This window comes from Phyllostomus hastatus, unplaced genomic scaffold (genome assembly GCF_019186645.2).
Source record: "Phyllostomus hastatus isolate PE091 unplaced genomic scaffold, TTU_PhHast_1.1 phas_contig_80, whole genome shotgun sequence".
Taxonomy (NCBI): domain Eukaryota; kingdom Metazoa; phylum Chordata; class Mammalia; order Chiroptera; family Phyllostomidae; genus Phyllostomus; species Phyllostomus hastatus.
The window spans coordinates 41,790,885-41,862,973 of NW_025333960.1; positions in this window are offsets into that span (position 1 = coordinate 41,790,885).

Consider the following 72,089-nt stretch of genomic DNA (forward strand, 5'->3'; position numbering starts at 1 on the left):
GCATGAGGAGCGCATGAGGGCCCAGGTCAGCTGCTGTGAAAGGTGCCATGTGGCTGGCTGGGAGTTGGCTCTGGCCAAGTGCAACCTTGCGGTGTTCCAGTGAGTCCCACAGAAGGCCGTGTGCTTGCTTCTCTGATCACATCCCCTCACTGTGCAACCTGACTCTCGGAGGCAAAAGACCTAGAAGGTAGAACAGGCAGGGATTTGATGTCTTTTAAAGAACGGGTTCTCTTTACTAATGCCATTTCTCTGTCCTCCGTGCCCTAAGGGTACATGGTCAACATGGAGACCTGGAGATATTTTTGGCTGTTATAATGGGGGATGGGGTGGTCTATGAAGCACATCCCATGGATGGAGGCTAGAAATGGTACGGAATATCCTCTAATGCACAGGGAGCACCCCCACTCCCCGCCAACCAAGGAAGAATTATCCAGCTCAAAACAAATGGCAAGCTGAGAAACCTGTTCTAGAACAATCCCCACCCATACACTTTTCAGAAAGATAAACTTCCTCATGCCTGGCCCCACTGCCCCGCAAAGCTGCAGCTGGAGTAGCTTGCCCCGAAGTCTGATACTTTTGTTACTAGTATTCCCAGTGTGGGTTTTGTAGCTTAGTAATTATTTCTGAAGTGCTTGCTTGAACTTGAATAAAATGTGCTATTTAAAAAAGTAAAGAAACTCCGTATGTAGCATTTCCTCTGCTGAATCTGTAAACTACACAATCCAATAACTGCATTCTCCTTCACTTCCCTTGGAAGTATTCTTAGGAATAATAAATTGATATTTGCTAAGTGCTTTGAGCTCCTTTTGAAAGAGGTGCTAAAAACTTCTCTAAATTATTTTTGTCACCTCTATAAAATGTAAAACAAAGTATCATTCCTTGTCAAAAGCACACCTTACCCCAATTTTTAAAAATTATAACCCCTGATTTAGCTATTGAAACTCTGTGATTATGGGCTGACGTTGCGTTATCCTGGGATTCATACCTGTTAAATCTATGAAATAATCGACTGCAGGCTGACAAGACTGTGAACTATTGTTGTAGTTTGGAACAGAGCTTCAAAATGCTGGGAAGGGTTGGCTGCTTACGCTTCCCTTGTTTCTAGTATGAGGTCAATGCTATGGCCTTATATATTGATTGAAACTGCCAATTTGATTTATTAACTTACTAATTACTAAGAGGGTTTTCTAAGGATTTATCACTTTTCATGAAAAACCATTAGAGTGGGAAGAACCTTGAGGGGTCTCCAGTTTCCTGCCATCAGTGAGAAGCACAACCTGGTGACTTCCATGTACCACCACCATCCCTGTCCAAGAAGATTCTCCCACCTTCCTTGGATGTTCAAATTTCTGCCAATTTTTAAGTGGCTGTCATCATAAGTGTTCATTATTCTCTCTAAATGGAAGAGGTGAGGAGCAACCAGAAGGACTGACTTATCTTGGAAGTTGTAAAAATGGACCACAGATGACCTGTGTCCTAACCCCTTGTCCAAGAGAGACTAGGTAACAAATAGGGGTTCAACTGAGAGACATGCAGAGGCTCAGGCAAGTTGATCTTAGGGGTCTCCCAGGAAAAATGGTCAATAAAGCCACATTACCTCTGTCAGCTGTAAAGTGCACAGATCGTTAGCAGAGAGGGATTGCCCTGCTTCCTGAGGTCCCGCAGGCCTGCTTAGCTAAAGCTGCACCGCAGTGCACTCCATGGCCGTTAGATTTTTCCACTTCTTAGACCAGCAGGAGCGGTGGTTGGGTGGGAAGGCTGGGACGGAGGGGCTTTGTTTTGGCAGTTGTATTAACGCAGCGAGTGTGAGGTTTTGTTTAGATTGGATGGCTGACACGGAATGGCTTGGGGAGGCTGATGGTGATCATGAGGGGGCTAAGGCCCATAAATTGCCTCTTAGTCCAGCTATTGTGGTTCATACACTAGAACTTGCAGTTCAGAACTCCTAAATGTGAGTGGGAGCAGAGGGTGGGCGGCAGGGCTAGAGGGGGGGTATTTTTGCTACAGGTTGTTATAAACCTTTGATGATTGATCCAGGGTCTTACTATAATTCTCTGAGGGTTTGAGCTCTATCTCTTTCATTGCCTTTTTGTCCTTCCTCCTAATCCCTCAACTAGGACATTCTTCATTATTCTGACTTCTGTTGCTCTTTGCTCCATTCCCCTTATATTCACCCTTGGATATGTCATGTATTAGGCTACAGAATCGCAGATCAGGTGGCCCCTTACCCGTATTCCTAGTCTTTCCCACTTACACAGCCGCAACTGAGAGTTGCAGCTGCTTGCTGAGCCCATCCTCCTGAGTGTTCTCTTGGCACCTTAAACTCAATGGTCTGAAGCCACATTCATTTCTTTACTCCCCAGATGACCCCCCTTGCTGGCTTTCCCCATATTCTTCCCAAATGAGATCTCTATCTCCCTAACCGCTCTGATCCGAAACTTGAGATATCTTGTATTCTCCTTTTCTTGGCTGCTGAAACTTAGTATTATCGACTTGTTCTTTCCCTCATCCATCATTCTGATCCTTTCCCACCTCCGTTCCCTAATTTCAGTTGTACCGCGTGATACTATGTGTGACTACATCTCTGTGTCTGCCTGGCCTTAGGGTTTTTTCTCATCTAAGCTACCTCATAATCACAAAAAGTTCCTAAAATATTACTTAGGAGGATTTTTTCTTTAGCGAATATTCAAGGAATATTTATTAAGTGTCTCCAACATGCTTTGTGCTAGTTGTGAGTGATGATTATGGAATGATTAAAAAAAGAGCCCTTGTCTTTATTCTCCTAATTTTTAGTGTAAGAAAGAGGTAGATAATTAAAAGTAAAAAAAAGTAAATGTATCAGCAAAATTTTAAGTAGTAGGTGCTATGGAAAACAAAGAACAAAACACAGAAGAATAATAGAAAAGAACTAGGACCAAAGATGGTGGCCTTGAAAAAGAGACCTCAGGGTTAAGAGGCACCGAGCAATGATTTGTGGCTCTATTTCCTTCCATTTCACTGAGTTGAAATTTCTTGTCTAAAATAAAATTATTTTCCAGACTTTTTCATTGCTTCCTTTATGAACACCACATGCCAATCCAAATAGCCCATATGCTATGATTGAATTCTGCTTTGTACATTCCCATATATATCTTTGCCAAGTGTTTCTCTTTGTGGACCCATGGACTTTTCCCATCTTTTTCTAATAAGATCATACCTATGTTTTTTAATAAAAATTGTATTTATTTATGTATTTAGGAGAGAGGGGAAGGGAGGGAGAAAAAAAGGAGACAAGCATTGATGTAAGAGAGAGATATTTATTAGTTGCTTCTTGCACAAACCCTGATTAGGGACCGAACTTGCAATCCAGGCATGTATCCTGACCAGGAATCAAACTGGTAACCTTTCTCTTTTCAGGATGACCCAACCCACTGAGCCACGCTGGTTAGGGCAGATAGCATCTATCTTTTTTTTTTATGGAAAGCCTAAACATACATACTTCAAGAGAAGCATTCATCAGTCTTCTTAGCCAGAAACCATCTATTCATTCTCTGGAATGCCACTGAATAATAATAATAATAATAATAATAATAATAATAATAATGTATTATTTGTATCTCCCACTAAGCACTTACCTTATACTCTAGTACACAGTAACTGAATTCATGGTCTGCATTCAAACAAACAAGTTTATACTTTTTTGTTCCCTAAGAATATCTAGCATAGTTCCTTGATCTATATACACATCTAATAATTTTTTTTGTTTTATTTATTTATTTTTAGAGAGAGGGAAAGGGAGGGAGAAAGAGGGGGAGAGAAGCATCAATGTGTAGTTGCCTCTTGCACGCCCCCTACTGGGGACATGGCCCACAACCCAGGCATGTACCCTGACTGGGAATTGAACTGGTGACCCTTTGTTTTGCAGACTGGCACTTAGTCTACTGAGTCACACCAGCCAGGGCTAATAATTATATGTTAAACTGATAAATAAAGTTAGCAATTCTGTTTGGTACCCTTTGCAAAAAGTACCAGACATAACTGCATCTAGTGAATGGCACAGGAAAGGCCTTCTCTATATTTCTAGCACTTTACCTGTGTCTAGCACATAAGATATATTCAACAAATGTTTTTGTTGAATTAAAGGTCCAAGAACCCACAAAGTCAGCAGCAAGGAGGAGTTTGCATATCTGCTAATCCTTGAGTTCCCTCCAACCCCAGACTACGAGTTTGCCAGATGTACGACATCTTAACTCCAAAAAGACCATTTCTTTCTGGCCTAGTGATTTCCATAATTTCAACATCAACTCCGTTATTGCAAGGAAACAACTCAGTGTCACAAGTTTGTACTGAGTTCCTTTTCATTTGCCAATCCCCTTGTCTCCTGAAGATTCCCAAATATCTGGGAACGTTTTTCTCCCTTTTCTAAAAATCACAAGGGAAAGCATCATCCCCAGTGCTTCAGAGTTCTGGCTCCTCTGGCTTCTACAGCTGTGTGGTTTCCTTTCTGCAAAGATGAACCAGATAAAAATACACTCCGCAGATGCTGTTCTGCACATATGTTTGTCAGCACAGGTACTACACAGAAGCAAGAAGAGATGAGAGCGACACCGCAGCAGCCTGGTACAGGTACTAGTAACGACCAGCAGAGGCATCGGAGCAGGGCTGAAACGTGAGACCTCAAGACTCGGGAAAATGTCCTGTAAAGTTGTTTCAGCAGGTGGAGAGTTACAGGAGGCAGACGTGTACTGTCCCTGTGGGAGGAAAGGGAGGAGGGAGAGAGCCTTTTATTTGATGCTTGTGTATAGTAACTCAAGCATGAAAGACAGTCCCCAGTCAAATTAGTCAAGATCATAGTCCCCATTATTATGAGAAGTTTAGCCATTAGAATAATTATTCTAGAATGCGTATGTTGATGATAAGATACTTTTTATTGCTTCTCTCTCTCAAGTTATTGAAATCCCTGAAGAACCATTATCTTATTAAGACTTGTTATACATTTATAAGGTGGGGAATGAGAAAATTATTTCACCTTTGCAGTCTAGGAGATAAGAAGAGTTGTCTGGATTGTTGCCGGTCGCCCCACAGCTGAAATTAATAGCAGAAATTACGCTGGATCTTGAATCTGCCCATTCTTGAACTAATAACTTCCCCTTCTGTAGTTCATCTTGACTCATCTTCATCCTATAGACTGACATGTGAATGACTCTGAAGTGCCTCATTTAGAGTTCTTATATCTCTGTTTATTTTTTCATCTCTTATAAGTAAAACACCACCACCAGCAGCAGCAGCAGCAAAATTCTTTTTGCCTCAAAAAAGCCAGAATCTGGCAAAGAAAAAGATAAACCAGGTATACATATTTTTTCCTTTGGAAAATCTTTAGTTCATATTAAGAACAATTATCTCCCCCCAAGGGGAACATCTCCCTGAGACCTTGAAACAGCGTGTGTTCTAATGTGAAATGTTTCCACTTGTTGTTTACCACTACGCCTGCATTGTTTCCTGTTGGGAGGAGAGATGCTGAAAGAAGATAGCGACTTGGACTGTCAGCATGCTCTGTGCCTTCGTTCGCACCTCCCTTTCTTCATTATGCTCTTGTAGAATTATGCCATTATGCTCTTCATGGCTCCCGTCTCTCTTTGCCTTATTAAAAAAGCTCTTCTAGGGGTGCCTTGCCCCTTGAAGTGGTTGAACTAATCAATTAGACTCTGGTTCTGCATTTCCAGGGAAAAAGAGACGTTGATTTGACATCTAAAACTCTGAAAAGCCTTTGAGTTCAGATCAGAATCCTTGCCATAGCAAGTGGATTTTTTTGGTCTATGAGTCCTTTTGCTATTTTTCTCTCTTGAGGGTATTAACAAGGAGATAGTGGGTTGTTTTTTTTTTTATAAAGTCTCCTCTAGCTACCACAATCATTTTTAAAGTAACAACCTGACATATTGTAATGACTTGACATGCTTGAAAAAGATGTAATATATTTTTAGCTGCCTATTATCATACGGCATTTGGAAAAACAGGCTTGCTAGGTAGATAACTTATTTCTACTCTTGATTGACTATAGCAGAGTAAGGAAAAGAAAGTACTTTTGAAAGATTTTTTTCTTTCGTCACTACACAATTTCAAAACTTCAAATTACAAAATATTCAGAAATTGTTTATAAAAATTCACAACATTCTCATTTGTGAATACCAATTTCCTTCACAAATATGAGAAGGGATGCTAAGAAATGTCAGGGAGAGTGATTAGGAACGATACAGGGTTTGAGGTTGTTGGAGGAGGAAGGGACAGAGTGATTCCAGAGCACCACAGCTTTTTAGAGTGCTTTTATTTCTCTCAATTTTAATTTCTAATATTTTTATTGATTATACTATTATAGTTGTCCCATTTTTTCTCCCCTTTATCCCCCTCTGTCCTGTACCCACCTCCCCCATTATCCCCCACCCTTTAGTTCATGTCCGTGGGTCGTACATGTAAGTTCTTTGACTTCTCCATTTCCTATACTATTCTTAATCTCCCCCTGTCTATTTTGTACCTATCCTTTATGCTTCTTATTCCCTGTGTCTCTTCCCTCATTTTCTTGAAGTTTTCTTAAAGTTTTGTTCAGAGTCGATGTCAGAGACCTGTAAATTCCCCACCACTTGGAGACAGTGTCCCTCGAGACTCTGCAGAGAGCCTGGTGGTGCCAGCCTGAAGGGGTTTCCAGTGCGGAGGAGTCAGCTACTCGATGGGGCTGGACTGCCCTGTGTTCCCCAGTCGTTGGTCACAGCTCCTGCTACCCCCTGGCTATGAGCACCTCTCTTATCCAAGATGTCAGCAGAAACAGGAACATTGTGAGCCCTAAGTTTATATCTATCTCAGATGTTCCCTTTACTTTTAAAATACGGTTCAGTAATGGGATTCTCTCTTTTCTTCTCCTGTGTCTTCATTGGTGATTTAAGGGAGCACAGAAAGACATCTGTATTTCACTTCACATACGGCTAACCGCATGGAGTCGTGCAGAGTTGCATTGAGGATCTGGGCCTCTGGATCAGTAGGCCACTTGTATGTCTTCAGCAGAACGCTGACAATGTAGCTCTCCTGGGGTTATCCAAACAATGGCAAGAGGTCCAAAACTGAGCCAAGGCAACACAGCGAAAGTCCAGTTGTGTGGCCTGAGGATGTACTAGATGGAGCATGGAACACGACACTAGATAAAATAGAACGTGGGCACTGTCCAGAACACAGGACTTTTGTTCAAACTTTCACTAAATGACTTACTAATGTGCAAGTGACCTAACAGTGCTTGTGACTCCCACCCATCTGAATTTTCTAGAAAACAACTTATAAAAAAACAAACAAACAGATTTTTGAGCTAAAGTTCATAAATTCTAACATACAGGCTCTGAGTATAGAGCCAAAGAATCTTACTTTAATCAACTCATTGGGTATTTCCATCAGCTAACCTTGCATTTCAGATATGCATTTGGGATGCCCCCCACATGAATTTGGGAATCACTGACTTTACCTAAGTCTCATCTATAAAATGGGCATAATACTATTCACTATACCATGAGGTTATTATAAATACTAAATGATATCATTATAAAGTGCTCACACAATGCCTGCCATATACAAGATACATAATGGTGGTTGTGATTAAAAAGAAATTGAGGCAAGAGGTCCTACCATAAAGGCTGATAGAATTAATAGGCTGAAGCCTGAAACAACAACTGATGATGGTTGTCTCTTGGTTTCTGCTCTCTTTGGAAATTATTTAGGCAAATCACCCTGGTTTGGGCAAATAAAATCGAATCCCCTAGTGCTAAAAAGTCTTTGTGTTCTCTGGTTAATTTTTACCTTTATGTCCCTCAGATGCACACAGCCTTTTTTCTTTTTTCCTCTCTTTTTAATTTTAGATAGGAGAACTATAAGTAATGTCATTCCAAGCATCTAGGTCTTAGTGTCCCCAGTGTCCAAAGAAACTGAAGTTCACTGCATTCTTCTTTGACTTTCACCTTGTGGTCCTCCTATTTATTCCACCTTCTTCTCAGATGCAGATCCGCACATTTGACAAGATCTGTGAAACCCAGAAGCAGATCACATAACCAAACAATCAATGATCTGCTGTTGACCAGATTGTTATAAAAGTGTCCCGGCTAGTTCATTTTTCTTTCCCCTGTGTGTCTATGTGTGCTATTTCCAGTTTGCTGTACTTTGGCCATTTCTTAAGAGCTTCTTGTGCATGAAAAGATTGTCTAGAAACTTCTTGGGCCCTGCCAACACAGTGGAGCATCTGGCTAGTGGAGGCTAACCTTTGAGTTAGGGTGTAGTCAGTAATTGTGACGAGGCAGACACTGGCTGTATATTTTATATGCATCTTTTGTTAGTTATTTCTTATTTGATCTCAGTTGTCTGAGAGTCAGTTTCAAAATTAACCTGCTGTAGGAAAAGTTTGAGCATAACTAACTAACTAAAACATAGATACAGATAATAGTGTGGTGATTACCAGAGGGAAAAGGCGGGTGAGTAGAGGTGGATAAAGTAAAGGGAGGATGAATGGTGATTGGAGACCTGACCTGGGGTGGTGAACATACAACACAGCATAAAGACGATGTATTATTATACAATTATATTGCCGAAACCTATATAATTCTATTAACCAATGCTACGCAATAATTTTTTTAAAAAGTTATTTGTGGATCCTCACCCAGGATAGGTGGATGGCTGTTAATAGTTTTTGAAGTTGTAAAATAACTTTGTTTTGAGTTACTTGGCCTATAATTTTTTTAAAATTTGATGACAGAAATGCATTTTCCGAAGGATTGCTGTCTTACTCCCCTTGTTTTCACATGATAGCATATAAAATTTGTGGAGGGACCAGTTGAGTTATACACAAATAAATTTGATTTAAAATTAGAATTGAATATGAAGATTGAAAATACCACAATGTAGTTACTATGGCTTACTTAGTAGTGTATAAACTACAGTAGATCATTTTATTAGGACATAGATTATAGTTACATTATTTTCCTGGATTGGAAGAGAGGGAGGAAAATATTAGAAGAGCCAAACCACTTTGCATATTATACCAACAAAAACCCCTTCTGAAATGTTTTATTATCTGCATAGAGCTCTTCAGCGGATGGAGTTCAAACTCCACCAGTGGTGTCCAAAGTGCTGCCCAGGGGCTGCATGCAGCCCAACACAAAATCGTAAATATACTTAAAACATTATGGGATATTTTTTGTGATTATGTGTTGCAATGTATTTAATGTGAGGCTCAAGACAACTCTTCTTCTTTCAGTGGTGCCAAAAGGTTGGGCACCCTTACATCTTCCACTTGGGCCTCGAGTTCTTTTGATTTCCTGTGTGAGTCTTCCCTTTGATCTAGACTTGGCCGCTGACCGTGACCTGAACACACTTTGGCTTTTCTTTCCTCTGAAACTTTTTTATTTCTTCCCAATCTGTGGACTCCTTCCCAAATTAGCCCTAACCCAGGGTGACTTCTCCTGTCTTGGGAAAAGATAATTATAATTTTTTATACCTCTATTACACTTGAGTTTCCTGCCTGACATGGCTAGTTACAGGTTGTTGGAGTACCAAGACTATTTCTTTCCATCTTTCTATCTCCAATAACACCTAATACATAACATGATTCTCAAGAAGTACTTTTTTGATTACTAGGATCATCTATTGCAATAAAAGGGAAGACCCTCTGTACTTATGTGTATTAACCTCAGGCCACATTATTGTGGACCAAGTTTCCCATTACTAGGTATTATGGTGTGTTTTCCAAGAACATTTTTCTGCACTCCTGCAGTTATTTTGCAAAGCTATATTATTTCAACAAAAGAGCCAATCCAATAATTCAGGCTATTATTTAAACAGTCACTAATTGAAGAATGAAGTGTTCTGCTCACCTATGCTTGTATAGGGAACTATAAAAATGATAGTTGTATAATTATCTCCATGAATACTACCTTTCAAAATGGCTAATTGTCATGAACATATGAAAAGCAAATGTTATCTCTACATGCTGTTTAAAAGAACTCACACAGGTACTATAATTCTATAACAAATATGAACTGTGATTTCATTTGCTCAAAAGTATAGTGCCTGACATGTTACTTTCCCAGGAATTTGTGATTCTGGCTTGTCCTCCAAGACCCCAAGGATTCAACCTATGGTTTCAATAACTAAGTCCTGCTTTGGACACCCATTTCCAATAGTTGAGTTTCTTGAGCTGGAACCCCTGTCTTCCCATGATTGAATTGCTATTATATTCATTGCTCCAGAGTATTGGATTCAAGCACTAGCTGTGTGACTTAAGAAAAATTACTTACCTTCTGTTTTTTGTCCTTTAAAATGAAGTTAATAGCAAATTTACATGGTTATTATGAAGCATGAAATAATGTAACACATACAATACATATCATACATGTTCAGTATGTTCTCTTCCTACTTTCTACTCCTGTCTGCCTATAATATAACCTATTAGTCTTGATATGTTAGATCCCGACTTCATTCTCCCTTGCTGTTCCTTTGCTCTTGTCCCTACAGCATGCAGCAGGAATAGAGGAGGCCATTGACCAAGCATTCCTGAACACATGACAAACGATGTCATAGTATTTTTTTACTAAGCTTATGTAATAGACACCTTATTTTTGGAAAAGAAAGGGTACTATTGTGACTCAAACATAGAAATCAAGGGGAAGAGAGATGTAGGGTGCACTGGAAAGCTAAACAAGAACCAGATCTTTGGAGCTTGGAGGACTGTGGTAAGAGTTGTATTCCTCAAGATTCTGTCATAATTTTTTTCTTTACTTCCCCTCTTCTTTGGAGAATGCATCCTTTCCTGATATATCAAATGCTGTCTTTGTGGTGTACCAGTTGACCCAAATGTACTGTAGGATGCCAGAAATGTATTCATACCTGCTCTATGCATAATGCCAAGAATTAGACTCCTTACCATCAGCTCCTTCCCCATGCTTTTCTGTTTCCCTCCCAGTCAATGAGCCCCAACCCCAAGTCTTGCTATTTATTTGATTTTCTATAAACATTGCGCTATAAATTCACAAAGGGAAAGATAAGAATTCCTACCACCATACAGCTTACATTTTGTTTGTTAAATAATTATAGAAAGGCCAAATTTTGGGGTTTTGTCCTACAGATTTTTTTAGCATTTATTCTCATCTTCTCTGCTGCTTCTGCCTCATCTCCCCAACCTCTGAGTTTAAGAGTATCCTAGGACTTGCTATGTAGCCCCGTCTCAAATTTATATTACCAGCGTCGACCTCTGCTCTGAATTGTAGGATGGTAAATATGTGCCTCTCTTTGTCTTTTCTACTTGCAAGTCTAACAGACATCTTGCTTATTCTATTTATGGGGACTTACAAAATATGTCCATAAATGTTTTGATACTCTTTCCCGTAAGATGGAGTCTAAATCCCCTTTTTCTTGAAAGCAAACTGATCTTCGTAACTCACTTCTAATAAAAGTAATGCAGTGAAAGCGATGCTGAGTAACTTCTGAGACGGGTTTAGAAAACCTAGTAAGGCAAACAGGCATTTGTCTGTCTGGCTCTCTCCTGAGACACACCTCTCGGGAGTCCTGGGCTGACGTGTAAGAAACTGGCTCCCCTGAAGCTATCTCACTGCAGAGACTGTGATGAGACTGCACAGAGACAGATGTATGAGGACCCCCAGCTTATCCAGCCCCCGGCTGTTTGAGTCTTCTCAGCATCGACCACCAGACATGTGAGAAAACAGGCCTTCAGCTGATTGTAGCCCCTTCCTTCAAGCCTTTTAGCTGGTGCCAAACAGAGTGGAGATGAGCTATTTCCCTTGATCCCTGCATACTGAGACCACAGATTTGGGAGCGATATCACAGGGGTTGTTATTAGAAGCCACTAAATTTTAAGATGCTTTATTTTACAGCTATCTTAACTAAAACAATGTCTGAAACGAAGGTCTCGATATTCTTCACATCTCTTTATCGTTCAGTCTTTCCACTTCAACTCATACTACGTATACCTGGGCCGAGCTTTTGTCTGGCTTGGTTTTTCTCTTTTTCTCATACCTTTCACCTGGTCAGTCAGAATATTGCATCATCTTGTCCTCCATAAACAGCCAGAATTTGACTATTTTTCAGCATTCCCACTGACACCCAGACCCCACCATTTTCGATGTGCGTTATGGGGACAGTCTCTTTGGCAGATTTATTGTGTGAGTAGCCCCAGTTATTTACCCATTCCTAAACCCATGCCTTTCACATGCGGCTCTGCAGCCGCTCTCATCTAGAGGTGGAGAAGAGTTCCCTTCTCTTGGATATTAAGTCCAGCCACGTGATTTGCTTTTGTAAATGTGATGCCACCAGAGAAACCTCTTGCCCGTTTCTACTGATTCTCTTGCTTCTCTTTGACGGCCTCAAGGATAAGCCTGGGTTGTCTTGCTGGAAAAACGAAAGACATGTGGCACAGAGCCAGGTTACTGCAGTTACCCAAATTGAGTCTATCCTAGCCCAGCAAAGCTCCCCAGCCAACCTGCAGCTGACCACAGACATGAATGAGCTCAGCTGTGAGCAGAGGGCTTGCCCCACTGACTCACAGGTTCATGAGCATTTACTTACTATTTTAAGACAGTGTGTTTTGTAGTTGATTTTATGTGACATTTTTGTGGCAAATGATAGCTTGTACAGAAATTCATGCCAAAAGGGATATGTTAAAACCTAAAATATGTGTCATTGGCTTCACCTCTGGAAATGGGCCACAGGCTAGAAAAATGTCAAGGCAATTGCTATTGGAAATTGGAAAAATGGGGCTATTTGTTATAATTGTGAGAGTTGAAAAAGAAGTATCTTGTGGTAACTTGGAAGATGGAAAATATAACAAGTTTTTGGACTTGGACAGAGATCTCCAGGCAAAAGTGAGAATGTCAGCTGGCTTTGACTGGCTGTATGAGATACAATATATTACTTTAAGGAAGAGATAAACTCTACAAAGAACTGGCTAGTTTAAAAGGGATTTTAAGGGATTTATATATACCTAGTGCCTAGAACAGTGCTTGAAATTAAGTGCTTAGTAAATATTTATGGAAAGATTATTTACAACTTCAATATGTATTATGGATAAGAAGTACAGACCTCCATGAGATTATAGCATGAAAACAATTATCTCCTTAATCCACTTCCAGAGATATTTGAATTAGAATGAATGCTTCTAGGAGGCTTAATTTATCACCATTAAAACCCAGTGGTGCCCTGACCTGAACTTCTATTGTAGACCCCTAGCAACTGTGAGGCTAAGGCCCCCTTCCTGAAGCCACTCACATAATACTTCCTGGAAATCTATGTACATAGTTACTGCTCCCATAGTTCCTTTTAGGTTGCATTTCTCAGCCATACCACTATATTTGGTTTTAAAAAAATATAGTTCCAGGAAGACATTAGAACACAGAAATAAATGAGACCTCAAAATGACACCTGGCTAGCTCTTCGTATAAAAGAATGGTTTTCTTCTGTTGTCTGTGTTTCACAGAATGAGCTTTCTGTCTAAATACTGAGCAAGAACTTGTTACCCACTCTGACCCTGAGGCTCAATGGTATGCAGTTCTTCACCTACATTTTTTGCCACTACTTTTGCCACACATTAACTACTTCTAATATTTTCCCTTCTTCTGATTGTTTTTTTCATCTTTCCAATTTATTAACATAACTCTGTTCTTGTCTCCAAAATGCTGCTTCCTTCCTGACTGCTTGATACCTTGATGAGTCTGCCCTTTGCAGGAAAAAAAGACATCACTGGACACTCCTGGGTCCAGGACTGACCCCTGGGAGGATCAGCTGCCTCATAATATGTCTCTCTGGTTGGTCCCAATTCAACAGGAGGCTCTGCGTCATCCCTAGGGCCAAAACATACCAGTGACAAAAGTTTTTTCCCCAGTTCTTCAAATATACATTTGTTTAGGAAAGAGTCATTTTAACAAGCTCCTTCTCTAGAGAGGTAGTTTGAAAACTGCTTATTATGTGATTTTTGCATTTGGGGAAAACCTTTTTCAAGTGAACCTAAAGCTAGTGGAATCAATCCTGCCTACTGAGCAGACTTCCCAGTCTGCAAAAGAAACCCTCAATTTCAAAGCATTTCTCCAATTTATAAACAGTACTCTTGCAGCTCCAGTTGCCAGGATCTACTTTGAAGCTTGCCTCACAATATCAGATCTTCATATTAAGTGAAATGAAATATAAGCTATGCTTGTCACCCTCGCAACCAATTTATGAAAGGTTCCTTTGAGGACTGAAGCATCACAGGTCAATAGGAAGTCCCTGAACTTAAGGTGTGAGGGTACGTCCTCTGTCTAACTCTAGCACGAATGGGGAGAACTTCAGCATTGCAAAGGGCTTGACTCCATTCTACCCAGACAGACAAGGAGACCAGACGCCTGTCCCAAAGGCTGGCTTTGTTTTAAATCTTACACTTCTCTCTGTCTCTAGCATTTTCTTTTTAAAATCTCAATGGTAATTCTTGCATATAGCAAAAACTTCACTGCATAATGAAGAGTAAATGTCTCTCTCACCTCAGGCCTTCCGTTCTTTCTCCAGAGACAAATACTGTTAAGAGCTTCTTATCTATCTTCCAGAAACTTTCCATGCATATGCAAGCACATTGCCTTATTTTAACAAGATAAATGAGAGAAGACCGTCTCCACAATTCTACACCTTGCCTTTATCCCTTTAAAATCTTGAAAATCTTTCCATAATCAGCACATAGGAATGAAACTCCTACTCAGTAAAGACTATTAAGTATTTCATTGTGTTCACGTAGCATACTTTAACTGAGGGGCAGTTAAATTGGTTTAGTCTTTTGCAACTAGAAAAATACTGTAATAAAAATCCTTATATTTCCATGTTGGCGCACATGTGGTACTATATATTTCTGAGAAATTCCTAGTATAAATTCCAATAGTTTAAAAGTCATGTATGCATTTAACAAGTTGCTACATGCTGCTAAAAGATTACAGCAATTAATATTTTCCCCCAAATGTATGAGACTATCAAGGTCCTCATACTTTCAGCCACACGGTGTATTACTATTTTTTGTGTGAATATGATTAACGAAAATGGTATTTCAGTTTCAATCTGATGAATCTATTTACAAATCTACTCTCTTTTATAATAATTTTATTTCATCTATAATCATTAGTTTTCTTGTTTATAAAATTGGGATGATAGTAACACCAAGCTTAAAATGTTTCCATGAGGGTTAACTAAATACAAATATGGCACTCAGGACAGTGTCTGACATGGTGTAAGCACTTGGAAATTAATTGCTATGTCTCATTGCCATTACTATTATTATTACTACCTTGTATGCTTATGCACAGTTTATGTTTCTGTACATGTGAATAGTCTGTTATATACTTTGCTTATTTTCTTGTTGGATTATGGTATATTGGTATATTATTCTACACAGATCCTCTGCCTATTTTTAAATAGGATTTCCTGTTTTTTGGGGTTTTTTTGCTATTGAGTTGGATGAGTTCTTTATAGACTTTAGATATTAACCCCTTATCAGATACAGTCCTACCACAAAGATATTGTAGTTTTGGTTCCAGACCAATACAATAAAGTGAGTATTACAATGAAGTGAATGTGGTAGAGGGTCTTGCTTTCCATCTGTGAAAAAGGCAACATCAATATTCAACATCTAAGGTGCAATAAAATCTAAGCAAAATAAAGTATACCTGTTTATGATTTGCAATATTTTCTCTTATTTGATAGGTTGCCTTTCCTTTTGTTGATGGTTTTCTTTGCAGTGCAGAAGCTTTTTAGTTTACTGTAGTCCCGCTTGTTTATTTTCACATTTGCTGCCTTTACTTTAGGTGCCAAGTTCAAGAAATCATCCCTAAAACGTACATCAAGGACTTACTGCCTATATGCTATTCTAGGAGTTTTGTAGTTTTAATTCTTACATTCAAGTCTTTAATCCACGTTGAGTTAGATTTTGTGTATGGTGTTAGTGGTCCAGTTTTGTTTTTCCTATATGGCTGTCTAGTTTCCCCAAGAACACCTACCGAAGAGACTGTTTTTTCCCTGTTGTTATTTCTTGGCTCTTTTAGTGTAAATTAATTGACCAAATATGTGTTATTTCTAGAGTCTGCCTTTTGTTTCATTAATCTATTTATATGTTTTCATGTCAATACCATCATGTTTTGATTATTATAAATTTGTAATATAGTTTGAAATCAAGAAATGTGATGCCTTTACCTTTGTTCTTCTTTATCATGAGTGCTTTGGCTATTTGAGGTCTTCTGAGGTTCCATACAAGTTTTAAAATTGTTTGTTCTATCTCTGAAAATTAGCCATTGGCATTTTTGTAAGAATTGCATTGAATCTATAGATTACTTTGAGTAATATCAACATTTTTACCAATATTAATTTTTCCAGTCCATGAACATGGGATATCTCTCCATTTATTTTTGTCTTCAATTTCCTTCATCAATGTGTTACAGTTTTCAGTGTACACATCTTTCATCTCCTTGGTTAAATTTTGTCTAGGTCTTTTATTATTTTATACAATTATAAATGGGATTGTTTCCTTTGTTTCTATTTCTGATAGTTTGCTACTAGTGTATAGACATGATGTGAATTTTTGTATATTGATTTTGTGTCCTGCAACTTTACTAAGTTCATTTATTAGTTCCAGCAGGGTTTTTTGTGGAATCTTTAGGGTTTTGTATATATAATGTTGTATCATTTCCAAACAGTAACATTTTAATTATTTCTTTCTAATTTGGGTGCCTTTTATTTCTTTTCTTGCCTAATTGCTCTGTTAGGAATGACTTCCAGTACTATGTTGAATAAAAATTGCAAGAATGGTAATTTTTTCTTGTTCCTGATGTTAAAGAAAAACCTTTCAGGTTTTTACCATTGAGTATGATGTTAGACACGAGTTTGTCATATATGACCTTTATTATGTTAAGATATATTCCCTCCATAACTGACCTGTTGAGAATTTTTGTTGGAAGTTAAATATTGCCAAAAGCTTTTACTGCACCTATTAAGATGATCATATGATTTTTATCCTTTATTTTGTAAATGTGGTGTATCACATTGAGTGGTTTGAAGATGTTGAATGATCTTTGCACCCCTGAAATAAATTCTGCTTGACCATGGTATATTATTCTTTTAATATATTGTTGATTTGGTTTGCTAATATTTTGTTGATCATTTTTGCATTATGTTCTTCAGGTATATTAGCCTGTAATTTTCTTTCCTCAATTTTCTTTCCTCTTGTCTGGTTTTGGTATCAGGGTAATTCTGGCTTTGTAAAAGTGTGGAAGTATTCCCTCAACGTTTATTTTTTGGAACATTTTGAGAAGGATTGGGATGAATTGTTCTTTAAATGTTTGGTAGAACTCACCAGTGAAGCCATGTGGTCCTGGACTTTGGTTTATTCAAAGGCTTTTGATTACTGATTCAATTTACTTACTAGTAATTGATATGTTTAGATATTTTCTTACTTCAAGATTCACTCTTGGTAGGTTGCATGTTTCTAGGAATTTATCCACTGTTTTTCTAGGTTGTCCAATTTGTTGGTATATAATTGTATTATAGTCTATTACAATCCTTTGTATTTCTATGGTATCTTTTTCATTTCTGATTTTATTTATTTGAGTTGTTTCTTTTTTTATGATGAATCTAGCTCAAGATTTGTCAATTTTATCTTTTCCAAAGCCCAACTTTGAGCTTCATCAATCTGTTCTATTATCCTGTTAGTCTCCATTTCATTTATTTCTGTTATGATCTTTGTCATCTCCTTCCATTTACTAACTTTCAACTTCATTAGTTCTTCTTTTTCTCATTCTTTGAGATATGAAGTTAGGTTGTTTATTGGAGAGGTTTCTTGATTCTTGGTGTAGGCATTTATCTCTAAGAACTTCCCTCTTTTGTTGTATCTCATAAGTTTTGGTGTGTTGTATTTCATTTTCACTTGTATCAAGGTATTTTGTTATCTGTCTTTTGATTTGTCCATTGACACATTGACTGTTCAGCAGCATGTTGTTTAACTGCCACGTTTGTGAGCTTTTTCAGTTTTCTTATTGTAATTGATTCCTAGTGTTATACTGTGGTGGTTAGAAAAACATGCTCAATATGATTTTGATCTTGACATTTTTAAGATTTATCTTGTGGCCTAACATATCAGCTATCTTGGAAAATGTTCCATGTATGCTTGGAATAATGTGTGTGCTGTTGCTTTTGGGTGGAATGTTTGGTATATGTCTTTTAAATATGTTTAATGTATCATTTAAAGTCGACATTTCCTCTTGATTTCAAGTCTGGATATTCTATCTGTTGGTGAAAGTGGGGTATTGAAGTCCCCTACTATTATTGTAATGGTGTCCATTTCTCCCTTTAGGTCTGTTAATACTTGATTTGTGTATTTAACTGATCCCTAAACCCCACTTCTTGAAGCTGATCCTATAGATGTACTGTCATAAAAACAAGACAAAACAAAAACTGCAGCAAAAACATGCACATAGTTATTGTGGAATTCTTGATAGTAACAAGGTATTGATATTACTTAAATGTCCATTGAAAGGACTGGGTGAATAAATTGTGGTATATAAATATGATGGAGTGCTATGCAGCCTTAAAAAAAGAGTGAGAAATAGCTGCAGAAGCTTAGTTAAGTGAATTATAAGTTATTTTGCTGTATGAGAAAGCAAGATTATTGTTACTTTTTATAAGAAAGAAGAAAAATAAGAATGCCTATTTATAGAAAGGACAAATGATAAACTAATAATCATGTTTACCTTAGATAGTATATGGGAATAGAGTATGAGGGCCAACAATGAGTTGAGTTTATCATTTTATGTAGTTTTGACTTTTGAACCATGTAAATGTTTATGTATTTAAACATAAAGTTACATAAGAAAGAAAAAAAACAAAGCTTAAAATGGAACCAAAGAATAAAGAACCTAAAGTGTATCAAACTGATAATGCATCCACTCAAAGAAAAGAGTAAGTTTGAGAGATTTTGAACTCAGTACTATGAGAGTACATTATTCATGGGGTGTTTTCCAAAAATGAAGAAACAAAAAAACTGTGTAAAATCTTAAGCTCATTGAGTAGGTTTATTATTAATAGTAACATTAATAATTATGTTATATTAATAATATTTTAGGAGTAGGCTATATTATTGTAGGATAAAGCAAATACATAAACATCCTATATTATTATAAACCAAGATTTTCAGGGTAAAAAGATGTGATAATGAAATAAAAATAGTTAAAAATTTTTACAAATACAATACAAACTCATAATTTTTCAAATATATTTTCCCTCACTCTGTCCACTGAAAAGGCTTAAAAGCAAAAATACCCAGCAGCACTAAGCGAATCATCACCCAAATCTTATTTTTAACACCAATTTCCCACTAAAAATACCCCACAGCTCTGTGAAAAATTGACTGATTTTAGGTTGTTCTAGTTATCCAGTGCTGTGCAATAAATCATCCCAAAACGTAGTGGTTTACCAAACAACAGCATCAGTATTTCTCATGGATCTGCAATTTGGGCAGGACTCAGTGAGGGCAACTTGTCTTTGCTCCTCTCAGTGTTGGCTGGGGAAACTCATTACCTGGGAGCTAGAATCCCTTCAAGGTTCACTCTCGTGTCTGGCAAGTTGTGCTAGGAAGACCCAGACAGTTGGGGGCTAGAATAGTTAAAGCTCCTTGCACATCTTTTTCACCTGCATGTGGTTTCTGCATCTTGGTGACTTCAGGATAGTTAGACTTCTTATATATTTGTTCATGACTCCTAAGGAATGTGTCTCACAAAAGAAAACGCCAGACATAAACTGTATCTTCTTTCATGACCTAATCTTGGAAGCATCATATCTGTTTGATTTTGTTTGTTAAAAGTGAGTCATCAAGACTAGCTCATATCCAAGGGGAAGGAAGCTAGAATTCATCTTTTGATGGAAGTATGTCAAAGATTTGTGGATATGTTGTAAAACCACCACATAGATCTATGGGAAAATGTCATGTGGGTTGGGACCTCTGCTTACATTGAAAATCCATAGACTGCTGAAAGACCAATGTAAGCATGTCAACAAGACCCAAGAGCTAGCTTAAGCCTGCTCCTACTGACCAAATTTGGGGCAATTTAAACATCATGTGAATAACAAGTGTAATTAAACATAATGTTTGAGTAAATAAAAACTTCTGACTCTGTAGTGATATTCGAAATATAGAGGAATGTTAGCAAAAGTTCTTTTTGATAAATGCTGGCTAACACACATAGAAAGAAATGGTAGAGTTTGAATATCATTATTTTGGAAACTCTAGTGCAAGAACTGGTTCAGACAAAAGACAAACACATACATTAAACCCATAGGTAAATGTTTACTGGGAGATAGTATTTTCACATTGTGCCAAAGAATGAATCCTAAATTATTTACTAATCACAAAGGGTGGGAATATATCTTAACATGGAGAGATTTGATCATCATTAATTTCACCAAGTGATAAAATTTGGCATCAGTAATGGTGAGACACCTTGACCTTCTACAATCCTTTAAAGATCATGTTGTTGTCCCATGTAAGGTATCATATATCTTCTGTTTGAAATTATTTTTTCCAATGATTAATCCAAATTTAACTAGGCCTCTTGTCCCAGTGTTGGGTTTACAGAAATAAGACAGCAGTAGAGAAACAAATTAAAAGAAATCAAGAAAAAAAATCAAACACATCCCAGAAGTGAGACACCTGTAATCTTGCCTAGATTCTTCAAAAAAGTCAATATGGAAAAATGTGGGGGTGGGGCTCTCATTTAATGTATTATAAGTGATTAAGTGTTCATAAAAAATAAGTGGGGTGCATTAACCTTTATAGCATCTTGGCTCAGTAACACTGAGAGCACAAAACAGAGGGAGAGAAGGAAAGAGAGAAGGGGAGAAGGGAAAAAAAAGCCATAACAGACATTCTTGGGGACAACTGGGGACATTTGCATATAGGCTGATTACGAAATCATATGTGCCTAAAATTGTTTGAAAAGTAATATATTGAACTGAACTGGATTTATAGGGCTAATTAATTGTGTGGTTGTCAGTTAAACTCTGAAGTGCGTCCTCAAAGAGAAATAACAAAAATTATGAGCAATACTTGCATTATTGAAATAAATGTAGTAGCCATCAAGGGGACTATTTTTTAACTTAAAAAAAGATTTTATTTATTTATTTTTAGAGAGAGGGGAAGGGAGGAAGAAAGAGTGGGAAAGAAACATTAATGTGTGAGAAACACATCAATTAGTTGCCTCTCCCATGTGCCCCGACTGGGAACCAGACCCAAAACACAGGCCATGTTCCCTGACTGAGAATCAAACTGGTAACCTTTTGCTTTTGGGGACCAGAGTGATTACTCTGGATGTAACTATTTATAACCATATAAATAAGAGTGGTTACACACATATGAACTAATTAAAAAATAATTTTATGATATTCATTAGTTACACTATCTACTTACAGAAATTAAATTTTTTTAAAAGGATGGACATTACTGTGAGGAAGAGGGAAGGTTTAGGTGCTCTGGTGATCTGAGATGATCTCCCTCTCCAATTCCTGCACTTACTTCTTTATAGAAACCCTGTCCCCCCGAATTGGATCTGTCTCAATAACCAAAATAAATAAATAAATTCCAAAATACACAAGATCAAGAGTTGAAATTCAACCCAGGCGTCCATGCCAGCTCTCCAACCAATAATGTGAACTCCAGACCAACTGGTTGCTTTGTGGTATCCTCAGATTTCAGGACTGGATCTCCTTAAGGGGAAGTCAAATTCTGTCTTTGGAAGCAATCTTTCTTTTAATGTACATTTATCAATACTTGTTTCTCTTGATGTCTTTTAAATTGTCATGTTCTATTGAATTTTAAAATTAAATATGCAGGACTCATATCTGAATTCAAAATTAGCTCACAGAAAAAGATAACAATAACCAATATAATAAGAAAATAAAAGATTGTGTTTTAATACCACAGGAAGAAAGCCATATCATCCAGAGATGGGCAGAATAAAAAGCTTCATTGAGCCAAGACTTATGGGTAGAATTTTCTTTCTGGATGGTGGAATGTATATGCTCCAAAATCTCTAGTAATGGACATGAAGAACACATTTGAAAATTAATTGGTTTAACAATAGTTCTATTCTCTGTCCTTATCCAACAGTACATTGGTTTGAAAAAATATATAGTTTGACACAGCTATCTTTTAATCTTTTTCCAATATGATCCATTTCCTTCTCGTACAACACCAAACCTATAGTCTCCTGTACTTCTCCAAGAGACTTTTGAGGTCCTGAGAATTTCTCCAACTCCAGACATCTTGGCAATCTGGCTGAAATTAATCATAGTCTCTGTCTACTCTGCTGTTCTAGGAGATGTCTTGGTTGAGGTCAGCATTAGCTATCACATATATAGTGTTGCCAGCTTATCTAGTATTTTCTTATATACTGTATTATCTAATCCTCACATCAAACTTTTGGGTCATGGCCTTGCTATTATCTTTCCTATTCTGTAGATGAGAAGAAAGACACCATTGAAACAATATCCTCTGCTTTTCTACTTCATCAACCATAAAACATCCTATGATCTAAAGGAATTTCCTTCTCACACAGTATTTGGAACAGTGGCTGGCACACAGGTCACTCCATAAATTATTCTTGTTGACAAATCCATGCTTCTCAAATTGGAGGACACACACCCTAGAAGGGTGTCCAGGGCACGAAACTTAACATGTATTCTTGGAGCATTAATTTCACTTCATGTTAAATAATTTCAAGCATTCTTTTCATCACAACAAATATCATGAGGTAAAATGGAAAATTTGCATGAATTTAAAGATAAAATGTGAAGCATGAGAGGACTGTCGGCCTTGCAGCATGCTAATTTGATTTACATCACAGACCTTCTGAAGGACACAATCTTCTTGGAGTTACTTCAGCAGGGAAATTAGAGAAACCCTGGTGTAGGTGTTCTTCCCACTTGTCCCAGGCTCTGGGGCACAGAATTAAAGACAGGGTGATCTGACACATCAGCTTTACAAAACACCTCTCTCTCACACATAAAATCAAGATTTGTACATTGATAAAGCTCTTGAGAGATGTTAATGGGGTGCTGAAAAGATCTCAGGAAGTTCTCCTGTCCCCAAATATCTACCTATCAAGCCTGCTAAAGGCCTTAAATTTTCACCATAATTATAAAGTTTCAAAGAAAATTTCCAGAGAAATTCTTCCAATTTGCTGATTTTATAGATTAGGGTGCTGAGGACCTCAGGAGGGGGATTTGCTCAAGGTCACGTAGCAGTATAAAAATAGAGCTGAAATGAATTCATGGAACAGGAGGAGGTGTCCCAGAAGAGGGAACCTGCGCTACCCCTGCCAACCTCCCTCTGTAACCTACAGGTCTGGGATGGACAGAAGTTGGTACTCTGAGAGTCTGGATATCAGTGACTAATGATAAAGAACAGTAATGTTGAGAGGGAGAGAGGGACATTCAGAAAGGAAGAGGGAGAAAAAGTAAACTCTCTACAACTTTAACAAAGGGTGGAGAACCTCCACCCCTCCCTGCCTTTGTCTATGAAGCTTCCCAATGCCTCAAACCCAAATCCTCCCTGGCTTCTTTGCAGAACTAAAGCAAACACACAGAACGCTGTTTACCAGAAGCAGCCAAAGATACCCTAAGGAGTAATTATTCCTGAACTTGTAATGCTGTCAGCAGAGAAAATGCTGATGCGAAATTTGACACTGAGATCCATGGAGAAAGCAACTGGTCCAGAAAAAAAATGACTAGTCAGAGCAGTATTTCAATGTGGGTCCCTTTAAATGTCCCCAACGTGGACAGCATGTCCTGGCATCAGCCTGAGATCAGTAATTACAACTGACATCTAAGAATCACAATCTCTAAATCTCCCTAAAGTGATAAAATAGCCCAAGGTGACTATATATTCTGATCTTGGTTTCCAGCTATTTGGATGAGTTGATAGGCTTTCCTGTAAAACCTATGATTACTGATAATAGCAGACAAATGCAGTTTACTCTGTGCCGGGCACCGTTCTTAAACTTTAATTTTCATTGAACTTATTTGATCTTCACTGCAAACTTACGAGACAGATGCTATTATTATTTTCATTACACGAGTGAAAAATTGAAGCTCAGAGAATATAAATAACTTGCCTAAGGTTTGGTGGCTAGTGAGTGGGACCAAGATTCTGTCTAAAGTTTGTGTTCCTAACGTGTACTCTCTCTGCAGGAGACCAGCCACCAGGGAATTAGTGGAAACTATACACTGTGTCATGGAAATGAGAGGCAAAGCCCGAGATCTGGGAAAGGGAGTCAGGGAAGAGTTCCTGCGCAAAGATGACCAAGTAGTCATCTGAATGAGGGGGAAGAATTATCGTTACGTAGGGGCAAGGGGTGGGGGAGCTGCAGACGGAGCAGCGGCCTGTTGGTAAGTGAGTCTTTTTCAATATGATTGGAATACAAAATTTGAAAGATAGAAAATGTGAGGCTGAAAAGTAAGCAGTGACCAATCCCCAAAGAACTTTGTGTTACCTTTAATAAATGCATTGCGGATCGGGGTCTGGATAGGGCAGTTTCTTTCCAATCTTCTTGTTAGAGTAAATGGGCACTGTTAGATGATTTCGCCTTCTTTAATCTGGAACATATGGAGATGCAATTGCTGGCAAATATAATCAGCATTGGTGAGCCATTTAGCAGCATAATGGCTTTCTAGACTTCCGTTCTCATTCCAGAGTAGCCTTTAGAAAAACATTGGAGGGTAAAAATCATGCCCTCTGGCCACCCTCTATTTCTCTTAAAAGATTGTTTTTGCATTGTCAGGATCACCGTCTCTTCCAGATCCTGCCTCAACCATAAGAGCCCAGAAAATAATTCTCATAGTTGTAATGGATCGATTCTCAAACATGTAGACGTGGTTAAGAGCATAGATTACAGAAACAGAGTCTGTGTTCAGACCTTGGCTGTACCACTCCCCAGCGTGAGAACGCTGTGCAAATGCCTTAGCTGCTCTGCACCTTAGCTTTACCATCTGTAAATGGGGGTCAATGATAGCACCCCCCCTCTTAGATTTACAGTGATGATTAAATGGCTTCTTACATGTCGAGCACTTTGGACAATGCCTGCTGCATAAGAAATCCTTAATCAACACACCACAGAGATTGTGGCATGAGCGAAGTGCTATGGGAATACAGAGAAAGGAGGAATTTCTTAGGGTAGAGAAGTATTCAGGAAAGATAGCACAGACAATATGGCATTTTTTCTATGTTTTTTAGTTTGTTTTTAGAAAAGACAAGGAGCATACCATCCTTTCCCGCCCCCAGCATTACAGCAATTAATTCTTGTCTCTGAAGGAGTGTTTACTGCAACCTGCTTGATGAGGTCCTAACCTGTAGATCAGCGGGTCAATCTGTCTCTGATGCAGAAAGGCTCAGGATATCTTTTGTTCAAATCATGTCTGAAAGAGGTGACGTGTGCTCCTATTTTAAGAAAAATCTCATTTGTAAAAATCAAAACTGGTGCAATAAGCCACTGGTCACATTTCAGCAGAATTATGTACTTTATACGGTGATTTGTAGCAAGGTTACTTTTTGAAAAAAATAACACAACAATCCTTGAATATTAATTTATAGACATCTTGATTAGTGCTTTTCACTGAATTGAGAAGACATTAGCTGTGGAATTTGAATTGCTCAGCTGTGGTGACACTGAGCAACCGGCTAACATTATTTTTCATCCTTACAACAGCTGTAAGATGTGAAGTAGGTATTGCTATCCGTGCTTTACAATTCAAGAAACCAAGAATCAGAGTTTAGTTTTCTTGGTTTACAAGTCTAGTTAATGAAAGAGCCTGAATTAAAGGTACATGCTCCTTTTTATGTGATGCAAACTCCACAAGCATAGGTTTAAACATTCTCCAAAAGGAATCATCTTTGTTGCTGTTGTTGATTGTTGTTGTTGTTATAATCTCTGCCTAAGAAAACTACAGGTCTTTAAGTCAGAAGGAATTTTCAGGTTCTATCTGTTTGTGCCAGAGCCGCCTTGGTCCACTGGGTCCTCTCGTTAGCTTGGGTGGCAACATAAAACCATCAGCTTAGCCTCCTGCTTCTACCTAATTCAGCTTTCCACCTCATTTAACAAAATGCCAGCTTGATGATGGAATTCTCTGCTTTCTAAAACTCAAGATGGTGAGTGGAAATCTTACTCAGTAACCCAATCCTTTTAACTCTAATTAAGCCTATTTCAAAACTCCGTCTAAATTTGGAGCTGACAAATCAGCTGTTGTTCACCTGTAGGAGGAGAGAGAATGATCTCCTTGACTAAGACTATAATCCCTTTTGCTGTGGGCGAGAAGTAAAAGGCTCCAAAGTAAACTGCTCCTGACATAGTAATAGTTTTCCTGTTTTTTGAGATCGCTTCTGGAGATCATATTTATCCACTGGGATAATACCATTCTTTTTTGTGGTTGATGTTGCTGAACCCTTTGTCTTGAATCCATTCAAGAAAACATTATCCTGTCCAGCTGTATCTCTTTTTATCGATTGCATTGCCTAACCGATGACCTAGTGTGGGACCATGTCTGGAAAAACGTAACCATCAGACTTCATGTTTTCTTTAGGCAGCACATTGTGGAAAACGTCTGTGCACGTATGCACATCTGCTATTTATTTGGCCTCAGCCCAGTGGGTCAAGAAGTCTACTTGGACCTCAGCAACACAAGGTCTCTATGAAAAGATGAGAAATACCATGGAAAGTAAGATTCAGAACCAGAACAAAATTCTCAATCTTGGCAATGTGTAAAATAACCAAGAAACGTTTTGCCTGTTCTCTGTATTAGCCTTCTTAATGATGAGGCTCGAGTAGTGGGAACACTGGCAAAGGTAAACAAAAATGTCCAAACTCAAAGGGACTTAGAGATTAAGTCCCTACCTCCCTTTATTGATGATTTTACTGAGATTCAGATGGATGAATAATCCCAAGTCACAGAGGTAGTCAGAAAACCAGGTCTCAGATGTTTAGCCTATCGTTCTATTTGTCAGAATCTAGGTCACTTGCTCATTTTCTGTGGTCTAGAACTGTCATCATGTTGTATGGTATTATTCATCTCTCCCAGCCGCAGAAGCTGGAAAACACACCGAAGCATAGAATCAGTGAGAGGCGTGAATTCCTCAACATGCCAGAACAAGAAGAAGTTGTACAGAGTAAGATATGGTGTTCTGGAGGTGGGATGCTTCCTTGTCTTTTCACCTTCCAATAAACTTAGTTTTAGGAGCTTTGAAAATGTAGTATGGGCGTATGTTTTGTCTGAATGGATAATGGTACCTAGAAATGAGAAAGCAATATGGTGGAGTCGAGACCTGGCTCCATTCGTCCAGTGAGCTGCATGACTTCCTAAGTTCCTGGTAGATGTTTCCCTTTGCCTTGTTCTGGACTCTAACTTGCCAACCATTTATCACATCTTATGCATAAATAATCTATAGATCTTAAGTAGCTGTTAATTTCCATCCCCCCATTCAGATCCATATTTCTTGCAGAGAAGGGATAATGTCACAGTACAAAAGGGGGTGGGGCAAGGGCAGCCGTGGCAATACACTATTACCCGAAAGGAACCCCCCAGGTTCATTACGTCCACCACCAGAGGACAGACATCTCTCAATGCCCGAGATTCGTGAAAAGGAAAATAATTTATTATTCATTTGAAACACAAACTAAAGTTCCCCACAAATGCGCATAGTCTTCCCAGCACCCTCCACATGGCAAAGGGAGCACTTCCAAAGCCTCGTGGTCCTGACTCTCACCCAAGCCTCATGGTCCCGACCAAGACACCAAAGCCACGTGGCCCTAAACAGACATGTGGTCCCAAAAAGAGAGACACCTAATGGCTGCTGTGCCTCCGTTTAAATCCCAGCGCTAATCTTCCTCTGCAGCCCCATTTCCGGCTCCTCTCACAATTGGCCACAGCTGCCCGCATTCTGGGCAGGTGTGGCCCTGTGCTGTGGAGCCAATAATCCCCGAGCTCTTCTGGACCCTATTACAAATCCCTATTTGGGACTCCCCTCTTGGCTGCACCCTGTTACAATAACAGTATCCAGTATCGTACATATTGGACATGTACGTATTGGCCATAGGACCCAGGTCCTATGGGGTCAGTGTTGACTCTGGTTCTTCCTCAGCCAGCTGCTCTGTGTGCTGAGTAGCTTGCTCCTGTCAGAGCTGGGATCTTTACATTTGCTTTGTGCTGCCCCTGGTCAATTAAAAAATTGATCCAGTATTCTAATTCTTCTTGGCTTTGCTTCAGCCTGTCAGAGCTTTTAACATTTGTATTTTCCTAAATCGCTATGGGCAGGGCTGGTTTTAACACAATTGTGAGGTTGGAAAAGTTGTCTTTACCTGTATCTCCCCCTTCTGTGCTGTTTCTTCACTCTGGCTTTCCCCTGTAACATTTCTGCAGGAACAAGATCTCCAGTGAGGTCTGAGTTTATGTTAGTGAATAGAGCCTCATTCATTCATTCCATTTAGCCAACAACTTTGTATCTAGCACCTACTCTGCTCAAGGCATTAGTTATTTGTCTAACACACTTATAACTTCTATCACAGGGTTGTGGCCTTTATACCATGTCCACGTTTTTTGCCGTATCACCTCAAAAGTAACTTACCTAGTATTTTTCATTTGAAGTCAATATTTACTCAAATTTGTATCAAAAGTAGATTTAAGAGTTTGCTTGCATTTATTATCAAGAAGGCAAACTAAGTACTGGCTGCTGTCTCTGTCTTCCACATCAAATCTAACAGAATTTACAAAAGGTAAAATTTACGTGAGCGAATGTGGAGCTTCTCCTAACAAGGGATGCAAAATGTGAAAATACCTCAGGAGGCTAAAATTCTCTGGGTTCATGTTTAAATGAAAGAAATGGCAACCTGGAGCAACAAGGGAAGGCAGGGTGGAGGGTCTCTGGTACAGCATTATTTCTTTCTCTCAAGTTTCCCAAGCTGGAAGTGATGACCAGCCAGGGCAACCCCTTGGCTGTAGCTTAGTGTACCTGCCATAGGGTAATGCAAACTTTGGCTGGCACCAAGTTTCCAGGGCCCTAAGAAGAAAGGGATTGGAATAAATGTCTACACACTTCCTAGGAGGCCTGCCCTGAATTATTAGATTTGGCTATTGTAGTATAGTATGATTAAGAAGGCTGTAATCAAACGTAGACGTGAGCAAGTTACAACAAGCCAGCCCAGAGCCATGCTGGGATAGAGGTAGCTGACTTGCTATGTTTATCCACCCAACAGATATTTATGGAATGACTGCTCTACATTAGACACTGTTCTAAGTGCTGAAGCTAGTACTAAACAATACAAAGTACCCACCTCAAGGAATTTCCATTCTAAAGGAGAAAATAGACAATAAACATAAAGTAACTGGATAATTTACCAGGACCACCATCCTTCATATTCTTCTCCAGCATGGACCAGAAAACTGCCACAAACGGTGAATGTTTAGATAAAAGAGAGCTTAGACGATGTGACAATTGACATCATGGGGACAACACGGCTCCAGGAAGATGGTGGAAGTGGTTAAGCCGATTACGGTTGTCCCTTGGTAACTGCACGATATTGGTTCCAGGAGCCCTTGTAGATACCAAAATCTACAGATGCTCAAGTCCCTTCTATGAAGTGATGTAGAACACTGCATATAGTTGGCCCTCTATGCCCTTGCTTTCCCTGCCACAGTTTGAAACACTGTTTTCAATTCTTGGCTGGTTGGATCCAAGGATGCAAAATCCTTGTAAACTGAGGGCTGACTGTATGTCAACAGACAATCTACCTAGTATAGTATGATTTCCCCGGAGATCACAGCTAGAAGAGCAAGGGTAGGATCAGACTGCAGTCTTCCTAGATGTAGAGATTGTGATTTGAGGGAGTTGACCCTGTAAAAGGAATGCCAATAAAATAACAGTAAAATTTTTTAAAAATCACAAATACAACAACAACAAAAATATATAGTAGAGGAAGCAGAGCTAATGGAACAGAAATGACAAACTTTGAATAAGTATTACATATATCCTCAGGGAAATAAATTTATTCTAACCATAAGAAAAGGGCAGATATTTCTAAAGAAGAACCAGTTAGAGCTATTGTATGTGAAACAATGTAATTATTAAATAATGGATTTAATAGAAAATTTAAATAGCGGAATAGCTACAAAGACAATTAATGGGCTGGAAAATTATATTGAGAAATCTGACATAAATTGGCATACATTTATGGCAATTTCTGATATAAAATGGAAGAAAGTATTTGAAAAAATTCAAGAGATAAAAAAGATGAAATTAGAATGCAAATACTTATTTAAAAGGAATTCCCAAAAAATATTTACAAAGACAATGTGGAAAGGTAATCTTTGAAGAAAAAGTATTTTCCAGAGTCAAAGGAAGGCACATAACCTTAGATCAAAAATGGTTTCAGAGGGTGAAGCAGCACTCAGTAAAGAAAGAAATAAAACCATGCATCCAGACACTCTGGAGTGAGCTTTAACATAGAACGTCTACAGTGGAAAACAAATCAACCATAAAGCCACAGCCCTGGGATAGGACATTATATTTTGCAAAAACAACAGCGCCATAACTTCATGTGTTATTGGGAGTCAAGAGAAGAAACTGACTGTAGATTATTGAGAAAATAATTTAAATAATAGGGTAAAATAAAAATGCTTTCACCTTAACACTCATAGACCTCACCTAAAGATTTTTTTAGCATATTCTTTAACAAGAATTTATAATAGTTTGTGAGGAAGTAATAATTATGGAAAGCAAGAGTAAGTAAGGACATAAATAAATGTCATTTGCTTTAATAAACAGTAATTGAAAGGAAATATATATCCACAACACCTAATGTACAATTTAATGTCACCTCAAAATGGTGAAGTGAATTGTAATACATAACACAGGTAGATAAAAGTTGGCCTAGGTTCTTATCACTTGAAAAAGGGAGACATGGGTATTAATGAAATTGAGACATTGGCCAGGAAAAGAGAACTATATGCTTTAATAAAAAACATGTAACCATCAGAAAAATGCAATGAAATATGTAAGTTCAAACAAGCAATGCGAAATAAGAGAATGGAAGGGAGGAGGGAAAAAAGAAAGACTGACCTAAGTGATAAGGATTGTTTTTAGGAACAAGCCCAAAAGATAATGCAAATAAATTTTAATTCTTTATTATTATAATAAATAAAAATGAATTAAAGCCAGTAATCCAGTAATTTCCTTTTAAATTTAAAACTAAAGAGGGAGAGATGTTGAAAATAAAAATGTAGGAAAAGAGCTAGTAGGCAAGCATGAAATAAAACAAAGCTGAGGTAGTTGTGCTTTCAATATCAAACAAAAGGGAATAAAAAGTCCATACAAATGTATATGTACATGCTCATATGTGCGAAGAAAACAGCATAGATGAGGACTTGGCACGTGTCAGATGGCATTGAGGAGTCTTTTATAATTATCATTAATATTTTTATTGTAAGATAAGTCTGCTATGCAGAATAATTCCAAATTGTGTAAATATTTTGCCCTTGAGACAGTAGAGCATGACTCCCCACTTGTAAGTGTGAAAGCACATAATGGCTTGCTTCTGAAGAGTATAATATGTAGAAGAGGGAAAATTGTAACATCAAAGTGGAGAAAACTGACAAATACTAATTCCCTCAAGTAGGTGATCAAGATTTGTATCAACAGTCTGCAATCCCACCAACAGTGCACTAGGGTCCTCTTTTCTCGACAACCTCTCCAACACTTCTTGTTTGTTGCTTTGTTTATGATGGCCATTCTGACTGGTGTGAAGTGGTATCTCATTGTGGTTTTAATTTGCATCTCTCTGATAGCTAGCAATACTGAGCATTTTTTCATGTGTCTCTGGATCCTCTGTATGTTCTCCTTGGAGAAGTGTCTGTTCAAGTCCAGTATGGAAAACAGTATGGAATTTTCTAAGAAAACTAAAAATGGATCTGCCTTTTGACCCAGCAATTCCATTGCTAGGATTATATCCTAAGAACCCTGAAACACCAATCCAAAAGAACCTATGCACCCCAATGTTCATAGCAGCACAATTTACAATAGCCAAGTTTTGGAAGCAACCTAGGTGCCCATCAGTAAATGAATGGATCAAAAAACTATGGTACATTTACAAAATGGAATTCTATGCAGCAGAAAGAAAGAAGGAGCTCCTACCCTTTGCGACAGCATGGATGGAACTAGAGAGCATTATGCTAAGTGAAATAAGCCAGGTGGTGAAAGACAAATTCCATATGGTCTCACCTTTAACAGGAACCTAAACAACAAAACAAACAAACAAGCAAAATATAACCAAAGACACTGAAATAGAGACCAGGCTGACAGTGACCAGAGGGGAGAGGGTAGGAAATTTCAGCGGAAAAGGGGAAGGGTTTACAGGAACAAGTATAAAGGACACATGGACAAAAACTAGGGGGGGTGGAAATGGGAGGGAGGTGGGGAGGGCTGGGGGGTGGGCTGGAATGGGAGTAAAAGACAGAAAACTGTACTTGAACAACAATTAAAATTTAAAAAAGCTAAAAAAAAGAGTTGTATGGCACTTTACCTCCGCATCTTCCTCCCCAAACCCATACTCCAGTCTGATCATGGAAACATACCAGACAATTCTCAACTAAAACATTCTATAAACCACCTGAGCTGTACCTTTCAGAACTGGTCAAGGTAACCAGAAATAATGAAGTTTTCAGAGACTGTCACTGCCAATGAAGCCTGGGGGAACTCGTCAATGGTCCCTTTTAAAGGTGATTTTAGTTTTGGGAAAAGCCAGAAGTTGCAGGGCACCAAATCTGGGCTGTATCGGTTCTGAGTCACCTGGGTGATTTGATGTTTCACCAAAAACCTCTACATGAGATATGATTCATGAGTGGGCACATTGTCATGATGAAGCTGCCAGTCACCAGTTGCCCATAGCCAGGGCCTCCTGAATCAACTGAATATTTTCTGTGGAGGAATGTTCAAGCTCATGCACAATTTGATGCCGATTTGTTGCTTTATTCAGTCAGTCATCTTGAATGTGATGGCCACTCGTCTCATTGGATGCGATGTAAACATTGAGTGTACTCAGTCAATGGCGTCTACTGCCCCCACTGACTAGTACAGTGAAGTTGTCATTGTTCACACGTGTGCATTCTAGTCCACTCTCCTTGGCTGCCAGGTTACATTGATGTTGTGCTAACTGTTCTTGTAATATTAACAATGGCTGGACTTTTTCCGGGTAGACCTCATATACCTCTCGATATAGATATAGATATAGATAGAGATAGAGATAGAGATAGAGATATAGTTGTTTATCTATAACTATGTCTCTATTTGAAGACCACAAATAGCATGCTTCATTGAGCGAATAAAGAACCCACTTCTTCTTTGGCATACATGAACCTTCATCAAAACCAATCATGTCTTAGGCCACAGAAGAATTTCAATAAATTCAAAGAGTCAGCACCATATGTATTATAGTCTTTGACCACCATGCAATAAAATTAGAAATTACTAACAAAAGAACATATTTAATATTCCCCCGTGAATGGGAACTATAATAATCATGCCTCTAAATAACTCATGGGTTAAAAAGGAAATAAAAAATGAAATCATAAACTATTACAGCAAAATAAAATGAAAGCAGTGTATTTCAAAATGTGTGATGTGCTCCTAGAGAGTACTAAGAAGGAAATATATATCTTTGACTGTAATTATCAAAAAAATAAGAAATGTTGGAGATATATGAGGTTCAAATTCAATAGGCCAGAAACAGAGAAACAGAGCACATTTGAAGAAACGTACAAACCAAAAAAAAAAAGAAATAATAAAAATGAGGCAAGAAATCAATGAAGTAGAGTACGGGAAAACAGGATAATTTTTTAAATGTCAGTTCTTTGAAAAACCAATTATATAGATATATTTGCAGCTAAACAGATCAAGATGAAAAGAAGAAACATACAATAAGAAAGTTTGAGCAAAAGTGTGAAAAATCTGTAAAACATAGCAGATTGTTTAAAGGCACAAAATATAATGAACAATTGTTATGTGCTTACAGATTGGAAAGCCTAGGTAAGGAATACATTTCTTTAAAAAGTGTCAAAATACGAGAAGATAGAGAAAAATATGAAAGAACAATAGCCATTCAAAAACAGAAATAGTAACAAAAAACAAATGTACCCAGACGTGTATTGCCCTCCCCCTCCATCACATTTCCTGCCTCAATTCTTGGGTTGCTAGTCCTTCTCCCTCCAGTCCACTTGCCAGATTGCTGCTTCACTGATCTTTCAAAGTAACAAACATGATCCTGATCCATCCTGCTTATGGGTCACCTCACTCTGAACTGACTTCTTACAGATCCAGGGGAAAATTTATAATCTTTGGCTTACTCTTTGCCCCAATTGTTTTAAGCAGGATTTTTCGAATAGGTTATGTTCTTCCACCTTTTGATGCCTTTGCTCATGCTTTTTTCTCTCCACGGAATACCTTTCTTTCCACTTTCAGCCTTTTCATCGGCTCACTGTTTCTGATTCCTTAGGACTCAGCTCCAGTATTATATTTTCCTGGAATAGAGAGACAGCTCACTCCTAGTCTAATTCAGCTTTATCCACTTTGCATTCGTGATGCAATCTACACAGAAGTTAGTAGCATTTGCTTTTATAAACATAAAACCAGCATCACTGGGCATAAAGAGAAGGGAGGTGGAAAACTAAAGACTTTTTAACATTATATTTTAAGTGGATACTGTGGCCTGCTTTTGACTGTCTACCTGAGGTCCATTATGAGTTTATTAAAAAGGATATTACCATATGTTGGACAAATGGCAAAGATGGGTGTCAAACCAAGATTTTTATCTTTGATGTTACAGGAGGCTTGAGAGAGAGAATTGTAATTGGAGTCATTTCCTGAATTTCACTGGACATAATTTTATGTCCCAAACACAGGAGTACAGAGATTTGCATAAGATATGATGTGTACCCTCAGGAAGTTCATGTAAGGTGCCAACTTAGCTTTGTATTTGCATTCACATATGGGCTCTTAAAAACAAACCAACAACAACAACAATGACAACAACAACAAATATGGACTCTCCAAAACCATGAGCAAATTTCAAGCTAGTGGGAGCTAGCTGAAGGAAAATGGTGCACTCTAATTTGTACCTTGTAAATATGTAGTTGGCTGCGTGCTCCTGCATTTGGTGGTGGCTACTGACTCATGCCTGTGGAGTGGGAAGCACTCTCCGAAGGCACATGTGTGAGTGGACATGCGCTGGCCAGTTTAATCCTGAACACAGATGAAAGCCCCTGCTCTGCAGAGGCAGACATTCTCCTTATTTTTTTAGGACTCCATGCAGGTCTCCTATAAAATTGAATACTCTGAACAGGGCTACCATTTCCAAAAAGGGTATGTGTTTGTGTTTGTGTGGACTTCTATGTATCTATCTATCTATCTATCTACCTACCTACCTACCTACCTATCTACCTGATATATAATGATATATAAAACTGAAACTTAACTGTGCATTGCTTTCTGAGTTTCCTAAATTTCTTCTGATGGTGAAATTAGTTTTAAAGAAAATGGTGAAATGCACCTTGTTTTCATATCCAAAGCACCTCTGAATGTTATCTTTTAGATGTGATTACTGCCATTTTAAGTTAGGGTAATTTCTTATTAGTATACGGAACATTGGTTTTATAGAAGCTCCAAACCTTAATAAAATAAAGATTTTGGCAAAATATGTACTTTCAATTAAGTATCTCTCTGATCTGCAAAGAAATTTAATTAAACCTCTATTTCTGAGCCACTAAGAAGCATCAGTAAGTAGGCGAATGTTAAATCAAAGTGCCTGTCTTGCAAATTATAACATCTTGAAGTTAAAATGACCATAGAAGTCATCAACATGGTGTGGTAGAAAGCGAAGGTGAATCACAATTGTGGCATAACGTCCAGGTGCCATGCCCTTCAGAGCAGAATGAGGACATAGAAGCCCAGAAAGAATATTTAATACCCAACGCTAAGCAGATAAACCTGGCAGAGCAAAAACCAGGGTGCCGATCTATCTCCAAATATGTTTTTGCAGTGCCGCACTGTTGATTTCACCCAGATGGTAACTTCCAGTTCCAGCTGGAGTTCTTGTTATCCTTAACAAGCTGCATGCCTTTAAAAATGTTACCCACACTATTTTAACAAATTTCAGGCTTATTCAAATATGACTTATAAGGTACATAAAATATAATCCACCTATTGAGTGCAATGAATTCTGACAAATGTATCCCATCCTGTAACCATCACTACAACTCAGGGCATAGACTATTTCCATGTGCTCAGAAGCTTAATCCATACTATTACACTTCATCCCTGACACGAGGGTGCAAACCCATTTTTTCCATACTCCCCTGCAATGCACAAGCGTAAATCCTATAAATGGCACAAGAGCAAACTAAAGGTGGTTTCAGAAAAGCAGACTGGCCTGGGTCTCCATCATGTAGGAATAGCATGAGAGCAGGACATCCTGCATTTCCCCCATCCAACAGAGCAGAGGCACCAAGACCTGGTGTTTCTTAATTCATGACCTAGCTAAGTCCTGAACTGGGCTAGGTAACTGGGCTTCATTTTCCTCCAGATTGAACAGCAGCTCCTCTGACAACAAGGTGAAAGGAACTCACCAAAGACTTAAACATAGCAAAGAGTCCCAAATGGGGAGCCATTTTGTCTTTGTGAGTTTGAGACTCAGTTCTCCCACCCACAGACACAACGGCAAGCAGGTGAAATGAGGAAAAGGGACCACGTCCCAGCGAGCAACCCAATGAGAGAAACCTCTTTATCTTCCATGCATCCCAGTCTGCCTTTTCCTGCTCAGAGACACTGGGGAAGCTGGGTGCTGATGGGAGGGGGCCCACCACGCCACTCTCCCACACAGTGACACCTGGAAGCCTTGTCACTTTACACCTCAGGCAGTGCCAGAAGCAAGCAGGGTCAGCTCAGGACACCAGATAAACCAGTCTGACCAAACAAATATTAAAAAGGTTTTGAAAATTAAACTGCCTCTGGAACCACAGCCCACAGGGATAGGCCAAGCCCTGCTTAATCTTAGTAGATGACTGCTTTCCAAAATAGGAAGTTCAAATAGAACCCGGGGTCTTCTAATATAACATAAGCAATGTCCAGGCAATAAATGATCACCAGCCAAACCAAGAACCAAACATATGAGAACCTGCAGGAGACAAGGTAATCAACTGATGCCAACACCAAGGTGACTCGTATGGTGAAACTGTAAAAGGATTTCAAAGTAACTATTATAAGATTACTTTAACAATTAATTACAAATCCTCTTGAAACATATTTCACAAAATAGAAAATCTCAGCAAAAATGTAAGTTATTAAAATGGAAATTACTGAGCTGAAGAATACATAACAGAAAACAACTCAGTAAGTGGACTCAATAGTACAATGGAGAAGACAGAGAATAGAATTAATGAACTTGAAGACTGTACAATAGAATTCACTCATTATGAAAAACAGAGAGAAAGTAGGCTGGAATACTGCCAAAGTACTTTCTAAAATAAAAAGAAATTTAAATAAAATTGTTAAAATGGTAAAAAAAAATTGAACAGAAACTCGGAAACCTGTATAACAATAACAAAATATGCAGCATGCGTATCAATGAAGTCCCAGTGGATGAGAAAGAGTGGGGCTGAGAGAGCATTTAAAGAAATGATGTCTGAAAACTTCCCAATCTGGTGGCAGACACAAACCTGGCTGAAGAACCTGAGCAAAACCAAGCGGGTTATGTCTAAAGAAATCTACACCAAAACACATCGCATATTAAACTTTTGAATACTAATGACAAAAACTGTAACCACTAAAGGAAACCAGAGAGAATTGACACTTTCTAAGCATAGGGAGTCAGCAATTTAAATAAAAAATGTTCTTATCTCAAATCAAGGAAGTCAGAAGGAAATGACACAATATGTTTTTTAAGTGCTGAAAGAAAAAAGAAAACTGTCAACCATGAATTCTATAGCTGCCAAACTATTCTTCATAAATAAAGAGCAAATAACATGATCAAACAAAGGAAAATAATTTTGCATTATCAGGTGTACCCTTAAAGGCTGACTAAAGAAATTTCTTCAAACAGAAAGGGAATAGTAAAAGGAGGGACATCAGGAAAGAAAAAGGAACCATGGAAGGAACAAGGTACAGGTACATATTAAAACTATTTGTTGTAGACATCTATTTTTGTGCCCTCCAATAATTTGTATGTTGTAGCTCTAACTCATAATGTGATTGCATTTGGAGATAGAGCCTGTGAAGTTTAAATGAAATGATAAGGGTGGTGTTTTTATCTGATAGGGCTGGTGCCCTTATAACAAGAACAAGAGGTATCATGTGAGAATACAGCGAGAAAGACCTGTCTGCAAACCAAGGCAGGAGCTCTCACTATGACCTGAATAGGTTGGCACTTTTGTCTGGGACTTCCCGGCCTTCAGAACTGTGAGAAAGCACATTTCTGCTGTGTGAGCACTCAGTCTATGCTGTTTTGTTTTGTCAGCCTGAGCTGACTTATACACAATCCTTTTTCTTCATGAGTTTCACAAATCATAATTTAATTATTGGAACAAAAATGATTACATCATCTAATAACCAAGACAATAATATTTTCAAGTGGAGAAGGTAAAGGGACCTAAATGGAAGTGATGTTTCCAAATTTCACTTGAAGTGATAAAATATTAAACAGCTGACTGTAATGTCAGTTATGCACATGAAAGTATACAAAGCAACCACCGGAAACATGGAAGTGAGATACAAGAGAGGGCACCATAAGACCCAAAATTTATTTCTAAATGTTGTTTATTTATTCCCACATGTTTAAACTTCAGTCACCTACAAAGTACTTTCCATTTGATACAATCCACCTATTGAGATGGTCTTTCCACTGCCCAAAACAGGTTTTGAACTCCTCAATTATGATGCCTTTTATTGCTTCTGCTGTTTTTTGTTTCCTCTCTCCCACACTGGCAAAATGTTCCCCTTGGAGGACTTGTTCATCCAGGGAAACAGAAAAAGGACCTCAGGGTGAGATTGGGTTAATATGGAGGGTGGGTACAAGACACATACATAATTTATGTATATAATTTGTGTATAATGTGCTTACACATACAATATAGCTCATTAAAAATGAACTACTGATTCACACAAAAATTGGATGAGTCTTCAGAGAATTATACTGAAGGAAAAAAACAATCCAAAATGTTACATGTCATAATGTTCTATTTTCATACCATTTTAAAATAATAAAAATTATAGTACAAATAAAAAAAGAAAAGTGGTTGCCAGGGCTTTGGGACAAGGGGGTGGGAGGATTGGAAGGAATCGGTGACATGAAAAGAAAATAGGAGGATTTTTGTGGCTTTGGGACTATTGGGGGGGTTGACTAGATGGTGGACATAAACCTATAGAGGTGATGCGATTTTGTAGAACTGAATACACACACACACACACACACACACACAAGTGAGTCCAAGCAATGGAATTCTGCATAAAATTAGTGGGTCAGTGTTAATATCCTGTTCATGGTGTTGTAGTTTTACAAAATGTTATTTTTGGGAGGAACTGGGCAAAATGGAAAAGAGATCCCTCTGTACTATTTCTTGCAACTGTGTATTATTTCTTGTTACAGCATATGCATCTATAATTATAGCAATAAAATTTTCAATTAAAAGTGGAGCTTTTCATGCCATACTGAATTAGCCTCTCCAGAAAAGGAAAATGTGAATGGTTTTAAAATTTTTTTTCTCATAGTCATTTGTGTTCAAGTCAGTCCTGTCCGCTCTTCCCTGGTCCCTGAAGACCACCGATCTGATTCCTATCCCTACAGTTTTGCTTTTATAAATTTGATACAAATTAAATCACATGATATGTTATCTTTTGAGTCTTACTTGTTTTATTTAGCATAACATTTTTGAGATTCAGTCTTGTTATTGCATAAACCAATAGTTTGTTCCTCTGTATTGCTGAGTCGTATTCCATAGTATAGATATATCAATTTTTTAACCATTTGGTAGTTGAAGGGCATTTGGGTAATTTCCAGCTTTTGGTCATTATGAACAAAGCTATGATAAACATAAATATATGGGCTTTTGTGTGAACATCTGCCCTCATTTTACTTGGGTAATTGCTTCAGTGCTGGATTTCATGTTATGTCATGCTTTCCTGTTAACCACAAGGAGCCTTCCAACTGCTCTGCATCCCTGTTAGTACTTTCTAGTGTCACTATTTTTATTTTTAATTTTAGCTATGCTGGTAGTTGTCTAGTGTCCACCCCACCCTGGCCCTCTCACTTTTGTAAGATCTTTTAGAACAATGGAGTGACACATAAAAATGGTGGCAAGATACCTAGTGCCCGCTAGAGCGAACTTCTAGTCCTCTGCATGACGTTGGAGGCATGGAATAACTTACCCTCAGGTCACTTTTCTGGCTTCCTCTGTGACTACTTTACTTAACTGTATACCAGGTATCCTTTCTTCTTGCCATTTCCTAAACGTCTCAGGAAATTTCATACTTTTTTACAGCGGTTTTCTTTTTTTACACTTCTGCTGTTTCCTCTTTTTTTCTGATTAAATTTATTGGGTGACATTGGTTAATAAATTTATATCGGTCTCAAGTGTGCAATTCTATGATTCATCATCTGTATATTACATTGGGTGCCCACCACCCAAAGTCAATTTCTTCCCTCATCACATGTTTGACCCCTATTACCTTTACAAATTCCCACCCCCTTCCCTTGGGGTAACTACCAGCCTTTTGTGTGTGTTTTTGAATTTTTGTTTGTTCTTTTTTCATTTGTTCATTTGTTGCTTTCAGTTTTATATCCTACATATGAGCAGACGTCCCCTTCATATTTCAAGATCCAAATCAAATAAAATTACATTTCACTACCATTTACCAGTGATACCAACAGATACATTTGTCCCTTGCTCTGCTGTGAAGGCACTTTATGTGTGACTCTACCGACTAACTGGTAATTACCGTTTTGGAAGAAATGCTTTTCTGCTTGTTTGTGAGCGATTCTTAAAGAAATGGAAACTGGATCTTATTTTTCTCTGTATTCCCTAGGACCCAACATCAACCTTATGTGCTAAATTAAATTTAATAATGTTGATTTTGTTGTTTTGCAATATCCAGAAATGTATTCTGAAATCTTCAAATTATTTTCACTGTGGTTTATCCAAGTTCAGTTCGCACGCTCCGAAAGCAGATGCCGAGGGGACGTCTTTGGCACGTTTCTCCCTATCTGTTCTCCGCGTTGGACTCCTCTGCCTCCCAGCCGGTGTTTTTCAGCCAAGTTTATGTCACGATTTTAAGGTGAATTGATCGTTGTTTTTTTGCTACTGCCCAGCAGCTGAAACGGCTTGTTGAGTCTGACTTTATGGAGTTTGTACTGTGATATCAACAGGCATTTTGAATGTGCTTTTTCAAACTACGTGCATGAATCCCTACCCCACCCCACCCCACCCCACCCCACCCTACCTTGAAAAGCACTGCTCGGAACCAGTATTCTCACCCTGGGTGACTCACACATCAGGTAGGAGATGTTCAACCATTCTGTGAAGGGTCTGAGACACAATCTGAGAGAGTCTACAGAAAAAGTGGCATGGTGGGTTTTCGCTCAGTGTCACAGGGGTCAGAGGTACAAGCGCAGGTGTTGTGACCTTGTGACGATGCTGAGATATAAGATGGTCGTCTTGAACAAATGTGTATAATTTGACTTAGATTGTCGAGAAAAGTAAACCACACAATTTTAAATGTTATCAGAGAAAACTGGCAACTCCGTCTTCCAAGAATATGTCTGTGACTGAAGCCAAAGTTGCAAAACTGCCCTAAGTGCTTTTCTCTCACTTCTTTTCCCCCACTCTTGGAAAACTTAAAAATTTCTTACCAAGAAGTTTGTTCTAGAATTGCAAGATTAAGTGAATTTTCTTCGGCAGTCTCTAGTGTGAGCGATGAACTTTTTTAATAAAGAAGCACTCATATATTAAAGAAAGAAAAGAGAAAGTTTGGTGTGCAAGCCATTCATCAGGGATCAATAACCTTGAGAGGGAGGGGCTGTGGAACTGCCTTGCAGTCTTAAAGGAGCCTTGGCTAACCTGAGAGAGTTCACTCCGCAGGCACGGTTATTTGGATGTGGGCTGATCCCAGCAGGGCATGCATTTGGGTGAGGTAACTCTCTGCAGCTGAAGTAAACCTTATAGCAGTTGACAACCAGAGGCTGTCTGCTATCAGGTAAGGTCACAAGACTTTCCTTGAAGGGGATTCTGGGTGGCAAACATCCTGATCTACCACAATTAATAACAGTAGCTAACATTAACCATGCGCCAGAATATTGCAAAAAGCCTTTTATGCACATCATCTCATTAATTCTCACCTTCTGCCCCTGAAGCAGGTATTATTCCTCCTATTTTGCAGATGAGATTACAGGCTAAGAGAGGGTAATTGGCTTGTCCAAGCCTTACAATGAGTTTAAATAGTGGGGCTTGGATTATAACCCACAAAGCCTGACTCCACAGCTCATGTATTTAGCCACAATGGTATCTTGTGCAGTCTACATTGTACTTAACTGTAACTCCTTGAAACTTGATAATCCACATGCAATGCATAGTTTTCTCTTAAGAAGAAGAGGAATGCCCCCTTGACCCCCCATCCTAAACATATGCAGGCATATTTTATTTATCAGAGTATCATTTAGTTTATTTAAACCAAGTGTGGTGTTGCCTGATATGAGGAGAGTTTCCATCTTAGTCTCCTGCAAGTTGCATAGACTGACATGTGACCGGGCCAGCATGTAAGGCGAGTCGTGATCTAGCTCACCAGCCTGCCATGTTTGAGTTCACAGAAGAAAATGGACTGAAGTGCTGAGAAGCTGTGGGGAGCGGAAGTATGGCCACCCGCACTTCTAGACAGTCCAATTTATAACCTTCTAAGGACGCAGATGAAAAGTACAGCAGTCACAGCCGTTGATCTTTGCTGAAGAGCTTTTCAAGATAATAATTCACCTTTAGATTTCCATGCACCTGTAGGTAACAGCATCAATTAGCACTGACTTTCAGTGGTGGACCTCATTTTCCCTCAATTATCTTTTGATCTATAGCAAATAACCAAATGATCTTTGAACAGGTGCGATTTAAAAAAAATCCTTGGCCTTCTCAATCTTACATATTTATTGACAAGATAATAATTTTTATATTAGGTTTGCAAACACATATTCTTTTTCTATGGATAACTCAAATAAAATAAAAATAGACTGTCCCAGTTATGATTAGAGGTGATAATTTGCAGTCTAAGTGTGTTGCCATGGATACTCAAGACCCCTCCCTGCTTTTTTCTCCCAAGACTCAGGCCTGAAGTCAGGGCTTAATCCTGAGGTGCTTTTCAATAGCACCAGCTGTCCAGAGCCTGAAAGGCGTGGCAAATTACAGCATTATTAGAGTGAAATGGTATGGCTAAGCTAATTATTTGTGGGCTTTAGACACAGGTGTTCATAAAAGGCCCAACGTGCACTCCTAATCAAGTCTGATTGGGCCCGAACAACAGCCCAGCGTGAGGCCATCAAAGAGTTGTTTATGGTGTCTTTCATTTAAATAATAAAAGAGGCCACTGTAGGCCTTCTGCCCAGTAGTTTTAAATGTTGCCCTGAGTTTGTCATTACAGGTAATCGTATTTGGTGTTTTCCTTTGACTTAGTGCAGTCATGGAGGTCTGTTTTCTGGTAATATTTTACTTGATAGTCACAAAACAATTTTATGTATTTTGGCCATTCCATGGCAATTTCTAGTTAGTGCTACTTTTAGTGAATGTAACTTTATAGAACTGAAAATTGGAATTTTATTACAAACATTGTATTTTGGCTTTTACCCATTCAGAGAGTTGTTAATTCCTCAAGTATTTCCATTTCATTACCTGTGACACTTTCCCGGTAATTTTTGTGTTCATAATATAGTAGTAAGTGGACTCAAAAGTATGATTTAAAGTTTTCCGCACTTAATAGTATTTGATCATCTAATATCTGAGTATCATCAGTTGTTCAAATGCATGTTTGATGTGAGATGTTACATGGATTCATCATAGCTTGATACTATACTGAGCATGATAAATCACTCTGATTAGCACAGCCAACCTGAATATCCCTATGTTTTGCTTCTTTAAATTAATGAAAAGAATGTGTCTTTGATGTCTATTGGCCGTAAAGAAGTTTATATTGTATAGTTATGAAACAACACTTACATGTCTAATATTTAGCTTTGAAATAATAATGATGTAGTAGCTTTATTATCCTGACACTACTTAGTAAGGAATAGGTTTGTCTATTGTAGTTTTCTATGGCTAACATAGCGGTGCATATTTTAGCAAGTGATACAGTTAGCACTGCCATATAATATGTTGAAATACCTAGTAGATACTTTACTTTAAATATTCTTTATTCTATGTCCTCACAGATGCTTGTAAATTCATAAAATGTGAAAACATATTTCTTTAAAGAAATAGCCTTTACCATCACAATTGGATGAAGATGAATTTGCTCACTCTCTGAAGGCAGAATGAACTATTAAGAGAAACAGGTGACCTCATAAATGTGTCTATGTGCAGATCAATATAATGGAGCCTACTATGAGTATAGATACACTCTTGGATGATTAAAAACACCTGTTGTGTTTCTGCATCAGTTCAATTAGGGTATTCTTCCTCCCTGCTGTTCTATGCAGAGAAGAAGTATGGGAGTTGGTAGTTTCTGGAAATAATTATATAGTCTTTAAATAATGGTGATTAGTAGATTTTATAATATGTCATACAAAGACACAAGACTTCCTATATATAGGTAGAAAGCAAATATATTACCTCCCTACCCAGATCAATAAGTATTGTATACAGGGAAGTGTATTCTCAGAAGCAATTAGAAGAAAAACGTGGCAGTGACCACCTTGAACCTGCAGTGGTTGGATGAATTATTATTACTCAGCTGAAATTCAACAATTATCTACCAATCACCTACTCTGCCTACACCTCTTCAAGAGGTGTAACTATAGGTAACTACCAGCACTAGTTCCTCTTCTAATTATATGTACATTCTCAAGGTCTGTCCAGACAAAGTCCAGCCATTGTTAATATAACGAGAACAGTTTGTGTGACATCGATGTAACCTGGCAGCCAAGGACAGTGGACTGGAAAGTGCATGTGTGAACAATGATGACTTCACTGTACTGGTCAGTGGGGGTGGTACATGCCATTGAGTGAAATATGCACTGTGTGGCCATCACGTTCAAAATGACTGAGCAAGTAGAGTAACAAATCTGCATTGAATTTTGCATTAAGCTTGAATATTTCTCCACGGAAACTATTCAGATGATTCAGAAGGCCACAACTATGGCAATTGGTGATTGGCAGCTTCATCCCAAGAACATGCCTGCTCATGTATGCATGATGTTTCATGCAGAGTTTTTTGGTGAAAGATCAAATCACCCAGGTGACTCAGCCCCCTCTACTGCCCAGATTTGGCGCCCTGACTTCTGGCTTTTCCCAAAACTCAAATCACCTTAGAAAGGAAAGAGATATCAGAATGTCCATGAGATTCAGGAAAATACGATGGGGCAGCTGATGGTGACTGGGAGAACTGAGTGAGGTCCCAAGGTGCCTGCTTTGAAGCAGATTGAAGCATCATTGTCCTCTATACAATGTTTCTTGTATCTTGTATCTTCTTAAAAAAATGTCTCTATTTTCCATATTACATGGCTGGATACCTTCTGGTTAGACCATATATATTGATACATATATTTGCTTTCATCTTTCCTAGTCCAGAGATATAACTACTCAATCATTTCTGGGGAACATAACTATATCTTGAGTCTTTGTGAAAGTAGCATCTACAGTGAAGGTTTTATGACCGCTGACAGTAGAAAGGAGTAATCTGAGCACATATATCAATCTGGAGTGGATCAGCTATTATGTAGTAGCAAACCCCCAAACCCCAGGGCCTAAATACAAGTTTATTTCTGCCCATGTAACATATTTATACAAGTGAGCAGGTGATCCGGCTCATTTTAGGCTCTTGTGGCCCAGACTGATGGATGCTGCATCTTGATTCCTGCTTCTACAATCCCTATAATAGAGGGAAGGTGGATCATGAATGGTGTCTTAAAGTTTATGCACCAGTGACACAAGATACTTATGTTTACAGTTTATTAGCTCAGCAAATCAAATGGCAAAGCTAAATTCAAAAGGCGGTGTTCAGAAAGCAGAGAAATATTTAGTGAGCAGAAATGATTACTGTAGCACCCTCTAAATCACTTGTTGCAAGCGAATTTTTTACAGACTAGAACAGCTCAAAAACTACATTCTTAACTAGTGTGTAATTAAAATTGGAATTCATAGAAATAAAATAGAAGAGATTGTATCAAGACATAAAACATGAATCTTTTCTTCTGTTTGAAATCACCCAAAATGACAGAAATATATAAACAAGTTATTTTTAAACTTCTTAATCTTAAATATTTATATTAGAAATGAGAACGCTTAATATTAAATGCACTAAACCTTCAACTAAGGAAATGAGAAAAAAATTACAAAATAAACACAAAGAAAGAGCCTGAAGGGAATAAATTAAAAATATATTTACAATAGTAATAATGAAATTGAAAATATTAAATCAGTAAGTTTTATCTGTTAAGAATTCTGTTTTTTTTATTAACCCATCAACAAGATAAAAACCCTCTAGTAAATTGATGAAGTAAAAAAGGAAAGAATAAAAAATAAACAATATTAACTATGAGGATACATATATGTATTACATATATGTGTATTACATATATGTGTATGAAATATATATGTACATAAATATACATATAGAGGAATTTAAAACAGTATAATATTTTCAACTCTATGGCTTAAAAATGTTAGTTACTTAAATTAACTCTTGAAAAGATAAAACAACTATGAAAAGAGGCAACTATGGGGAAAAAATGAGAAGGCAGTAATATCTTCACTTAAAAATAGGTCCTAAGTTCAAACAATTTTGTGAATGAATTCTATCAAACATTCATAAAGAGAAAAATATCTATATTCTATGTACTATTCCAGAGCATAGAAAATTACATACAGCTTCCCAATTTCCCTCAAGCCAAATACAGAGAATATATATCCACAGAGAGAAGAGAAACTCAGAACCAAATCTCTCTTATATAAAAAAATTATTCAAATTAGAGTGTTAGCAAATCAAAGGTAGAAATATATTCAAAGAGAACTGCGTTATGATCAATTAGACCTTGAGTATAAAGGCAAACATAATTTATATCAAAAAATCAAATTGCTCACAAACAGGTTAAATGATAAATCTTGATAAGATAGTCCAAATTATAAAGTTTGACACATATATATGTTTTTAAAAATCAGTAAATTAAGAATTGAAAGAAAATTTCTTTATTTAATAAAGTATAACTACTAAGTAAATATGAGAAACACCATCCTTATTAGTAAAACATTAGAATAATTAAGTATAATAAAATCAGTAAAATTGTAAGGATGATCACTATCATTACAATAAGACATGCTAAAGATCTTAACCCAAGTAATAAAATAAGAAAAAACAATAAAATAATTTAGCAAGAAATAAATTATGAACTTGATTAAACAATTTTCTAACACAGGGGAAATGAAATGAACAGACATTTGACAGGAGAGTTAAATATAAGGCCATAAAAGGGACAGGTGCTATACTGGGGTTCCCTGGAGAAAGAGAACCAATAGGGTGTGTGTGTGTGTATGTGTGTGTGTGTGTGAGATTTATCACTCTATAGAGAGATTTATTTAAAGGAAGTGGTTCCCATGATGGTGGAGGCTGACAACTTTAAATCTGCAGCATAGGCTGGATGGCTAGAAACCCAGAAAAAAATTAATCTTTCAGTTCAAATCTGTAGGCAGTCTGCTGGCTAAATTTTTTCTGCCTTCAGGAAGGGTAGGTGTTTTACCATTAAGGCCTTTACTTGATTAGATGAGGTTCACCTACATTATGCCAGATAATTGAATATTATCAAAACTATGTCTTTTTTCTTCTTATGAAAATGACAACAATTGTAAACAGGAAATTCATTCAAGAAGAAATAAAAAATACCTAATCTCATCCATATGCAGAAATATACCAAGTGAAACAATAAGCTACATTTTACCCATTAGAGTTGGCAAAATTTATAATTTTGATAACACTCAACATTTTAAATTTATTTTTTCTTAATGATGACATAATTGACACATAGCATTGTATTAGCTTTAGGTGTTCAGCAGAATGATTTGATAAGTGTATATACTGCAAAATGATTACCACAGTAATATCCATCTCTACACATAACTGCAATCTTTTTTCCTTATGATGGAACTTTTAAGGTTTACTTCTTAGCAACTTTCAAATATACTATATGGAATTATTAACTATAGTCACCATGCTGCACAACTTCTCTCCAGGTCTTATTTATCTTATAACTGGAGGTTTGTACCTCTTGACCACCTTTACCCATTTCATGCCCCTGCTCCATGCTTCCCATCATGAAACTACCCATCTGTTCTCTGTAACTGTCAGATAGGTTTTTGTTTTGTTTTGTTTTTAAGATTTCACAAAAAGCAAAATCATACAGTATTTGCCGTTCTCTGTCTGGCCTGTTTCACCTAGTATAATGCTCTCAAGGTCCATATGGCAAAATTTCCTGTCTTTTTCATGACCGAGTAATAGTCTGCTATATGTATCTTATTTTCATTATCCATTAATCTTTCATTGGACTCTGAGGTTATTTCCGTGTCCTGGTTATGGTAAATAATGCTACAGTGAACATGAGGGTGCATATATCTTTTTGAGATAGTATTTCATTTCTTTTAGGTAAATATTCAGAATTAGAATTACTAGATGGCTTGGTAGTTCTGTTTTTAATTTTTTGAGGAAACTCCATACTCTTTTCTATACTGGCTATGCCAATTTACTTTCCCAACAAGAGCTCACAAGGGTTCTATTTTATCCACAACCTCACCAACACTTTTTTTCCTTGTCTTTTTTATAATAGTCTTTCTATGAAGATAGCTATAGATGTGTAGAGTACGGACATGGATGATTGAGACCAAATACCTTTGGTAGTTAAAATAGCATGTTTTACGTAGGAATAAACTATTTTATAACTTCATTGTTGATCTTTAATACCTTTTTACCTTCTCTTCTTCAAATTCATTTTTACTTCCACTAAGTCAAGCTTTTCAGAGTTATAATTGCCTCATAACAACCCTCCCTGGGAAATGTTCTTTTTAACAGGAAATGTGAGGAAAAGGAACAGAGTGTTTTATTTAAATTTTTTTTTGCATTTCATTCTTTTTTTATTGTTGTCCAAGTGCAGTTGCCTCCATTTTCTCCCCACCACTACCCCCTGCCTCACCCATCCCTGCCTCCTACCCTCGATCCTACCCCCTTTGGCTTTGTCCATGTGTTCTTAATATATGTTCTTTGACGACCCTTTCCCTATTTTCTCCCATCATCCCCTCCCCCCCCCCCCTCTGGTTACTGTCAGTTTGTTCTTTATTTCTAAGTCTCTGGTTATATTTTGCTTGCTTGTTTATTTTGTTGATTAGGTTCAGCTTATAAGTGAGATCATATGGTATTTGTTTTTCACTGCCTGACTTATTTCACGTAGCATAGTGCTCTCAAAAGCTATCAATGCTGTTGCAAAAAAAAAAAAAAAAGAAAGAAAGAAAAAGAAAGGGAGAAAGAAAGAAAGACACACAACCCAGCTCCTCACTTCAAAGTGGCAGGGGAATCAGACATTGTTAACCCTTTCATGTCCTTATTAGAGTTTGTAGTGAAGTGTTTATGTGGGGGAAGCAGTGTGGTATAATGGTTGCAAGCTCAGACTCTGGCAGTAGATTGTTTGGGTTCGGATCCCACCCCGTCTCACTTACTCAGTTTTCTCATCTGTAAAATGGAAATTATACCAATACCAACTCCATCTTGCAAATGAAATGACCATGAATGCTAAATGAGTTAAAATATATAAACTAATTTGATCATTGCCTGGCTTATAGTAACTGTTATGCATATAAGAGTTTGTTAAATAAACAGTGTTAATATGCAAAAAAAATTTTTAAAAGAGTGTTTTAGAAATTAACATTCAATTATGAAGATGCAGTAGGGGAGGGAGAACTAGGACTTTCTTGGATAGCCCTAACACATGTTCCCAGGCGGCAAACTCCCAGGCCTCTGAAAAGGTCAGTCCTCATAGGGGGTGATAGGCAGATCAGAACCATGGTGAGCAAGGACCAGTTCATAGAGAGCCCAGGATGACGCTGAGGCGCACAGACCGTACCACTGTCGGGCATGCGCAGAGTAGCTGGATGAAAAGCAGTAGAGGTGATTAGTTGTGGGGACTCATAATTTCTGAGGTCTTCATGAGGGCATGAAGATAAAAAGGACCTGGATAAAAATAGCCAATACCTATCTAGTGACAGCTCCGAGCCAGATTTTCATTTGAATACTTCACTTATGTTAACACAGTTAATCCTCACAAAAGTCCTTTGGTGAAAATACTGTTTCTCTGACCCCCATTTCACTGAGGAGGAAAAGAAAGCAAGATCGCCTAAGCCAGTACGTAACAGCAAGGACTGGAACCCAGCATGCCGGCTCCACAGCGTCTCCTGTAGTCACGGATGAAAGTGGGAAAGCCAGAAAAGCTCAGGTGCAGGTTTGACTGCATCTTTCATTTAATATCGTCCTTCACTGAAGGTCAGGATGACATGCATGGAGGTAAAAAAAGATACCTCTCAGGGGACAGAAAATGGTCACTTGTGGTTTCCTACATATCATAATTTCATGTTTCAGGGCTTCTGCTGATGCTGGTTCTACCTCCTTGAATATTCCTTTAAAAAATAAGTTTGGGTATTTTTCTCCCTGCAAAGATTTCCCTGACTTTGCCTCTTCCACTGCAGATAATAACTCAGGCTCCATTATACCCTCAGTATACTTCTAGCCTATAATTGACACACATTAGTGCACTCATTGATTGCCACATCTGTCTCCCCCATGGACACTATCTGATCTCCTTGAGGCAGTGGCTATGCCATTGTGTTAATCAGACTCTTTGTGATGATAAGAAGCAGAACCATATCCTGGCTGGCTCATTTAAAAGGGTTCATTATGCGTACACATAGAGAATAGGGACAGAAAACACTCCCAGTGACTTCCTGATGGACCAGACTGTTCTTCAGGATGTGGTCCCTCTGTTGCCCCACTGGCCCTTTGCACTGGGCAGGTGCCTCCTCTTAGATGATAGTGTGCATCATTCTGATGGCTCAGCTTCCGTCTCTCTCTTTAGCACCTGCCTTTTCTGCTGTTGGCTCACATTTTTTCTATGTATCTCATGTGCACAATTCCCAACAGATTTAAATTAGCCACAGCCCAGAATAGTGAGCCATTGTTGAGCAGCATTTACATACAAGGGCATCTCAGAGATTGCTGGCTACTGGCTAGCAGATAGCTAGTCACTGACTCATGTGTAATCAATCATGGCCAAAGCAGTAATGTTACAGAACAACAAGGGGGCCCAGGGGGGCCAAAGGCAGGCCAAGGGCAATATACTATTACCTGAAAGGAACCCTCCAGGTTCATTATGTCCGCCACCAGAGGAAAGATGTCTTCTCAATGCCAGAGATTTGTGAAAAGGAAAGAAAATGTTTATTTAATGCTATACAAACTTAAAAGTAGTGACCTAATGTCTTCATCAAAATCCCCAAGTCCCTTAAAACACCCACAAACACACACAGTCCTTCCTTCCCCCTTTGCCCAGTCTGGGGTACCGTATCTCAGGAAAAGAAATAGAAGTCCGTGGCTCAGGCAGCCCCCGGTTCTTCCCAGTAATCCGTCTCAGCTGGTAGGCCTCCCTCGGTTCCCAGCACCATCAGTTGTGTCACTGGGATCTCTGCTAAAGCCAGGTGGTAGTTCCCCCTTCTAAAGCTGCGGGGGTCCCTGCTCTGGCAAAGCCATGTGGCTCTCTCTCCCAGGGCCACGGGAGTCCCCACTCAGCCAAAACAGTGTGGTTTTCTCTCTACTGCCCCAGCCGCGTGGTCCTCTCTGGACAATTGCCATGGGAGTCCCCACTCAGCCAAAGCTGCGTAGTTCTCCCTGCAGTGGCTGCTGAGTCTGGGTTTAAATCCCCGCGCCAATCTTCCTCTGCAGCCCCATTTCTGATTCCTCCCACAATCGGCTACATATGCCAGTACTCTCATATCCTTCCAGCTTCACTGGGCTGCCATCGTGGGTCTGGGCAGGTGTGGCCCCATATCATGGAGCCAATCTTCTCCAAGCTCCCATGCAGGTGCTGTAACTCGGGGGACCTGCCCCCCCAGTTACATCTTGGGGGGAAGTTACTTCCATTCCCCTGGCTCAGAGGATGGCCACAGCTATTTAACATATCTCTGTAACCAGTTAAAGGTTTTAGATATGTTAAATGACCCCAGAGGTTAGCTGCAAAGCTGTTGCTATGCAAAACATCTCTCAGTGGCCCAGCTCCATTTGTCCCTTCCCCCAACCCACACCTGTGGGGGAAAGAGTGAGGACATCCTAATATTTCCTGAACACCTTTAGTTCTGGACCCCATTCCAAATCCCTATCTGGGGCCCTCCTCTTGGCTGCACCCTGTTACAGTAATGCATGGCATACAATGCCATACCACGGTGATTCAGGAGTGATAGGCCACTTGTGGTCAGTCCCAACAAACAAAGATTTAGCCTTGGGGCCATTAAGGTCACCTTGTCCTATGCAATCCTATGTGTTCAAACACTCTAACACAGTGCCTTTCATATGTCAGACACATAATATGTGTTGAATGATTGTGAATGATGTTCTGAAATGACAACAGATACATTAACTAGAGCAGGAAACCAAAGGGTTTCCTGAGTTCTTTCTTTGGTCAATAACTTAGTGGTCATTTATGAAATGTATGTTAGGTCCAATAAGTATCAGACAGTGTTCTGGATGTGAGAGATGCAAAATTGAATAAGATCCCTGGCTTTGAGAATTTCAACATAAAGGAAGACACTGGCAAGTCAACCATTACAATACAATATCATAAATACTGTAGAAGAGTATCAGTGTATCTTGGGCCTGAGATAAGGGTCAGGAATTGTGTCTCAAAATCCCAAAATAGAGGTTAAGTAGAGAAGTGTAAAGAATTTGGTAATCTGCTGTAAAAGAGTTTACCACACAATCATTGACTCATGGAGCTAAAGAGATTTTTTAAAAAATCTGCATTAAATCAAATTACCGGTTTTCAATTACCCTTCCTTAAACAATTAAAAGTACAAATAGGAAAACCCTCAGCTGAGCTACCCAAGTAAAGTCATTGGAAAATGATCAAATGACAGAGTGTGAAAGATTAAGTTGCCTTTTGCCTCTTTATTTCTTCAGGTTAGTTAACAGGACTGTGCCACTGAGCTCCCTTTCTATATGGATCTATATAGAGGTTGGCGATCTATATGGATTTCAAAGTATGCATGTAGGGCATTTAACAGAATTATCAAAGTCCTCCAGCTTTCTGCTGCTTTTAATTCATCGTTTCTAAATCAGCAAGCCTTGGGAAGGATGTAGTATATTCATCAGAGTAGCTTCAAATGCTTAGCACTGTCTTTCAGTCCTAGTAGGACAGGAAAGAACATCATCTCTCTTTTGAGCCAGCACAAAACCAGTATGTATTTCCTACTGGCCCAAAACAAAAAGTGCCTTCTTCTCCAATCTATGCGGGGAGTGTTGAGAACTTACTCTATGGGAACTTACTGGGCCAGAAATTTACGTATATTTTCTTATTTGACACTCATAACAACCCTATGTGTATCATTATCTTCATTTTAAACAAAAACCTTCAGTTTAACAAAGGAAACCTTTTAAAAATTAAAAAGATAAGACAAAAAGTAGGATACAATTTTTTTAAATACACACTGCTACCCATAATACATAAGGAATTACAAATCAATTAGAGAAAGATAAATAACCTGATAGAAAGCAGGTATTCTAGATCCCTCAAAACAACTTTGTTTGTTAAGCAAATATGAGTGCATTAAACTTAAAGCTGTAAGGGAGAACATCAGCTTTACAAAGCCTTACATACTGCAAAAGAGAAAGTTAGAGACGTATTCTCAGGGCTTTGAAGTCTGGGCTTAATGCTTGAGCGGGGTCTTTTACTGCTGGGAGATGGTTGCCATTGGGCTGCTGAACACAGAAGAGTCTGAAGACAAGTCCTTCTAAATAAACTGTTATCCTGATCAGAAAGTTATTTTTCCAGAGGAGCAAACTGTTTGCTCAGATCACCTGGTATGCAAGAAGTTCCCGCACCTAACAGTGAAATTACATTGACCTATAGACCATCTCGTCTTTTACGTTATATAGTTACTTTAGGTCATCTCAACAGAACGTTGGACAGAATCATTTTCAGCCCTCTTTATCCTTACGGGCATCCTCTCACTGGAGGATAGATCATCAATTACCCTCTTATTGGGACATGATTAATCCAGATCCATGCCACTGATTGAGGTGTAATCATCACAAACCATGTGTCTGGTGGTGGCTGCTTCTACTTTTACAAATATTAGGTATTTCTGTTCTTTCTACTGGCTGATCATTGTCGAATCACTTGATAGAGTAGGGGCTGAGCATTTGAAACAATGGAGATTTGAGCCACACAGAAAAAGTACTAAGAAAGATTTTCATCAGTATACAGTTCACTTGTAAACCATTAGTTAAGGCTGCTCAAATGAAACCAGATTCTGTCTCCAATCTCAACATCCGAAGCAACATAGAGCCAGACATGAGGATTAACAAATTATATTATTGCTTTCCGCATACCCCCTCCTCCTCTTTCTAATTCTCTGTGTCTGTTTCACAGATCTTTTGAATAATATCACAAATATCAAGATGTAAACACAGCATTCTTTCCCTTAGATGACACATGTTCTTCCTTGAAAAGCCAAAATAGTGTCTAAGATGGCTTTGTATCATCATGCGTCTAATCTCATGAATCCTTCAGGTGAGGCTTTGGTCCTAAAAGAGCCAAATGAACACGGGTGCTCCCCACTTTCAGGTTCTCTTGTAAATCATGAAATGAAGACACTTCAGGAGGAGAAATTAGCTCATAAATCAGACTCACTGGTTAAGGTTTTGCATCTGAAAATGAAAATCCTTTATTTTATTATTATTATTTGTTTACTTTTTGAATTGGTACCTAGAGAACTTATTTGCTGAGAGGGCAAACAGTTGACTACCAATTGACCATGAATGATAACAGGGATTCACCTAAAGGCAAGTATCAAGTTTACCAGGTAACAAATCTCTGTCCAGGCTGCAGGGAGTGGCCAGCAGGCTGCACAAACCACTTCCTTTGGAATTCATGTAGGTGGAAATATATTTTTTGAAGATTTTATTTATTTATTTTTAGAGAGGGAAGGGAGGGAGATAGAGAGAGAAAGAGAAACATCAATGTGCGGCTGCTGGGGGTCATGGCCTGCAACCCAGGCATGTACCCTGAGTGGGAATCAAACCTGTGACACTTTGGTTCACAGCCCGCGCTCAATCCACTGAGCTAGGCCAGCCAGGGCCTTGGAATATTTTTAATTGACCCACATTCCAGTGGTAAATCAACATTGTGCGTTAAAAGTGAAATAGTTGGTGCATTCCTGTACTATTCTCAGATAATTCATGAGTGTCGCCTGTCATTTTACTAATAATACAAATAACTAATGTTTATTGATTATTTACTATCTGCCACGAACTAATCATTTTGCATAGTTACTATTTTAACCGTCACATTGCACCTTTGAGGCAGAGACAACATCCCCATTTTAAAGATGGAGGAAGGGAACAGAAACAGGTCATGCTCATTAACTTCAGTTAGGTGGCAGTGAGTCAGGATTTGTACCATAATCCGGTTCCAGGATATTTTTCCTATGTCCAGGCCGGTTTATGTTTCCGCACCCTCAGGCCTGCATTCCCTGGTGCCGCCCCGCTGCACCACCATAATGTCATAGTACGCGAGCTTGTCACATCCACAGGGCCTACCACGTCCTTCCAAACCTGCTTGTACACTCCAGGGTGACCGCGGGCGCAGAGCCCCGGAGCCCCGCTCACCATGCAGCATTGCGCAGGCAGACACTCACTCTTCAGGGCCTTCACATGGTGCTCCTTGCACAGATGAGCCCCCACGTGGTCCATGGAGGCTGGAACTGCATGGAGCGCATGTGGGTCAGGTTTGACATGCGCAGTGGCTTCCCAGACCTGGGCAGTTTAGGGGCACCATGGCTTTCTCCAGCTTGGTGGCCTTGGGGGGTCAGTGACAGGAGACAGAAGCTGGGCAGCACCTTCTTCTCGTCCTTGCTTTCGGGTCAAGCATCAATTATCTGAGCCGGTCCCCGAAGCTGCTGTGGGCATGAAGTATCACTGGGCTGGCTCCTGGTGGCCACTGCCTTCTCTTAGAAGCCTCATACCTGGTCCTGCACTGTAGGCACTGCAAGTCTTTCTGCTCCTTGCCCAAGGCACCTGGCGGCTTCTCTCAGGATGGTCTTTTGTTGTTGTTTTTTGGTGCAAAATGTACTCCAGGATGGCCTTATGCCCAAACAGAAAGCCCTCTGGGGAGAGAACAGGCTTGTGTGGGAATGCAGACGCTTTTGCTTCCAGACGCAGTGGCCCTGGAAGACCTTGAGAGCATCCTGGCTCCGCCCAGTGTTCCGGGTTCACAGCCAGAAGCCTCCAAGTCCTCCTCCTGCTCGTGGTTGAGTGGAGATGGCAGCCCTTGCTGAGCCGCATCATTTTCACAGACACATCCATGTTACTGTGTGGCTTCTTCAACTGTGACCCCACACCGTGGGGGAGACAGAATTTTGCCTCATTAACTTAGCCGGCTCTCTTTGTATTGGTGTTTTCATGCTCTATCTTTTCCCATCCTTTTACTGTTCACCAATGTATTCCTTATAGTGAAAGTGGGTATTTTATATGAAAAATAGTTCTTGCTTTTCATCTGTTTGGTGCTGCAGACCCCAGCTGGCAGGGCCCATGTGTTGTGGCTGTGATGGACAAATACACCGGACTCCAGAAGTCCTGTGGAGAAAAAGGGACGGCATGGCCACTCTCTAAGTGAGAGAGAAGGCCTGACCCCTGCCTGGACAGGCTTTTATTGTTTGTCTGGGTACATTGCGTGGAGGATGGTCCTCATTTACTATGTGCAGGTTTGCTGTAGGTGATTACCTTTTACCGATAACAAAGGAAAGAATATTGCTAAGTACTTCAAAGAGAAGGATATTGCAGATCCAGGGGAAAAGTGGTTGAACTGGTTACACTCCATACTTGGGAGGGTTAGCACAGACTTTAGGAAGTTACAGTAAGCACTTACTCTCTCAATTCAGGGTGAGGGAGTTTTAGCAAAAGCAAGTCAGTCTCATAGCAGCCTCGGTACAATGCAGGCCTGATTGCCCATGGGAGAACCTATCCATGGGCATGGGTCCTGCGTGCCAACCTTGCTCCCCACTGGCCTTTCCAAGCAGGGGCTGGGCTACATTCCCCATGCCATGTGAAACGGTCCCCTATAGTTTGACAGTCTCTCTCTTTTACTTTCAGTGTTTAGACAACTGATGGGTAATGCTTTATTGACACAGTTGGACTCAAATCTACCATCTTACTGGTGGTGCCACCTGTTCTGCAACCTGTTCGTGGTTCCTTCCACTCTGTTCCTGCCTTCTTTCAGGTTAGTTCTGTTTCTTTTTATGACATTGTTCTGAGAAGCTCACCATGTATACTCTTGTTTTTATAAAAGAGCATCTTTTCCCCCATGTGTGCAAACTATTTGTCTGGATAAAGGGAATGGCAGTAATTCCCAAAAGATGACAGTGAAGTTGCTCATTAAGTTGCAGTCTTATCTTCCTCCATGTGGCTCTGCTGGAGCAAACACTGATGCCGACTGAGTCATCTCAGCTCTCAGCCCAGATGTTGAGTTGAATTCATTTAATTCAATCCACAGAGGAGGAGCATGGGTAAAGTATGGCATTGTCACATACTTGAATACTATACAGCAGTGCAGATTAATATAGCAGTATGGATTAACATAAAATGGTGTATTTCAAAAGCAGTCGAAAAAGGAAGTTGTTAATGAATACCTACAGTGTGAAATCATTCATGGAAATTAAAGAAAATATAACTAGTAAGACTAAATAAAAACAGGAATGATGAAAACAGAATTCAGAGTAATTCCTTGCCTGTTCTCCCACAAAATAAAAGATGACATGTGATCAGAGAGTGTCACAGTGAGAGTTTTGATAGTAATGTCCATTTCTAAAGGTGAGTGGACTGCTTCAATTTATAGTTGTTTAAATCCTGGATCCATTAAACATTTTTTATTTTTTAAGATGTTCATTGAGAAGGCAAAAGGCCAGTCTTGGATAGTACTCAGTACACAGTCCTAGCCTCTTCTCTTTCCATTCACCAGTAAATCAGGGCATTTTCAAATTGCAGCCCCACCCCAGCCCTCAGTTTTCTCTCTCTGCAAGACAAGGATAAACGTTTTTATGAGCACTAATGTTCCTTGCAGAGCTGAAATGCTTTGATTTTATAACTATATTTGAACATGCCAAATGCAGGCTTCTTGGTTTCGATTGATTATGTTTTAATTACTTATTTGTGATTCTAAGACTTCAATTAGGTCGAATCTTAAACAGATTTGATAAGCCTTTCAGGTTGCTGGTAGGAATAAAGGTCAAGAAACACCTCCCCTTTTTAGTGGATGGGTGGAAATATTAGCATACTAAACTTTTGCTTCCTATAAAAAGCTTTCACTGGATTTCAAGATTTTTCATGTGTGAAATTTTTCAGGCTTTTCATGGATGATTTGCTTTTGTAAGGATTATAGTTTTCAAGATACTGGAAACTGGATTAAGTCTCCTTTCTCCTCCAGTGCAGGAATTAATTAGTCTTTGATTTCTCGCTGTATAGTTAACATTAATAACTGACACAGAAAAGATTTTTGTAAATATCTTTTTTTGGCAAACGGTGCCTTTCTGTGATTTGCTACAAGCCAGCATTTCCCTTTGTGGAGATACTATTCCACCCATTTGTCAAAGGCGGCACGTGAGTTCTATGAAATCATGCACAGAGCCATGGGGACCTGGGGAACATTGTTAATAAACTTCAGTCGCCCTGCCAGAGCACACAGCCCCTGACACCCTGCCCTGCACCGTTTTCCCTCTTATCCCCTCCTCCACTTAACCTAAAACCCCAACTGGACACTGTTCAGTCTTTGCCCATTTTTCTGGCTCTGAGAATGCCCAGACTATCGCTACCAGGTTCACATGGCTCATTTCCTAAAGATTTGGATTTTCTGGCAAGAAAACTTAGAAGCAGGGCTATTGCCATCTGACTATATAGCATTAAGTCCCCAAAGACTCAAGGCCTCCTGAATCGCTCTTCAGATGCTAATATGCACACAAAGTGCCTCCGGCCCCAGCTGGCCTTCACCTGCAGCCCAGACAGGCAGGAGCCTCCAGAATGAGGTCCTGGTTTCCATAAAAATAGGAAGGGCACACATGGTAAATAGCAGAGATCTACCACAAGCTATAAAATTATTTAAAGTCAGCTCCCAGTCAGTGAAAACTAATTGCTGCGAACACAAAGCCCGAGCAGGAGCCCCCTGTCTCCTTTCTTTCCGTAATTCACTTGAGACAGTCTCTTGAATCCTCCGCTAATGCCCACGTGTAAAATTAAATGCTGCCACTAAATTTAAGATGCAGTGCTGCCATTAATGGTCCACTCGATTTTCAGCATAGCAGAAATGTGCTACGTGGGGGTGTGAAGTATATTAATGGGTCATTTAGAATTGGCTGAGGGTTTCCTTAGTCTTATTGGGGTATCTTGTTTAAACATAGCATTGTTGTTATTATTACTAGTCTTATGGCTGATTTTCTGTCATTGTTAGATAGGGTCTGCAGCCCGTTCATTCTGCTTTCTGTAAGACAGATTTGTAAATGAAAAGTTACTTAGTTCACCAGCATGTTCCAGCATTCAGCAAGTCAGCTAACAATACACCCCAGCTAGGGGGACTTCCCGTATGCCCTGTTTTGGAACTGCTTCAGCGGAGAGTGGTAGAGTAGTCCTCTCGCTGTCCATCCCTTCTTTTCACGCGGTGTTCCCCTGATCAGATCTCAGAATTCTGCCCCTGCTCCTTGCAAGTTTGTAGCCAGTTCATGAGACCTTCTGTTTAAAGAAAATTATCATTGAAAGCAGTAGTTCCTTTGCTTTTTAAAGTCTAAACCTTAAAAAAAGGAAGCATTCGTTCCTATTAGTTCCTATTGCCATGGAATATGCATGGATAATATGAATTCAGTAGCATCTTAAAGTGAACTTAGATTTAGTTAATTGTATATGCATCTTTTTGAGAATGGTTGCACATATATGTGCAAGACATTTATTAGGTCTATAGACAGCGTTCTGTGTATATATTGATGGATTCTGGGATGCCTCCCCAAATCCTGTGACCTTTCCAGGAGTCCTCTGTCTCTTCTCTCAGTTAAAGAACTAAGAGTCTAGAGGGAGGGAACTCAAGGGAAGGATTCAGGAAGATGGAGTTCTGTCACTTTGTCTATATTCAGCCATTTGTACTGCTTTTGGCATTTTAACCTCTCCATGTTTGTTTCCCCACTGTAAATTAAGGGTGGCTTATACTTGCCATATTTATATCTCATAAGTTATAGTAAAAGTGACATCCAGTAACGATGGCTAAAAATACTCTTTGCAAAGTATAAACCCACTATCCTGGGTGCTATTGTCTACTTAATTAAGGCTGCACATTTTGTACTTTGACAGAGGATAAGTTACTATATATATTTTAATGAAATAGGTAAAAAAGTCTTTGAGATTCTTTAAAAAGGAAAATATAATGCTAAAATTAAACAGTATATGAAATCTCAAAATGTCTTGAAGTGACATTTTTATTTCCCCCCAAATTCATCAGACCTCCAAAACAAAAAGACAATCCAGAGAAAAGGAGCCAAAATTCCTTTTTCCACCCCAATTTGTCCATAATAAGAAAATATATTTTGAGCACATGCTTCCTGCCAGGACAGTGCTTGGTTCTCAGGACTCAAATAGAAACAGTTGCATTTAAATCTGGCCGTACACTGGATAATTCCTACACCAAATATTTCCTCTTTATTTTCCCTCTCTTTCCCTTCCTTTATTTTTTGCCATTATTTTTTGAGCCTTTTTTTTTTTCACTCAGGGAACAACTTAACATTTATGAAATTGTAGGTATTAAAGTTGGCTATTTATTGTTCATAGATCCAGGCTTTATAAATTCCAGGGATCATAATGCTTTCATTAATGTAGTTTAGACTTGAATTGTTTATTCTTTGGGGTCTGATAGCATCATCATCAACTAGAAAGGAAGAGTATGTTACTTTGCATGTTAAAATGAAGTTGTTCCCTTATTAACATCAATTTTGCTAAGTAAATAGGGAAATAAATAAATGGGGAAAAAACCTCATACCTTCCTGCAGATTCAACTTAAGTGACTCTTTCTTAAATAGCACCTAAAATAATTTTGGCATTATTTAATATCTAAAACCCTACATTTTACCTTTATATATTTTCTTTATGCTGTTCATTTAAACCATTAGTCTTCAATCCAGTGTGCTGTTATTAATGAGACCTCGCTTTACCAAAAGGATTCTGTAAAGTTGTAGATAAATTTTTCTTGTTGGTTGATTGGTAAATTAAATTTTATTTTCCCATTTAAATTCCAAAGTTACTTTACTTTGTTTAGGATTGATCTTTATCAGTTGTGGCTGGTATAGCTTAGTGGATGGAGCACAGGCTGCAATAATTTTGCAAACCATAGGGTTGCCAGTTCGATTCCCAGTCAGGGCACATGCCTGGGTTGTGGGCCAGGTTCCCAGTGGGGGCCACGTGAGACACAACCACACTTTGAAGTCTCCCTTCCTCTCTTTCTTTCTCCCTCCCCCTCTCTCTAAAAATAAATAAATAAAGTCTTTAAAAAAGATTGACCTTCATCAGTTTCTTGTTCCCCAACTACCTACAGTTCTGTGATGAGCACATCGCAAAAAGGAGGCAGGCTCCTCTGTATGAGTCAAGTTGCCAATGGTTTGGGGGAGAAATGGAAAGATATGGGAGTGGTAAGTAGGTGGTGACTTAGCACTGGAACAGAGGAATGAATTATACCACAAACAAATGTTAAAAGTTTGGTAACTGTGGAAAAAAACACACGTCATTTTCTTTGAGGGAGAAAGCAATAAAGCTCCGTCAGGATACTCTGTGGCATACTTTTGCAAACCCTTGTTAACAAATGTGTCATTAAGTTACAAAGACCATTTCTGTTTCCAGGAAGATGAATAGATATTCTTTTTCCCTATTTGCATGTGAAATACAGCTAAAACCTCTGGACATTATTGTAGTATAAATCCAGAACTCAAGAATCAGTGTAGTCTGCCATAGCCTCAGAAAGCAGGACCCTTTAGAGAGCTCCCCGTGGGTTCCCCTGCACTCGTCAGAAGCTCAGGCTCCCCACTGGCCCATTCTCTGGAAGTCACACCAGCTGCTTTCCACCTGCTCCTCAACCTAATGGGTTTCACGTCCCTGCCAGTCTGCAAAATCATTCAAACAAGCCAATCCCATCATCCCATGGGGACGAGGGATCACTCCAGTCTGACTACTCCAGAGCCTGCCTCCTGTGGCCTCTGCTGGTCCATTCTTTTCCCCAGGGCATCTCCCCTGTAATCCTGTGGGGTCTGTAGTCTGTAGGGATTTTGAGAGTGAGGCAATGGCATGGTGGTGAGTTAACTGGGTGTTCTGTCTGTCTCATATAGCTTAGATTTGGAGCTGAAGAAGACAACAATTTGAACGCCTGATGAGTACAAAGGGGAAAAAAAAAGCACCAACAAAAATCTGTCCTCCATAGTCAGAAGGACCAGAAAAGGGGACAGACTAGTAAGAGAAACATTTTTATACAATACTACTGTATAAAAACTACTGTAATACAGTCAAATACCACAGAAAAAACTGGTCCCCAACTGATTAGTAGCAGTAAAATTGGAGTGGGAGCCCAGAATTGCACTGTCACCAGACTGCAAAGAGGCACACCAGCTTGCTGGCCAGGTGTTGGAGAAGGCTGAACAGGGACCTGGGGCTGTCATCCTTGCTGGGTGATAACAACCCCACTCCCTGTAGTATTAGTGGAGGCTGTAGGGTGACTCTGAACTTCCACTCACCTCCACCCAGCAGTGGGTTCCCCTGCACTCCTGCCTATGGAAAACGCTCATTTCTAACCTTGGTTGTAACAAGAGAGAGGCTCACTGAGGGTTCAGAACTCTAGTCCCCACCCAGTACTACAAGGTTACGGGCACCTCCCACCTTTGGTTATGGACAGAAATCCAGTGGAGAAGCCGGATTCTACCCGTATCCGACATGAATACAGAAGCACCACCCTTTTTCTTCTGGAGGGATGTCAGCTGAACAGGAAGGTTTAAATGGGAACCTTCCCCCTTGTCTACAGTATCGCTTTTCATGGTTTCAGTCACCGGTGGTCAGCTGTGGCCTGAAAATATCAGATGGGAAATTCTAGAAATAAACAATTCATAAGTTTTAGATGGCACCTCATTCTGAGTCGTGGGGTGAAACCTTGCACTGCCCAGCTTCATCCTTCCTGGGGTGTGAATCATCTGTGTCCAGTCTCTGCACATGGTATGTGCTGCCCAGGCCCTTTGCCCCTTAGCAGCCATCTCAGTTATCAGATCAGTTGTCAGGGTGTCACAGGGCTTGTGTTCAGGTAACCTTTATTTTACTTAAGGTGGCCCCGAAGTGCAAGAGCAGTGGTACTGGCGATTGAGATATGCCACAGAGAAACCCTAATGTGCTTCCTTTAAGGGAATGGGTGAATATAATACAGTAAGATATTCTGAGAGAGAGACCACATTCACGTAACTTTATTATTAGAATATATCATTATAATTGTTCTATTTTATTAGTAGCAATTGCTATTAATTTTTTTACTGCATTTAATTTGTAAATTAAACTGTATCATAGGTTTATATGTATAGGAAGAAACAGTATACAGGAGTGGAAAAAGTAGGTTTACAGTAGTAATACAAATAAATAATACAATAATTAATAAATAATAATAAAAGAATAAGCTGTGTTTCACGTACAATTGTAAACCTACTTTTTCCTGCCCCTGTCTATACAGTTTGGTGCTATCTGTGCTTTCAGGCATTCACGGGGCGGGGAGGGGGGGGGTCTTAGAATGTATCCCCTGTGGATGGGAGAGGACTACTATAGCCCAAAAGTCCAGATTTCAATGAAAAATCAATCATTACAAAAAAGAAACAGGATCATTTCAAACTGATTGAAAAATGATAAATAATAGATGTCCACACATGATTATGTCAGCTGATACAGAAAAAAAATCATTTCACAAAATTCAACATCCATTCATGACAAAAACTCACTGACTAGCAATGGAGGGGAATGTCCCCATCCTGATGTAGAGCCTCTACAGACCCCCCTACAGTTAATGTTACACCTAAGAGTGAAAAGTGGCCTGTTTTCCCCCAAACGGGAATAAAGCAAGGTAGTCTCTCTCACTACTCTCACTGAAGTTGGCACTGGAAGTTCTAGCCATTATGGTGAGTCCAGAAAAGAAATCAATGGTGTAATGACATTAAGAATGAGAAAACTGTAATGGCAGGTGACATGATAGTCTGTAGAAAATACTATAAATAGAACAAAAACAATTCCCAGAATAAGTGCGTATAGCAGTTACAAGATACAAAATTAATTTTATTTCTGTATGGTAGCAATGAACATGAGGATAATGAATATGAACATATGATGCCATTTATGATCACTAAAATGAAAAGAAAAACTTAGATGTAGACCTAGTACATACAGGACTTGTACACTCAAAACTGCAAATTTCTAATGAAAGAAACCAATGAAGAGCAAAATAAATGGTATCATGTTCATAGATTGGAAAACTCAACATAGTAAAGATTCCAGGTTTTTTTTTTCCAAAATTGACATTCAGATTTAATACAATTCATTTTAAAATCCCAGCAAGATCTTTTGGTGCTATGGAAACAAAGTGTTCTAAAATTTAAATGGAAAGGTAAGGAACCAGAATGTCTAAAACAGTTCTGAGAACAGAAGAACAAAGGAGAGAGAATTAGACTACTCAATTAGTAACCACTCAGTAATCCAGACTACTTTTAGAAGGCATAGACAAGTGAGTCGATGAAATAGACCCAGACAAAAACGCCCAACTGATTTACAACAGTTTCCTAAGCAGTTCACTGGGAGAAGAGTGGCCTTTTTAACAAATAGTACTAGACCAGTTGGACATCCATAATCAAGGACAAAAGAGCATCGGCATCATACCTTATAAAAACTGAACTCAAAATGTATCACTAATTCAAATACAAATGTAAAACTATAAAGCTTTTTTTTTCCCCCCCCAAAAAACATAAGAGACAATCTTCAGGATCTGGGGTGAAATGAAGAGTCCCTAGATTTTACATCCAAGGCATCACCCACAAAAAGAAAGCATTGACCTATTGGACTTCATCAAATTAACAGCCTTTTCTCTGTGAACAATGATGCTAAAGGATAAAAATAAGCTCCAGGTTGGGAGAAAACTTCTGCAAACCACTATTCAATAAAGGATCAGTATCTAAACTATGAAACTCTCAAACTTCAATACCAGCAAGAAACCAAATAACTCAAGCAGAAAATGGCCAATAGACTTGAAGAGAGATTTCTTTAATGAGGCTATACACATAGCAAATGAGCACAGGAAAATGTACTTAATACTGTCCATCAGGGAAATGCAAATTAAAAGCATAGTAAGATATTAATACCTACCTGTCAGAGTAACTATAATAAAAGACAGTAACAGCAGCAAATGTTAACATGGATGTAGGGAAACTGTTCCATTCACATATTTCTAGAGGAAATGTCAAATGGCAGAGCCACTCTAGAGACCAATTTTCAAGTTTCTTAAAAAAAAAAAAACTGAACCTGCAGTTGATATCCAGCAATTGCACTCCTGGATATTTATTCCAGAGAAATGAAAAAATTATGTTAACAAAAAATAACTAACTAAAGAATTCATAGCTTTTTTTGTAATAGCCAGAAACCAGAAACACCTAGTGGCCCTTGGGTGGGTAAACGATTATACGAACTGTGGTATGTCCATACATGAAATACCATCAAACATCAGAAAGCAACCCAGTGCTGATACACACAGCAACTTGTATGGATATCCAGAAAATTAGGCTTGAGCAAAAAAAAAAAATCAGTCCAACAAGGTATGGCTCCCTTCACAGGACTTTCTTGAAATGACAAAGTTATTGGAATGGAGGTCAGATCAGTGGTTGTCCGGGATGAAAGGCAGGGTGGAGGGCAGGAGAACGTGGAGGAGAACATGAGGGGAGTGGCTGTGGCTATCCAAGGAGTCACGTGGAGTCTTCCTTGTGCAGGCAGTGCTGTGCATCTTGACTGCACCGGTGTCGGTGTTGTGGTTACGATATTGTGCTGGGGGTGTAGCAGATGCTTTCACTGGGGGCCTCCGAGTAGAGGGGCATGAGATCTCTCTATAATGTTTTTTCCAACTGCAAAGACATATGCAATTATCTCAAAATCAAAAGGATAAATAATTACAACGATCTGGCTATATCCTCTCATAATTTTTTTGTAAGCTGCTATGGGATTCTGCAAAGATATCTGTGAAACTGAAGAATGATCTTCACCGTGTCATTAGTCACCATGGTTAGAATTCCTTCATGATTCCCATTTGGAGTGGTCTTGGGTAAATCTTCATAATTCATGTTTCTTCTGGTTCCTTAAGGTCGATGTTATCTTTCTTTACAAATGATACATTCTGGACAAGCATGACAATACTTGCATGGGACACCCCATATTAGAAAAATAGCCAGCCAAGTCCTTCCAGGCTGGGTAGCCTTTCACCTTCGTGCCATTGGAATGAGTCTCAGTGGGAAGTAATGAGGTTCATTTGAAACCATCATTTAATAGTAATCATAAGAAGAGAGCTCAGAGGGATGGAACATAAAGCCCATTCATCATATCAGTAAACAGCACTCACAGTGAAGAGGGACCTCATGTGTTTTTTGCCCATTAAGTGCACACAAGAGGTTCTGGTAGATTTTGATTTATAACCTCACATTTTTGGCTGTCCCTTTTCTTTAAATGTACTTCAAGTTCAAATCCCAAATCAATATGCATAGTGTTGTACTGAATTTGAGGCGAGTGGAGAAAAGAAAAAAAAATTGTCATGGGATACAATTTTGTAATTTTTCACTAAATGACAATCTCACTAGAAAGCTAGAGATAAAAAAAGGTACAAGTTTTCCTATTTTCTTTCTCCTCCAAAGTTTACGACAAGAGTTTCAAAGTCAGGCCCACAAATAAGGCCAAAAACATTTGGCAGAGTGAGCCCCTGTGACGTCATTCCATGCCTCGGTGACTTTGTTTACACTGCGTCCTGGGCCTGGGCTATTGTTGTCCTTTATAACCTGGCTAACTCAAATTTCTTCTTATGTCAATGAAATTATCTCAGACTAACCATTCACCTCTTCCTACAGAAAGTCTTCTCAGTTGCGGTAGATGCCTTCTCGTTCTCTTCTTACCTTACCTTGACTTACATACATCAGAACGTTTTACCATTGCACATGGAAATCATCTCCATGCTAAGCATCTTTAAAAGAGGAGCTCTGGTTTATCCATGTACCCCCCACCCGCCCCCAGTACTTCACGCAATGTGCTCAGTAACTGTGGACGGAATCAGGGCAATGGTGAAACATTCACACAGTATACTACAGCTGTCAGACAAGTGGGACCAGATGCCCAACAAAGGTAAATGCATTTATTAGATTTTTAGTAAAGGGAATCCAGCTTGAATTCAGTGGATAGCCATGGAGGGGGTTACTGGAAGCTTTCCCGAGCCCTTGTAAACAAAGATGGTGGCTTTCTTCTTTTCATCATTAACTATAAGACTGCAGGTGTCAGGAGGATAGGACCTCTGCTGCTTCTGCCCACAGGACCGGCCCTTGAACTGTGCCTCTGCTCCCGACTTTTCTCGTTTCCCCGAGATATAGATCACTACAAGTAGAACTGATGCATCAAAGAGTGTTCACATTGAATTTCCTTTTAGATATGCACAATTAAAATATCCTCTAAAATGACTTTAAGAATTTGTACCTCTGCTACATTTCATTCTTTTGTAAGTGCTGGCACGTAACTCACCTTGGAATCAGGTACCCCAATTTATAGCCCAATTCCATATTGTCAACTGTGTGACCTCAGGAAGTTTAATATCTCTAAGCCTGGTCTCTAAAGTGGGATTAATAAATGGTACTCATTTTGTAGCCAGATTGGGGAAACATTCAGATCATGTACATACATTGTATGTCTGACATAACGTAATTGTCCAATAAGTATTAGCTTTTATTTTTATTAGTAGTAGTCTTTCATGACTAGTGAGGTTGAACATTCGGCTGTGTCCACTGAAAATTATCTCTCTGCTTTTGAATATTATCTTCCCATGTCCTTCATTCATTCACATGTTAGAAGTAATACTCTCTTTTTACTGAGTTCTAAAAGTTGATCACACATACAAGATAGCAAATCTTTGTAATGCATATGTTTTGAGTATTTTAATCTAATCTGTCATCTGCTATTTCATGTTATCCATTATATTTTGCTTTTCTGCACAGAGAGACAGCAGTCAGCGTGGCTCCCCCCGATACTTAGGTCTCTGACCTTCTGTGCCCTCTTTAGAGTTACACTCCATCATAGGACTTGCTTAAGCAACAACATGTTAGTGATTATGTGACTTCTGGGCAAACGCTTCAACAGCAAGTGCACAGTCTCCTCTTCTGTGCCGATCTCGGCCGCGTGTGTACAGATGGGGACTGTGTCCGTCTGTGCCCCCAAGTGACCAAAATGAGTGGAACCCAATCTACAAAACGGAAACAAAATAAACCTGTGTTGTGCTGAAGTACACAAATTTGATACTATTTTTGAGGCAGGTAATTAATATTGAGGCATTAATATTGAGGATATTTAATATTGAGGCAGAATCCAGCCTATCCTTACCAATACAGTACACTACAAGCTTATTTTTGTTTGGTTTATTATTATTTTTAAAGGTCATCACACTTAGTTATCTTTTCCATAGAATTACTGCCTTTGATACTATGCTGCTAAGTCTAGAAACACTCTTTGAACTATTGGGGTGCCCAAACATGACCTGAATGGCTTTCTGAGGTACTGCATTTCCTGTGCATGAATGATTTTAAGCAAAAGCTGTGCCTGTGCTTCAGGGATGCTGTGGAGTTGTTACATATTATGTGAGTCAGCAGAGTAGTTGACCTTTCTTTCCTTGCAGCTGCTTGGATGTGAAGCGTACCACAGGGCTGTTACTCCCCAAGGACTCTCAATGGACCTCAGTATTTGTAAAGGCTAGGTGGGACCTGGGGGAAAGATTCTTCCATCTCCTTCCAAATAATCAGTGATAAACACACCGATAAAATAATCCCCAGTATGTAGGATAGATGTACATTACCATGGCTGCGTGTTAACGTTCTGTACTTTTCAACCTTTCCTCAGTGACTCCGTCTGGCCCAAACAGTACAAAATAAAAAGTAGTACCTTCTTATATAACTTGAACAGATTCCCAAATGAGAATGTATTTTCAGTTTGATGCTATACAAAGATAGCTTGAGGAACTGGATAAAAATATTCCTCCAAACAATGTATTTAGGTTCTTGGAAGAAAAGTACCGGAGGGTGAGCTATTAAGAAAACCTCATTAAACTTAAGTTAGGAAAATTCCTGCCTCTGTCAATCTCGTGAATACTTTTTAAATTGAGTTTTTCTCTCATCCTGGTAACTTTCCCTTTTCCACCTCTCTTAGCTTGCTCCCCTCTGACATCCGTGTGCATGCACAGGCGTCAGCTCCGCAGAGAAGGTGCACCAGCATCGCAGGAGGTTCCTTTGCCACCACTGAAGTTACGAATATCTGAACCTGCGGCTTTTATAAAATACACTTAACATCTATCTTTTAACAGGGACGCTGGGTGGCTAATTTTATGACCAAGTTTCAAAATCTGAGGAGGAAACATTCCTAAATGTATAACAATTTCTTCAAAATCCACCTTGATTCCCATTCTAAAGAGGCAGTTTTTGAAATTGAGGTGTGCCTAAATTTGCTCAATCTCCCATTTTCATGATAGCCTCTTAATTGGGCCTACCACGCCCCTGTCCCGAGTCCCTCTGTTTATCTTCAGAAATGAAACACCCCGTGTTCCGTTGGTCTGGAGAGATACAATTCCCCAGTGAAGAAGGGATTGGGTCAAATGATGGAACTGCTGTGTAAACATCCTTTAATCCCTTTTAGAGATAACTGACACCCCCATCAGGTTGGTTATTAACTGGCCTTTTCCATTGCTGGCCTAGAATTTAGCTTTCGGAGGTTTATGTTTTAAATATGTATCTCTTTACTATGGTTTTAGCAATGTTTTATGGGGAAGAAAGATGCCATATGTGCATTCAAGCAGCCTCCTCCTCGCAGTTCTTCTCTAGATTCTATTTTAACTGTAGCGATACATGGTTATATAACCTTTAAAGTTGCAACTATAGTGGCTTGCTTTTCTATTTATTATAGGAAATGTGTTTACTTGTTAAATGAGTATATGGGAAATCAAATTTGAGTTTACATCCATCTTTTAATATTTACATAATGATTGTTACTTTAGTTTTTTTTATTAACTCAACAAATATGAAAGCAATCAGATTCTCTTGAAGTGAGGTACCACCACCTGTCCCCTTATCTTCAAATACAGTGAAAGTTACTCTGGGTTGCTATTAACATTTTAAAACACTATGCAGAATCTTGACTTCATTCTCAATGTAGTAATTTTTAAACTAACCGCCAATACTGATCAACTACAATCAGTCTGGTCTTTGAAAAATGAAAAGGAAGATAAATAGCTAATTTTTGTTCTTGATAAGTTTGTATTCTGATTCAAAGGAGGAAAAGAATTGTGGACTATGTATGTGATTGAGAGTAAATTGGGTAATGCAGAAAATAAGAGCTTTTCATTTATCTGTAATATCCCTAGAAATAAGATTGTATATATCTTCTCTCACTTGTATTTTTCATGTTTATGTCCCTGTGGTTTTATTACTTACATTTGATGTATATAAGCTTTATTTTTAAATTATTTTCTTCAGACTGTACGTCCCTCAAGGGTAGGGATATTATCTTTGGTGTCTTTAAGCCCCATATGTGTTCTAGCATGGTGCTAAGAGTGGCACCAGCCCCTGTACTTTTAGTAAAGTTATGGCTAAGTTTTATTCCATGGATCCTACAGAGGGACCAGGTAAAACATTTAATTTTCCAAAGAAAGAAAGCACATTTTTCCCCACCACCCCTTTCCCCCACCCCATCCACCCCCACCTCCCACCCTCAATCCTACCCTGCTTTGGCTTTGTCAATGGGTCTTTTGAGTCCATGGGTCCTTTATACATGTTCCTTCATGATCCTTCCTCTTCCCCATTGTCCCCCTCGCCCCTCCCCTCTGGTTACTCTCACTTTGTTCTTTGTTTTAATGTCTCTGGTTATGTTTCACTTGCTTGTTTGTTTCATTGATGAGGTTCCTCTTATAGGTGAGATCATATGGTATTTGTCTTTCACTGCCTGGCTTATTTCACTTAGCATAATAGTCTCCAGTTTCATCCATGCTGTTGCAAAGGGTAGGAGCTCCTTCTTTCTTTCTGTTGCATAGTATTCCATTGTGTAAATGAGGATGATTTTAAGAGAAAAATTGTGTTTTAATAAAACCTATTATACACACACACACTAAAGAAAGAAAGCACATTTAAGAGAAATAGACCAAAATCAATAC